At 34.6% G+C, this 72,089-nt stretch overlaps 1 long non-coding RNA gene across 2 annotated transcripts; it reads right to left on the reverse strand.

Moving 5' to 3' along the window:
- Positions 1-1,197: 1,197 nt before the first annotated feature.
- Positions 1,198-26,684, reverse strand: LOC118354738 (uncharacterized). Of its 2 annotated transcripts, XR_004815728.2 has the most exons (7): positions 23,643-26,684; positions 22,736-22,907; positions 21,786-22,479; positions 20,097-20,374; positions 11,894-11,991; positions 1,779-1,867; positions 1,198-1,271 (listed from the first exon to the last, which is right to left on the reverse strand). It is a non-coding gene; the product is annotated as an uncharacterized LOC118354738 (long non-coding RNA). The 2 variants fall into 2 exon arrangements; XR_004815730.2 differs by lacking the exon at positions 11,894-11,991.
- Between the last annotated feature and the right edge of the window lie 45,405 nt (positions 26,685-72,089).

Raw genomic sequence — 72,089 nt, forward strand, 5'->3', positions numbered from 1 at the left:
GAAGTTCCCTCTTTAAAAGGAGGCCTATGTTGAAATAATTTTTCCCAAATCACAAGTAAATACTTGAGAATGACTTCCTCATCCAAATTCAATCTTCCTTTCTTCCCTCTCTCCCTCCTTCCTTTCTTTCCTTCTGAAATTTAGACAATTAGTTTGCTTTCAGTTCCTCATCAGTACAAGATGGACAGTAATTTCACTGAGTTATTGTGGAAGTAAAGGTACTATTTGGAGAAGCCCTGCACCATCCTGCAATGTCATACATTGTAAACCATCAAAGTTATTTCTCCACTCTCTTTTGCTTTGGCTTAAATGAAACACTGTGCCTTCAGGTTCTTAGCAGCAGACTGGAGGTTTATTTTTGTAGATTTTTAGGGGTGAATTCATACCATTGTGGATTACATAAGAATTAGAGATTAAACAATTCCTTTCAATGCTCAATGATATGTCCTTCACAAGTTCATTTCCTATAACTCTGGTAATTTCCCAAGGCTAACTTCCAAATTTTTCACTTCTTTGACGCTGTCCTTCTTAAAGGTTCTAGATGACTCTTATGGCCTCAGATGTCACCAGGTCTGGGCTATCATATACTCATCCATAAATACACGTCTTACCTTCTTTCTAGTTCCCTAACCACCATTGTGCATAGAACATTTTAATTTAAATGCCACAACTCTTGAAACACATTGAAAAACAAGTCCATCTCCCCTCCCCCCAAGAGCTATCTTTACACGTTTTCCCATAATTATCCACAACATCTTCAGTGTTTCCAGGCTTATAAACTTTGGTGTCTTTTTTTTTTCCCTTCGTCTCCATTTTGAACTACAGTTATAGATTCTGCTAATCTTTTCTCTGTAATAACTTTGGAATTCATGTTCTGTTAACATTATAGTCTCATCATTCCCCACTTCCAGTTTCCAGTTGCTCCACTTCCCAGTTGACTTTAACTACCTCATGTGTGGATTATTTACAGTGGTTTATTAGGAATTCCCCTCATCATTTTACTTTTCCCACAATAACCAAACTGAAAGTATTTGTACGACATTATTTTTTCTTCAGCTCATGTATCCATAGTGGCTGCCTATTCCTTATTTTTTAAAATCTTAATTAGTAAGTCTATCACTCAAGGCACTTCATGATTGGAACTACAATTTTATTAGCCAGAATTTTACTTCCATAAAAGACATCCTACTTCAACTTACTGCACTATTCTTTCTATCCCCAAGTTTGACTTTTCTTGCCTTCTATGTTTCAGGTCTGCCACAGGTACAATACTGCTGAAAGAACAACTTCATTAGTGTGATGAGAGTGGGAGATCATCAAAAGGAAGGGAAAAACTTCTGCAGATGATCATTTGTTCTGCAATCAAAAAAGGAATTCAACTGAATTTTTTATTTTGGTAGCCTAGATTTTAACTTTATATACCATTATGTTCTTTCATCTTTAGAGATTCATAGGCTTCTTCTTCTTAAAAATCCAGTTCAGAATTTAACTTCAGGAATCTTTTCCTGGATGACTATACATGGACAAAATATACTCAGTATTTGTGTATGCAGTTGGTGATATCCTACTACTATATTAAGTACTTTTAGGTACATACTTTTCAGCACATATAAGGTTGTTGTATGCCCGTATACACATTTCTTATCAGCCTAGGATACAAAATAATGTCGTATTCCTTTTAATTTTCAAATTAAATGCCTCTATCCCTTTCTTTTCTCCTCAGAATACTCACTTCACTGAAAACTCCAAGACCTCTGGGGATGCTTATTTAGACTTACGGATCAGTTCTGGTAACTATCTTCTGCTTAGTAAACCAAGGAGATGAATCCTTTTCAGCTGTTACTAATGTCACTGGCACAAGATACACCTGTTGAAACAAAGACAACTCAGTAGCCCCACCACAGTCTTTATTGTAACTATTAAAATATTCTGTTGCCACACTCTGTGTTCAGCACTGGATGAGCCATAATAAATTAGACATAGCTTCCAGCTGAAAACCCAGTCACCCTGCCCAGGGCAAGCCTGCTGCTGAGCTTTTGAGCCTGTGAAAACCTCCCAAGGCATGGCGGAGGTTCAGCTGCACTTACCCACCTTGCTTCTTGTGACTGGCTCACAGCCAGGTTTTCACATACTAACAGACTAGGCTCAAATCTTTGAGGCTGGCATATATACACATAGGCTGCTAGTAATACAGAGCAGATAAGTTTGAAGAGATTTCCAGATTCAGCTACTAGTGTGACTAATACAATGCTGTCTTCTGTTAATTTTTGCTTATCTGCTCCTAGAGCAAAAGAAATGTCCCCTCTTGCTTCCAAGACCACTCCCAATTTCTGCCGCAGGATAAATAATGCTTTTAAGGAAAAACCTCCCTATCCAGCTAGTGTTAGGGATCAGACAATCAATTTCTTCTCTCCTATTTGCAGTTTGTACTGTGATAGATACTTTTTAGAGACACCGGTTGACTAAGTCCTCAATCTCAACAACCTCTGCCCATCTCCACTAAAAGGGCAGAAAAAATAAAATATATATATTTTTTCCCTAGCCTGTCATTAGTTCTGACTACTTAAACCAACATAGAATATGCTGGAGAAAAGTGTGAGAAAATAAAGAGTTGCATCAATCTCTTAGACAAACAGAACTCCTTTTCTAGTTTAGTAGTTGTCTCAGAAGCTATAATTAAAAAAAAAACAGCATTATCAACAAATCTATTTCTCTTGAATGGCCATTAAAGGTCACTATTTTGCTCTATCACATGTTGCCTTTTTTTTTTTTTTTTTACCATATCCCCTATATCTAACAGAACTAGGTACTTGGCTGCTTCTAGAAGACTTGTACTGTACTTTCTGACTCTAAGCATTTGTCAGCTCTGCCATTCTTTGTATCAGTACCTCATTAAAATCACAAAATATTTTTCTAGCATTACTGAGCTATAATTGACAAATAAAATTGCATATGTTTAAGGTGTACAACGTGATAATTTGATATAAATATACATGTGAAATGATTACCACAATCCAGTTAACAGGGGCCATTACCTCACATACTTAACATTTTTTTGTCATAGTGAGATCATTTAACATTCATTGCCTAGCAATTTTCAAGTATATAATACAGTATTACTAACTATGGTCACCATGTTGTCCATTATATCCTCAGAACCTCTTCATCTTATTACTCAAGGTTTGTATCCATTGACCAATGTCTCCCCATGTTTCCCACACCTCAGTCCCTGGGAACCACTATTCTACTCTTTGTTTCTGAGTTCAAGGGTTTTTTGTTTTTGTAGATTCCACAGATCAGTGAGACAAAGTATTTTGTCTATCTGGCTCATTTCATCTAATCTAATGTCCTTCATGATCATCCATGTTGTTGCAAAAGGCAGGATTTCCTTTTTATGGCTGAATAATAATCAATTGCATGTGTGTGTATCACTTTTTCTTGATCAATTCATCTTCTTTCAACAGACACTTGTTTCCATATCTTGGCTATTGTGGTAATCCTGCAATGCACAAAGGGCTGTAGATATCTCTTAAAGATTCTAATTTTGTTTCCTTTGAATATATATACAAAAGTGGATTGCTGGATCACATAGTTCTATTTTTAATTTTTTGAGGAACTCCCATATGTCTCTCATAATGGTTGATATTCTTATCGACAGTATATAAGGGTTCCCTTTACCTCACCTCCTTGCCAACATTTTTTTTTTTTTTTTAAGATTTCATTTATTTATTCATGAGATAGAAAGAGAGGGAGGGAGAGAAGCAGGCTCCCTGTAGGGAACCTGATGCTGAACTCGATCCCAGGACTCTCTAGGATCACGACCTGAGCTACCCAGGTGCCCCTCTTATCTTTTTGATAATAATCCTTTTAACAATTGTGAGGGGATATCTCATGTATTATTGATTTGCATTTCCCTGAATGATTAGTGATGTTGAGTGAATTTTCATGTACTTGTTGGCCGTTCATAAATTTTTTGAAAACTGTCTTGTTATTTTACCCATTATTTAATTAGGTTATATGTTTGCTATTGAGTTGTGTTAGGTATTAACCCTTTATCTGACATACCCAAATATGTTCTCTTATTTCACAGGCTGCCTTTTCATTTTGTTCATTGCTTCCTTTGCTGTGCAGAAGCTTTTTAGTTTGATGTATTCTCACTTTTTTATTGCTGCTGTTGTTGCCTATGCTTTTGGTGTCATAGCCAAACCATCAATGCCAACACAGGAGCCTTTTTCCTGTTTTCTTCTAATTTTGTTTTTCTGGTCTTACGTTTAAGTGTTTAATCCATTTTCCATTAATTTTTGCATATGGTGTAAGATTGGGTCCAATTTCATTCTTTTGTATGTGATCTAGTTTTCCCAACACTATTTATTGAAGAGACTATTCTTTCGCCTTTTGTGTTCCTGGTACTCTTGCCAGAGATCAGTTGACTGTATATATGTGGGTTAATTTCTGGGTTCTACATTCAGTTCCATTGATCTATGTGTGCGGGGTGTTTTTTTTTTTTTTTTTTTTTTTTTATGTGTGTGTTTTTAAGCCAGTATCATATTTTAAAAATTACTATGGCTTTGTAATATAGTGTGAAATCAGGAGGTCTGATACCTCCAGCTTTGTCCTTTCTCAAGATTTCTTTGGCTATTCAGGGTCTTTTGTGGTTCCATACAAACTGTGACTATTTTTTATTCCACTGTGAGAAATGTCATTGGAATTTTGATAGGAATCATTGAATCTGTCAATCATTTTTGGGCAGTATGGACATTGTAACAAATTAATTTTTCCAATTCTTGGAACATGGGGTTATCTTTTTTTTTTTCCCCCTAAAGATTTTATTTATTCATGAGAGACAGAGAGAGAGAGAGAGAGAGAGGCAGAGACACAGGCAGAGGGAGAAGCAGGCTCCATGCAGGGAACCCAATATGGGACTTGATCCCAGGACTCCAGGATCACACCCTGGGCCAAAGGCAGGCGCCAAACCACTGAGCCACCCAGGGATCCCCCCAGGTTATCTTTTATTTGTGACTTCTTTAACTTTTTGCATCAATGTCTTTTCAGGGTACAGGTCTTTCACCTCCTTGGTTAAATTTATTCCTAAATATTATATTCTTTCTGATGCTATTTTAAATGTGTTTATTTTATTTCTCTTTCAGATAGTTTGTTAGTGTATAGAAACAACTGATTTTTGCATGCTGTTTTTCTATCCTGCAGTTTTACTAAATTTGTTTATTAGTTTTAACGTTTTTTTTTTTTTCTTGGAGTCTTTGGGGTCTTCTATTTTTAAGATCATGTCATTGGCAAAGAAGGACATTTTACTTCTTTCTTTCCAATTTTGATATCTTTAATTTCTTTTTCTTGCCTAATTGCTCAGGTTGGGACTTACACTACTATGTTGCGTAGAAGAGGCAAGAGTGAGCATCTTTGTCTTGTTTCTGATCTTAGAGGAAAAGTTTTCAGTTTTTCTTCATTGAGTATGAAGTTAGTTTTGGCTTTTATTATATTGAGATACACTTCTTCTATACTTAATTTGTTGAGTTTTTATCATGAAAGAATATTACATTAAAAAATTTTTTTTGGTATCAGGATAATCATGATTTTTACTTTATTCTGTTAAAGTGATGTATCACATTTATTGATTTGCATATGTTGAAGAATCCTCTCATCCCAGAGATAAGTCCCATTGGATCATGGTATAATGACTATTTTAAATATGCTCTTGGGCAGCCTGGGTGGCTCAGCGGTTTAGCACTGCCTTCAGCCCAGGGTGTATATCCTGGAGACCTGGGATTGAATCCCATGTCAGGCTCCCTGCATGGAGCCTACTTCTCCCTCTGCCTCTGTCTCTGTGTCTCTCATGAATAAATAAATAAAATCTTTTTTTTTTTTTTTTTTTAATAAATAAAATCTTAAAAAAAAATGCTCTTGAATTTGGTTTGCTAGTATTTTGTTGAAAATTTAGCATATATGTTCATTAGGAATATTGGCTTATAGTTTTCTTTCCTTCTAGTATCCTTGACTAGTTTTAGTATTAAAATAATGCTGGCTTATAATGAGTTTGGAAGTGTTCCCTCCTCTTCAGTTTTTTAGAAAAATGTGAAAAGGATTGGCATTAATTCTTCTTCAAATGTTTGGAAGAATTAATAAGTGCTGCCATCTGATTCTGGACTTTTCTATTTTGGGAAGTTTTTGATTACTGATTCAATCTCCTTATTAATTAGCCTGTTTAAATTTCCTCTTTCTTCCTGATTCAGTCTTAGAATACTGTATGTTTCTAGGAATGTATCCATTTCTTCTAGGTTATCCAGTTTGTTGGCTTACCATTGGTTGTAGTAATCTCTTAGGCTCTTTTGTATTTCTGTGGTTATCAGTGTAATATTTCCTCTTTCATTTCTGACTTCATCTATTCTTCTATTTCTGATTTCATTTATTTGACAAGCTAATAGTTTGTCAATTTTATCTTTTAAAAAAACTAGCTCTTAGTTTAATTCCTTCTACTGTTTTTCTATTGTCTATTTCATTTATCTTTGCTCTAATTTCTATTTCCCTCCTTCTGTAACTTTGAGCTTAGTTTGTTCTTCTTCTTTCTCTAGTTCCTTAAAGTGTAAGGTTAAGTTGCTTTTCTGAGATCTTTTTCTAAATGTAGTCATTTATTGCTATAAACCTGCCTCTTCAAAATGTTTTGCTTAGTTTTGTTGTTTTTCTATTTTCATTTGTTTTAGGATATTTTCTATCTCCCTTTTTATCTCTTCTTTAACCCATTTGTTGTTCAAGAGTGTATAATTTCCACAAATTTGTGAATTTTACAGCTTTCCTCCTATTACTGATTTCTAGTTTCATACTACTGTAGGTAAAGGTTGGCATGATTTCAATCTTTTTAAATGTGTTAAGACTTGTTTTGTGAGAGAAAACACTTGTGGCCAAGCGATGTCTCCTGGTGCTGAGCTGTGCTGTTTGGGGGGCAAGGTGACACAGGTAAAACTGTTTTTACCCTCTTCTGTGAATTTATTCTTGGATTTTTTTGTTCTAACAGTGTGCTGGAACTTCCTTGGTGGACTCTTGGACTCCCACAAAGTTAATCTCATCTGTGGTTGATTGTTGATTGTTAAACAATGTTCTGTGAGGGATGAAAGTAGAAAACTCCTGCCATATTCTGACTAATGACAAAGTATTCATAGTTTTAGACCTTAGAAAAATTCTACAGTAACTCAAGTAATCCAAGTCTGGGTCTTTGTCCACTGGAAGTTTAAAGTGGGGGGTCCAAGTAAATGTCAAAATGAATTAGAGTTAGGAGAATAGTGACAAGTAGATTAGATAGTAAGTTATCATAATAATCCCAAAGATAGATAGATAAAGAAAACCAATTTATAGTTAAAGATAGTGGCTTGATCATATAAACTTAGGTTTCTCACTCTGAAAACTCCACTAAAATCATAATAGAATGATAAAAAAGGAATAAACTCACAAAGCCAAAGATAAGAGGAGAAAACAACATTTAGAGGCCAGAAGAAAGGTGGATAAATAGAAACTGACTCAATCAATCTTTGAAAATAGAAACATAAAACAGGAGGGTATGCTGCTCAGAAACAAGTCAATTCATATCTCTCGTAAAGACAAATTATAGGTCCTAGATACTTCTGAATGTGGGGGTATAGCTAATGTAGAAAACTATTTGTATTAGGTAAAAGTTTGAATAAGAAGCAGTTAGATCTACATATAGCCTTTGTCAACCATATATCTGAACAACCCTCCCCTCTTATCCATGGAGAAGACTTTGAGGAGGCACAATCAGTGGGACTTTGATGTGGAACCACCATTGGGTTGAAGACTATTTTCATGCTGAAAAATGGTGAGTTATGGTATGTACTAAACTAAACTTTATGTAGTAAATGTGGACCTTACTAGCTTCTCTCCCAAACATGGTTCCAAGAATACTGGAGGGCAAGCCCATATTCTCAAAACAAGAACTTAGAAATATCCTTTCTGAAAAACCATCATAAATAAAAGATTAAGAAATACTTAGGATACTAAATGTCAGTTTTTTAAATCTTAATAAATAAATGGCCAGTCATTGGTCATTAGTCAATAAAACGAACTAATTACCCACAAAAGAAAGCAACTTTGTGATACCAAAAGAAAAAGAAAGCAACCTACACTTATGCACAGGGAATTTTCAATGATCTTTTTAGTACCTTCCACTCAAATACAAATGGAAAGGACAAGAGATTTGAACAAAGGTCCTCTTTTGACACATTAAAAAGCCAAACAAGGAAAAAAGGAAGTTTGAGGAAAAAGAGAATAGGTTAGGGGAAAGAAACACATAAGACCTATAATGAATATTCTCAGTGAATTATGAAAACATCTTTATTGCATTCATGAGATGAGAAGAAGATGCTATTAACAAGGAGTGTTCTCTGTGTATAGTTATTTTTCAAATTTGAATATGATACAGAAGTTACACTTTTAATAATGGTATAGTAGCTTTTATTAAGTTAACCTTCTTAACCTTACTAGCAGATAAAAATAATGGGGAAAAATATAAAAAGTTGTTTGAGGGATCCCTGGGTGGCGCAGCGGTTTAGCGCCTGTCTTTGGCCCAGGGCGCGATCCTGGAGACCCAGGATCGAATCCCACATCGGGCTCCCGGTGCATGGAGCCTACTTCTCCCTCTGCCTGTGTCTCTGCCTCTCTCTCTCTGTGTGACTATCATAAATAAATAAAAATTAAAAAAAAAAAGTTGTTTGAATGAATGTACCTGAGAGAATTTCAAGGCAGGTAGAAACTGGAAGGGAGTTGACACATGAAGTAAATCAATGCATTTATGTGGCTTTTCACCTAAAGGCACATCTCAGTCTGCAATGCATGGAGCAGTTGGAACTAAAGCAGAAAACTGTAGTCCTAACTGATTTGAGGATTCTGAGGGAAGAGTTTGGGCCTATGGGCGTGGCTAGAAAATGAAAGAAAAATCTCAGAAAAGGGGAAGCTAAGGAGTTGGAAGAGGAAAATCCACATACCAACTCCTTTAAATCCTTGGCTGATCTTGATTAATGTATGTGCAGAGGGCCTGGCAGAAAGCAACAGCTGGAAGGTTGGAAAGAAATGAAGATTTAGCTCAGGGAAGAGTTTGATGTTTGAGCTGAACCACTTGAATTGCTTGCTAGAACACAATCAACACTACTTAGATGAGGCTATCCATAGTTGCTACAAGGGTACAATAAAAAAATACTAAACATAAAGAAACAAGTAAATATGGTCCACATTCAAGAGAAAAACAGTTAACAAAAACCAATACTAAAATGACCCAGATGTTATAATTAGAAGAATTTTAAAACAGCTAGGATAAATATGTTCAAGGGATTAAAGGAAAAAATATGATTAACTTGAACATATAGGAGAATCTCAACAGAAAAATATAACGTATAAAAAAAAGGGAAAGAATCAAATAGAAATTTTAGAAATAAAACATACAGTATCTAAAACGAAAATTTTACTGGATGAGAACTGATTATAGTCAAATAAAGAAGATAGTAAATTTGAAGATAGATAATAGAAAATATTCCAAAAAATTGTACAAAGACTCAATGACCTGTGGGACCATATTTAAATGATTTAAATTATATTTAATTGTACTCACAGGGAGAAAGAAAATTGGGCAGAAAAAATATTTCAGAAAATAATGTCAAAATTTTTCCTAAACTGCTAAAAAACCATAAACTTACAGATCCAAGACAATCAATGAATTCCAATCAAGATAAACACCTAGAAAACCATGCTTAGGCACATACTTATCAAATGATGGAAAACACAGAAAAAGAGAAAAGCAACCACTGGGGAAAAAACCTCCATTACAAACAGGGGGAAATGATATATATTACAACCAACTTCTCATCAGAAACAATGGAGGGTGGGAGAGAATGGAACATCTTTTTTTTTTTTAATTTTTAATTTTTAATATTTTAATACTTTATTTACTTATTCATGAGACACAGAGAGAGGCTGTGGGGTGGGGGTAGGGGGGGAGACAGGAGAAGCAGGTTCCATGCAAGGAGCCCGATATGGGACTTGATCTTGGGACTCTGGGATCATGCCCTGAGCTGAAGGCAGATGCTCAACCACTAAGCCACCCACGTGTCCCAAGGAACAACATCTTTAAAGTGCTGTGGGGGAGGGGACAGTGGGAACTCTCAAATGAGAATTCTATATCTGAGAAAATTACCTTAAAAAAATAAAAGCAAAATAAATACATTTTTAGAAAAACAAAAATTGAGAAACCTGTTGTCAGCAGAGCAGTACTATAAGAAATTCTAAAAGAAACTCTTCAGGTTAAGGAAACTTAGATGGAAACATATATATAGAAAGAAATTATGAGAACCAGAAGTAGCGAATACCTGGTAACTATGAAAGAGAATATATTTTCCTTTTCTTAATATTTAAAAGAATAGGACTATTTAAGGGAAATATAATAAACATTGGGTTAGTGCACATGTTAATTCTACTTCAGTGAAGTCTCTTAATAACCTAAATTCAGAAATTTAGGAATTTAGAATCGTAAAAATGTTAACATGAAAACACAGTAAAGGATAGAATCACTGGAATTTCTACGATAAGGATGTATACAGTAAGAGTTACTATGTGTAAAAATTTCCCAACCAAACTGTAATTTCTGAATGAAAACAGTTTGAATCTGATCAGCAACCTGAATCACTACTAATTGCTCATAGCATTACAAATGGGAACTGGGAAGGGTGTAGACTATATTTCTTACAAAAGACAGTAGCCTATCAGACAGTAATGAGGAAGTCAAAGAGAGTTTGGCTGGTGCATTAAAAATGTTCAAAGAAAGTCATTGTTTATCAAAGTTTTATTGAGGAGACAGTGCTGCATGGCGCAGTGTTTCTCAAATGTAAGAAATATGCAAACCTCTTAAAATATAATCCCACAGAATCTTAATATTATATGCTTACATATGTATAAACATAATATTAGATATAATGCATTTTCTTAAGCTCCTATAAGTATAAAACTAAAATTTATAAATTAAAAACAGAAAATAATATTTAAATAAACATAATAAGAAATTAATTTGTTTTACTAAAACTAAATTGCTAATGTTGGGTTTAATATAGAGTGAAGTTTCTTCAGGACTGATTCTATATTTAACATTTTTCTGTATTTTTAAATTTTAATGTTACCAATATAGATATTGCCTTGTCATGTAAGCATACTGTATAAAGTGGCCTTACTGTTCACTGAGTTTCATGCTAAATATTTCAGTACTTTAACATATATATAAGCTAAACTTATTTTTTTTCAGAATTTAAAGGCTTTGCTTGATAGTATAGTATGATCTGATATATACTTAATTCCTGTTTATGACATTTTTGAGTGCCTATTTTAATGAGGCATATTATTAACATTGTAGAGATATCTTTTGAGAATACATTTAAAGATTCCTGTTATTTAAATCTACACTAAATACTCTAATGGAATTTAGAACAGGGTATTGAACACCCCAGAATTATTTCAAAGAGGCACAAAGGGCTTTTGTAATAACGACAGTAACACAAATTCAATATGGAACCAAGTGCTGCAATTTTGGATTCATGGTGCAAAGCTTTACTGCCATGCTGTTATGAATCAATCCTTTTTGAACCATTATGACAAATTCACTTTTGAATTGCACCATGACATTTCTTTGCATTCACTAGCCAAAAATGTGAGAGAAAACACCAATATACATAATTGTTCTGAAATCACAAGTCAGTACTTTGTTAGGATGTCATTAAGATTATTCATATCATTATATTAAATATTTATAATCAATAAGATGGAAGCACAATTTAAAACTGTCAGAATTTTTTTTTCTTTAAGTACTTATCACCTTTTAGCATATATATTTTACCTCTTTGTTCTTTGTCTATGTCCTCCATCCCCATGAGAATGTAAGCTCATTAGGGCAGCAACATTTTCTTTTTCTCCTCCATAACGTATTTCAAATGCCTAGAATAGCATCCAACACATAAGCACTCAGTAAATGTGTTGAAAGAATGAAAAACTTGTCATAAGATGACATTTGGGGACACTCCAAACTTTTAGGATTCCCAGATTGAAAAGTACTGGCATGGAAGAAAAAGTTTTGCCTTAGGAGCCAGAGAGACCGGAGTTTAAAACTATTATGTAGCTATTAACTCTTATTCTGCTGTTACCTGCTGCATGATTTTAGGCAAGTTAATTAAAATCAGGGAGTTTGCTTTTTTTCTCTAGTAAAATGTAAAGTCTGTTAAAAATGGGGATAATGGCTAACAAAAGCATAAAAAATACCAGCATGTATTATTATTATTATTGAGATGTCAGAAAAAATATTTAATCAAGTAAAATTAAACTTTTACACATCATCATGATTTTTCTTTCCTTAATTCATCTTATTTATAAAAAGGTAAAATAGGAAAAGATTTGGAATAAATGAAAACACAAAAATAAATAGGATTTAGAACTTCCACTAAAACAAATGTGTTAAAATACTGCAAGATGTTTTCATAATAATCATTTGTCAGATGTTGAAAGAGCTTGGCTATAATAGGGCTGTAAAATAAGCCAAAGTCAAAGAATTAACAATAAAACAGAAATAGATGAACTACATGAAGTAGGATAAAGATCATCTTGTGACCTCAGCTGTACATGAGTGGTTTTCTTCCCCAGCATTGCATATACTTTAGCTACTCACCTTCTTCTGGTATGCAGGTTCCACTCAGTTCATCAGGAACTTTAACCCTCAGGCCAACCCTGAAGGAAGAATTAACCTACTTATTGAACCCTTAGGCGGTGTGCCTGGCTAGGAAGCTGGGTATTTGGGGAACACACTGAGATGATCTCAGCATTGTACTGCAATATCCCACAACCACTAAAGGAAGAGGTTATTTTTTTTTTTTTTTTTTTTTTTTTTTTTTTTTTTTTTTTTTTAAAGATTTTATTTATTTATTCATGATAGTCACAGAGGGAGAGAGAGGCAGAGACACAGGCAGAGGGAGAAGCAGGCTCCATGCACCGGGAGCCCGACGTGGGATTCGATCCCGGGTCTCCAGGATCGCGCCCTGGGCCAAAGGCAGGCGCCAAACCGCTGCGCCACCCAGGGATCCCAAAGGAAGAGGTTAAAAGTGATTTACTATACGAAGAAGAAAAAGTAGTATAAATTTATTCCTTGATTTAAGTTTTGCTGCCAAACATAATTCTCAAAATTCTTTGGAAGTGGAAATGGATTTAAGGTCTGTTTTAGGCAAACATCATTTGTATTATGAAAAAGAACAATAAAATATTACTTAGTTTCAGGCAGGGCACATAACATTATTCACAGTTTAGCACAAAAAAAGCAATTTTGGAAGGCTAAATTAATTCTTAATCCAAACCATGTTCCAACAATACAAATAAGTACTGTTAGATTAAATGGGTCTGTCCTCCAAGATCCTTAACACTAAAGAAAACAGTTAAATGTGAAATATACCCCTAAAAATAATTTGGGTGTTAACAGCCAAGCAAAAATAAGTCCTTAAGGTGGTTTATGCCAGGATTCTCCACAGTAAAATCATATTTTTCCCTTTGTAATTAATTCATATCTTACAGGGGAGATACTTTGAGTTGGGATAAAGAAGCAAGTAAAAGATAAATAGTCTCTTTCTTGTTATACTTCTATCCAGCAATTTTAGCATCTAGATATTTACCGCAATAATTATTTCTCTAATATTTGCCAAATAGTGATTTTCTATCTCCATTATTATTTCTGCATTTATTTATTGGAATATTTGCCAAATAGTGATTTTCTATCTCCATTATTATTTCTGCATTTATTTATTGGAATTTTGCTAGAAAGAAGAGCTGTCCTTTTGCCCTATTCAATTTTTTTACATCAGTGTAGTTTCACAGATATTTATTTAACGCTGTGGTTTATAATCCATTACTTGAATTATACATTCTATTCACATGGGGTCTTAAAAATTACTTTTTATGGTTGATTCTGAATGTGATTGTGTGTTGCTGAGAAAACACAATCTGAATAATATCAGGTTTTTGACATTTATTGAAATTTCCTTTGTAACAAAGCATGTGGCTAATTTGTTTGTAAACTTTTTTATATGCATGACATAATGAACATTCTTTTTGGCTTCTAACTTTTTTCACTGTTAAGTATAAAACATATGGCAGTGTATGATATATAATTATATGCTTAGTGAATTATATAAAGCAGGTATCTGTGTTACCACTACTCAATTGTGAAAAAAATATACAGTCTTGTTAGGGACAGAAAAACATCCTAAGTGCTATGTTCCAATTATCATCCTTGCTTAACACTCAACCTCTCCCAAACAAAACTAATGCCTTGATTTTTAGGTTATCTAATTACCAGCTTCTCCTAGTAAATTTACCACCTAAGTATGCATTACTAAGAACTATGCTCTAGTGAAACAAGATATATTATGGAAACATGATTAATCAATTAATATTAATATCAGACAAAGTAAACTTCAAAACAAGGAGTGCTGCCAGAGACAAAGAAAAACATTTCATAATGATAAAATGTTTAATTTATTAAGAATGTACCACAGTCTTAAACATGTAAGCATCTAATAGTAAAAAAGTATATGAAACAAAAATGACAGAAATAAAGAAAAATTAAAAAGTACCAAATCATAATTGAAGATTTTAACACTTTTTCAGTAATTGACAGAACAAGAAGTCAGAAAAGATATAGATGTGAACAAATATCAAATGAACCAATTAGAAATCTATACCTAACAGCTGCAGAGTATACATTTTTATCAAACACACGTGGTATCTCATTGGTTTGATTTCCACAACTAATGAACACACTTTTATATATTTATTGGCTACTGGGCTATTCCAGATGCCATGAGGGCTCTGCCTTTAGGGAACTCTATCTAGGATAGTTGTTACCAGGACTGAGAGTTAGAAGCATAGAGTCTGACAGGCTGTAGTAGTGCAAAGGTTAAGATTTCTTACCCATGGTGAATGAGATGTGATAAAGAAGTGTACCAGCTTGTGTAATTTATCTGGCATTTCAGAGCAATGAAGAAATTACTAGGACTGTGGAACTGGGTGGTTATGGCTGAACACCAGTGATTTACCAAAAAAAAAAAAAAAAAAAAAAAAAAAGAATGACAGACTTAGGTCAGTTAAGTACCAATTTAAAGTAAAGAATACAAATCAAAGGGCAAACGTGACTTAAGATTAGCAATGCAACTTAATTATAAGGGTTGCAGAGCTAAAGAGAAGGCTGATTTCTCACCCAGTCAAGTCTTCTATGCCAATGTCAGGGCCCTATTGGAGAGGTAGGACTCTGAGCCCTGATGTGGGGATATTAAGACTGATGCAGTTGAGAATTTTGAGCACTCAGACTATCTTCAACATCTTTGGGCCCAAGAAAGAGAACCACTTCCACTTGTTAGGGGATAGGGACTCTATCTTATTTGATGACCACACAGGTTTCAAATGAAGCAGGTGCTTTATAATGCTTTTATTTTTCAGAACCTGACTTCATTTCACTTCCTGGGCACCAGAGGAATGAGTGTCAAATCTCAGAATGGCCCCACTGGAGAAATCTTGGGCTTGCTGAGGGAGGAGAGAGATTTATTGCCAAAAGAGAGTAGATGCACCTGGCTAATATGCAGTGTAGGAACTGTCAGAATATGCCTGGAATCTTGAGGGTGCTGGACCAGAGAATTGGAATATAAATTGCTTAATGGGGGATCTTTTCCATGACTCAGATTTAATGCCCTGACAAGGATTCTTGGAGTCAGTTTTTAATACACTGACGGGGTGGTTCTTGGAAAAGTGAAAGAATGATGGCCCATTTTAGAGATTTGATAAATGGTGTAATAAACTATTCAGAAAGCAGTAAAAACCTCAGAGAAATGGGTATGCTGGAGTGGACATTATACATAAAATACAGCTTATACTATGTTCCCTGGAAGGATTTGGAAGCAAGTTTCAAATAGCAACCAGAGGGTGCCTGATCCACAGGGGTTTATGGACATATCTCATAGAACATATTACTAGAGGCAAGATAAAACACTAGAGGTATTTCATAACACATATTCAAAAAAAGATCAAGATTGAATGAACAGAGAGATAAAAGTTGGCCACTTCAATGGAAAGTCATAATCCCTTGCAATTTCCAGACCAGAGACAGTTCTCAGATCCAGAATCCATTGATTGAAAGAGAAGCTAAGGTCTAATTGTCACTAAAGAAAGCAAAAGAATACAGTAGTGGCTGACTTCATCTTTCTAGGGTCTATAAACAATGAAATATACTACCTTATGTTAATATACATATATTCCAACTTTCATTTGATTAGTGTTAATATGGTATATCTATTCCCATCCTTTAACTTCTAAACCATTTGAATATTTATATTTAAGTCGTTTTGTTGTAGGTAGCATATATTTGGGTCTTGCTGTTTTCTACATAATCTAGCAATCTCTGTCCTTTAATTAGTGTAGTTAGGCCATTTACATTTAATGTGATTACTGAAGATGACATTTAAGTCTATTATCTTGCTATATGTTTGGAATCGAGCATTTTTTGAGAACTCCATTCTCTTTTGTTGCTTATTAACTATAGCTATTTTTAAATTAAGAAAGTTTATAGTATACAACTTTATCAGTCTAACTTCGAATGATATTATACCACTTTGTATACAGTATAAGAACTTTATAATAATTCTTTCATTTTTCCATTTTATTCAATAGCTTTTGTGCTACTCTTATCATGGATTTCGCTTTTTGTGTTATAAAAACAGTACATTGCTATTATTTTTGTTTCAAATAATCAATTACCTTTAAACATATTTAATAATTTTTAAAAAATTTAATATAATTGCCATTTTCAAGGCTTTTCATTATGTGGTATAATTTTCCATTTGTCTGAAGTTTCCTTTAACAGTTTTTGTTGTGCAGGTCTGCTAATGATAAATTCTTTCAGTTTTTGTACATCTGAAAAAGTCTGTATTTCATCTTTGAAATGTACTTTTTCTGTTTATAGAATTTCAGTTTAACTTTATTTTTTCTTTCAATACTCTAAAGATGTTTCTCCACTGTCTTCTGGCTTGCATTGATTCCAAAGAGAAATCTGCTGTCATTTTTATCTTTGTTTCTCTATACATAATGTGTCTTCTTTTCTTTAGATGCTTTTAAATTGTTCTACTTCATACTGATTTTAAGCAATTTGAGTATGATGTGCTTTAGTGTAGTTTTCTTTTCTTTTCTTTCTCTTTTCTTTTCTTTTCTTTTCTTTCTTGTGCATGGATCTTGTTGAGACAGTTGGACCTGTTGGGTTTATAATTTTCACCAAATTTGGAAAAATTTCAACTATTTCTTGGATTTTTTTTTGTACTCCTGAATTTATCCTTCATAGGATTCCAAAAATTACACAAAAATTAGGCCACACAAAGTTACCCCACAACTCATAGAAGCTTTGGTAATTATTTTTTTGTTATTTTTCTTTCCATGTGTCATTTTGGATAGTTTCTTTTTATAAGTCTTGAAGTTGACTCATCTTTTCTTCTGAAATATCTAATCTGTAAATCACTTCCTGACATGATATTCTTCATCCCAGACATGGTAGTTTTAGGTTTTTAGTTTTAGGTTTAGGTAGTTTTAGGTAGTTGAGTTTTTAGTTTTAGTTTTAGGTAGTTTTAGGTAGTTTAGTTTTATAGGTTCAAGTAGAGTATTTTTTATCTTTAATGTGCCTATTTAATATATTCCTGATTTCTAACTTTGTGAATATATGAAATCCACTTATGACAGCTGTCTTCATCTACTAATTCTATCTTCTGTATCATTTTGGTTTGGTTTAGATTCATTTTTTCCTTATTCTGGGTCTAAATATTTTGTTCAAGTCTGTAGCTTATTGTTTCACTCGTTTAACAATGTTATTCAAATAGCAGAAATTGTTAACTTTCCTGAAGTCCAACTTATCTTTTTCATTTATGGTTCAGGTTTCTTTCCCTCATATATAAAATCTTTTACTAAGCCTCAGGTCACAAAGATTTTATATTTTCTTCAAGAACTTGTAGAGTGTTAGATTTTTATTTTATTAGCAGTTTAAAATTAGTATTTGTATATAGTAAAATATAGATAAAGGTATTTATTTACTTGTTTCTGGCATTATGTATTAAAAAGAGTATTCTCTTTCCATTGGATTGTCTTTGACCCTTTGTCAAAAATTTTTGTCTATTTTTGGGCTTTCTATTTTGTTCCATTAATCTTTCAGTCTAACCTACCATCACTATCACACTGTTTTAATACTGTGGCTTTCCCTCCTCATCAAATACATTGAATTGATGATTTAAAAAATATAGTGATATGGTAAATCATACTGATTTTAGAATGTTGAACCAACCTTTTATTCTTGGAATAAACCTGATTTGGTCATGATGTATCATTCTGTTTACATATTATTCAACTCAATTTGTTAATATTTTATTATGGATTTTTTTGTGTTTATAAGAGTTACTGGTCTGTAGTTCTCTGCTCTTACAATGGCACTGATTTTGGTATCAACAAAATGCTGACCTCATAAAATGTGTGGGAAAGTATTCCTTCATTTTCTATTTCCTAAAAGAAATTGTTTAGGACTGGCATGATTTCTTCCTTAAATGTTGGTCGAACATGCCAGTGATGCCATCTGTGCTGAGTGTTTTAAAGAAAAGGAAGGTATTTTAACTACACATCAACTTCTTTAATAGACATAAAACCATGCAGGCTGGGGTGCCTGGGTGGCTCAGTGGTTGAGCATCTGCCTTTAGCTCAGTTCGTGATCCTGGAGTCTGGGGATTGAGTCTTGCATCAGGCTCTCCGGGAGACTGCTTCTCCCTCTGCCTATGTCTTTGTCTCTCTGCGTCTCTCATGAATAAATAAATACACTCTTAAAAAATATAAAAATAAATAAAATAAAACTATGCCAGTTATTTCATCTTCACTGAATTTTTGTAGTTGTTCAATGATTTTTTCCATTTCATTTAGGTTATCATCTTTATTGACAAAGTTATTTACTTATCTCTTATTATTCATATAGTATCTGTCAGATCTTTAGTACTGTTCTTTCTTAGTTGTGATAATTTGTGTCTTCTCACTTTTTTTCTTGTTCAGTCTGCCTAGATGTTTATCAATTTTAGTATGTTTTGCAAAGAACCAACTTTTTGGCATAGTGATTTTCCCCACGGTTTTCAGTTTCATTGGTTTATGCTTTTATCTTTATTATTTTCTTACTTTCTTCTGTTTTGACTTTGTTTTCTTAAGACATTATTGATTCAAAACTTTTGGTTTCTAAAATAAGGCATTAAATCTGATTTCTCTGTAGGTACTTCTTTAGCTTTATCTTACATAGTGCATTTTCATTGTCATTTAATTCAAAATATTTTCTAATTTCACTGTGACTGCTTAACTTCCCACATTCTTGTTATTGATGTTTAGTTCAGTTTGTAGTCAGAGAATATATTTTGTCTCACCTCAATACTTTAATTTTTTTAAGGCCAGAAAGTAATCTATTTTTGTGAATCTTCCAAGTATTTTCAAAAAGAATCTGTATTTTACGCTTGGAAGGTAGAACATTCCTCTTAGTTTTATTTTCCTGAATGGCCATTAACTTTTTAAAAATAAAACTTCACAAAGAGAAAGAATAGGTCACATAGATTGGATTCAGAAATCTGATGGTTTGGGATGCCTAGGTGGCTCAGTGGTTGAGTGTTTGCCTTTGGCTTAGGGTGTGATCCCGGAGTCCCGGGATCAAGTCCCACATCGGGCTTCCTGTGTGGAGTCTGCTTCTCTCTCTGCCTATGTCTCTGCCTCTCTCTCTCTCTCTCTCTCTCTCTCTGTGGCTCTCATGAATAAATAAAATATTAAAAAAAAAAAGAAATCTGATGGTTCAATACATGAATCTGAAAAATAAAAAAGTATTTTATAAAAGTTATGGTAGTAAGTACTTTTCAATATGAACACAACAAAGTACATGTATATACACTTAATAATGACAGAAGAGACCATGTACCAGCAAATAAATGCAGATAATGAATGTTATTTCTCCATATGCTTACCTTCTAATCTGCTCCTAGTATGATTCAATGACCCACTGTCTATACTCTGGCCACAGAGGTTTTTAGTTCTTCCAAGCAGCCAAATTTCTTGTTGTCTTAAAGTTTACTGAATATATTTCTCTACATGGAAAATATTTTCTCCCTCTTTTTGTCTAATTTCTCTTCAATTTTCAGCATTCACCTTGAAGTCACTTTCTTCAGGAAGCCTTTTCTGACATGATCAGTTACTCCTGGTTTACATTTTCATGGCACCCTGTATGTTTCTCTCACAGAATTTACTATGATTGAAATGAAAAATATAAGGGCAGTTTAGGGCAGATTATCAAAAATGTTAAGGTTTCTTAAAGGGCTCAAAATCATTGACTCAAAAAAGTTACCAAATTAAGACAAGGATCAGCCAAGTAAGCTGACTTAGTGAACTTAAACCTAGTTAATGAAAGGCATTTCTCTTTTGAAGACATCTCTGAAAGCAGAATTATATACCTCCAGAGGAATTTTAAAAGCATCTGACTTCCATATTAAATATCTTACACATCCAAGAAAATATAATGTATAAAATGTTGCACATAGCAGGGCACACAAAACCAACCAAAATGAGAAATCCCATTTTATTGTCTTCAAATATCCAGACAAATAGATAAGGTGTCTGCTTCTCTAAGACATACCTTGCTTTAGAAAGGAAAATCCATACACAAATAGCAAGTTGGGTTCAAACTTTTTTTTCCAATTGAATACAAAAATTAATACTTTAGAGTCTTTTAGTTTCTTGTAAATTTTTAGGCAAAGAATTTGGGTGAAGAGACTGAGAGGAAAAGCTTTGTCTTTCATGAATATTTGGAACCTTAATTTCTTTTAAATAGCACTTGACAATATTACCAGGGAGCACTTATAGGAAAATATACAGAGCTTCCTTGGCAGTGGGGTTGGAAGAGCTGCTTTCCCCATGTCTTTCAGACTCACTTTGTAAATTATGTGAAACACTTTTAGACAGACACTGGCACTCATAAATTATACAGCTCATTTGCATATTCCAGTCATGAGACATTATGCAAAGTGACATGATTTGCATAATGGATTCCTCTTGTCGCTTCACTTGCTGCATGCTTTTAAAAAACAAAATGAAATAAAATGAAAGCATGAAAAGGTGAAAGCATCGTTTCCAGCTTCGCCTGTCTCCTTCCCAACTACAGTATCAACTGCTTTCATTTTCTACAGGGGAAGGGGTGAAGGGGACAGAAAGCAAAAATCTACAAACATACAAACAAAAAGAGCTTTCACATGAATTTTGTTCTTAATTACAATGTACCTACTTTCCTGGTGAAATCTTCCATCATAAATAACTCATCTGAGTCAAGAGGAATGAGAACAAATTAAAACACTAAATACAGAGTAAGAAACTTTATGGAACTTTTTCCTTAAAAAATTTTTTTTCTTTAGGGGTGATATTTAGGGAAAGGGTAGCCTTCCTCCTTGTAAGTGAAAAGAGGCTTCAAGGATTTTCTTCTTATTGGAAAAAAAGCATATTAAGGATGAGATAAATGGGCTAGGGGAGGGATTCCCCCCACCCCCCCAAGAACTTCTGAAGGGTTTTCCTGTTTTGAAAGATGGAGGGAGAAGAAAGACAGAGTGTGCTTTGATTATTTAACAAAATATAGAATGTCTATATATACTGTAAGGATGAGGCAGTACCATGTCGACTTCTATCGGCTCTACTCCAATAAGCAGGCAACGTTCCCTCAGCAGTTGCCAGTTTTGCTGCGGGCTTTCCCTGCCCCCCTGCACCAGTGCGAAAGGCAGAGTGTGCCAAGCGGCTGGCGTCTGTACCCTGTGGGAAAAGTTAACTGTAATTCTTCGGCTTTTAAAATCAATTAACCCGTGTGTTAATTAACGTCAAGTCGACGGGAGGAGGAGGAGAAGAAGGGGAGGGAGGGAGGAAAGAAAAAAGCTGCAAGGGCGGATGGCAGAAGAGTTGGCACAGTGCCATCCATTCAGGGGCAACGCCACAGTTTCGTGCGATAGCAGCAGCGGGTATATGTTACGAGGGCCCTGTATGCGGGCCAGGCAGTGCGGTAAAGCCAAGGGAGATTATCCAGACCCCCAGGAGCGAACAGAAAGCAGCAACCGAAGGCGCAAGTGCCAGGATTACAGCCTAGGCTGCTCCAACTATGAGCCCTTCCTCGGACCCAGGGACTCGGCTACTTGGGGTTTGGGGGTCTTCCACACCAAAGAGGCACAAAGCTGACTTTAATCACTTTCTTCCTTTAAACTTGATTCTGCCGCAGTGGAGCCAGCACAGCGGATGCTTTCACACCCAGCAAGACAAAGGCCGTCGTCTCCGCCATGACACTGTTCCGTTCCAAGCAGAGGCCAGGATCTTGGACTCCTTGAAAAATCAAAAGGAAACAAGGAAAACAAACAACAAATACAGCAACAAACAGAAAAAATTAACAACCACCAAAATCGGGTGCCCATTTGCCCATGCCAGGGGTGATCTGGGCATCTGTTGCAGCAGAAGGCGCTTGTGTGGGGCTATTTCTTTTTCTTTTCTTTTTTTTTTTTTTTCTTTTTGGGCAAGCTGTTGGTTTGTTTGCTATTCAACTTCGTTTATAATTAACTTAAAAAAAAAAAAAACAACTCACCATTCAGCCTAGTCAACAACAAACAAAGAGAAAAAGCAGACATCGGAAGAGAAATGCCATAGGAAGCGGCATGAATACATGCCACAGCCGGTGCCACTTGCCATTCGGAAAACCTCAGGGAAAGATGCCAATTCTACAGCTCGGAAGAAGGCAGAGAAGGGAGCATAAAGATCTACAAATAGAAATCATAAGGAAAGAATACTGCTTATACAATCCTGGATTGCAATTGCACACAGCATCTGCTGGGAGAAGAGAGGGAATATTTAAATGGAGACATAGATGGGTATAAATTGAAAGATAGGCACCTATCGATTGGATATAGACACACTTGTAAGGCTGTATGTGTATATAAATACACATTATTTTCAGACAAATTAAACATTTAGATATGTATATATTTTTGTGTTATAGGTATGGGTATGTATATAGGTGTGTATGTTTATGCATATATACACATACTGTGGGATGTATGCATGTGTGAGGAAAAGGAGAGGAGGACAGAGAAGGAGAGAGAGGGAAATGTGTGTATGTGCATGTATGTGTGTGCATACAATCCCACTTTTTGACCCAGGTATACACAGAAGACAAAATAAAAATCATACTCCAGCAGCAAGCAGGCAGTCAGAGATTTATCTACATTCACTGCTATCACCAGGGAGATGAATGGGGCCGATCTGAAGCCCTTTTACAAGATCCACTATGGGAGTGAAGGAGGAGGAGGGATGCCACACAGACATGCACAAACTTGAAGGCAGAGGGATTTGGAAGGTGCTACTTAGGAAACCCTGGTGGCATAACGCAGGGGAGAAGAAGGGGAAAGAAGGGGGAAGAGGCTTGTCTCTATGTTTTAGGTGGTCGTTTAAAAAAAAAATCTGAAAAGGGGTTTCAGGAAACGGCTGGTACTTACGTTGTCTGCGTTGCTGTGGATCCTGAAAGGTGTTCTGTTGGCACCAGGCACTGAGCCAGGGGCAGGCGCTGGAAACAAAAGAGAGAGACAAAAAAAAAAAAAAAAAATAATAAAGTCATTCTATGGGAATATTAATTGCTGCTCTTGTGGATTTTACAAAACACACAAACTGTTTTCTTTTTCTTTCTTTCTTTTTTTTTTTTTTAAATGTGGATTGGCGCGTGTCCCTTTCGCATGGAATATACAAGTAGTATGGGATTTACAGCCCAGTACGGGACTCAGGATTAACCGCGCTGGCATCTTTTGGGCATATTCTTCCTTTTAATGAATGAGCTTTCGCTGTTAATGAGGAATAATCGTTTGGCTAATGAGCTTTGAAACATTAAGAGAAAAGAGGTTTTTTTTTTTTTTTTTCCCCGTTAATCGCTCTGGTGTGACTGCATGGATGGATTACAAAAGACAGCAATAGGAACGCAGTACAAAGGGGGGGAACCTCTCCTGGAGTGGGAGAAGCATCGAGATGGGTGATGTGTCCCTGCACCTTTCCTTCCTTCTTGCTCTTTCACTCTCTCTGCCAACTGCTATGGGTTTCCATAACTCCGCAATCAAAGTGGATGGTCGGGAAGGATTATTACAAAGAGTGAAGCCTCCGCTGTTAATGTCTCCAGTGTTTAATCATCATACAGTAGAATGGTTTTATGCATATTTCATTTGCATATCATTAAACTGTGTTAGCGAGGGGCATTCAGAGCCAGGAGAAGTACAAAGTTGGGGAGAGAGGGAAGAAAAAAGGTCCCTATGATGCTTATCTTCAAACAGGGACTTGTTCCATGATCTATCTTCTACTTTTGCTAAAATCATTATGACTTGGAAACCTTTGAAGTTGGATACAACCTTGGATTCTTCTAATTCCTGCAGAGCGGTATATTTTTAAAAACAGCAGAAATGTTCCTGCACTAGACAATTAAAGGAATATAAACTCCAGTGGGTTGAAACTAGTAGCTCTTTGGGGAATGCAGTGGCAGAGGCTTCTACAAATACCAACAGTTAAAAAAAAAATAAAGAGCATCATATTAAAACAAAAGAAAACGAAGACAAGAAATATTAACACGTGGATTATAGTTTCTTTTGGGGGGTAATGAACTAAAGAGAATGAAGAAGCCATCGGTAATTTATCCCTTCATTAATGAACAGTCACCTTTTTGTATGTGTTTGTTTTTGTCCTTTCTTTTAAGGGGGATGTTGTCACTTTCGGAGCGATTAGTCAATTATTTTGTAGCTCTGATCTTTTTCTCCTGCACCCGACAGGAAAGAAAGGTGGTGGTTAGGGAATATGTGTGTATTGGGGGGATTTGTGGGGAGAGAGGAATACAGTGAGTTCTTTGTAGATGTAATACATGCACAACATATTAATTGGGAGCTTTTAAAGCTCCCTCAATAGGCTATTTCATTCCTGGTACAACAGCAGCTGGTTAGCCACTGTTGGTGACTCTTCAAATATCACTTTAAGTATTTTTATTCTGTCACTGTTGTTGTTGTCTTGTTTTGTTTTTCCTTGGTCAAGAATGAGAATATAATGTCATCTCTTCTTTATCAAGTGTCTTCTCTTTTCCATCTTCTTCACTTCCAATTTCCAAACTGCAAAACAATGTTGGTTTAATATTGAATCCTAGTGCAGAGTCTAACTGGCACAACTTGATTTGGAAATGAGATGTTGTTTTATATTTAAATTATCCCCACTCCTCCCTTATCCTCCAAAGCTTTGTCTCTGTTATGAATATTCAGATGAGGCATGATGTGATTACACTGTACAATTACTCCTATCCATAGTGGTGGCAGGGGCTGCTGGGGAGAGAGAGAGCCAGACAGCCTCCAAGCCAATACGGAGTTTGTTTTCGGTATTTTTCCTATCTCCTTGGCGCTGCGGCACATGCAGATGTCGCTGTTGTTCTTTATAAAGCCCTAATGATATGCAAAAGCATAACGACTCGGTTTGGATGCAAAGCATCAGCGAAATATTATGAATGTCTTTAAGAAAAGAGGAGAGAAAATCCTGACTGAAGGAATGTCCACATAAATTATTTTTATTTAAATGAATTCAAAGGATGGGGTGAGGGCAAGTCAGAAGGAGTCACATGGAAAACATGCATAATATTAATATGCATAAAGAGTTCTCACCGAGGAGAAGAAGCTCCTCAGTACAGCTCATGGGACAAACTGGTTCATTAGGAAATAGCTCAGAGCGACTACAGCATTTTGCTATTTCAATTTTTTTCCTTATTTTAAATGAAGAGTCAGACAGATGTGTTTTCTTTGCATGGCAGCATCGAGATGGATCCAATCTGTGAAATTTGCTGCCCAGATAGCATTTCTAATGGAAACTGGAACTAAACAAGGGCATGGATATGGAAGGGAGAGGAGAAGAGAGAATACACGAAGAGGAGTATGTTCAGAGCCACAGCATAATGTTCTGTAGTGCAGGAGGTTTTCAGAAACCATCTTTCCTTCATTAGTCTCAGATGGGGGCTCCTGTTGCAGGGAGCTATCAGGGTTTACAAGATGAGCACCGAGACAGGCCCTTCTAGGTCTGAGGCTGAGGAAAGCAGCGGCAACTTGGTGCCTGTCCCCCACCAAGCTGTCTACAGCTCGGAAGCCAAAAGCACAGCTACTCCTAATTTGGGGATGCAGTAGAGTGCTCCTGGTCCAGGTATTCGTGACAGAGGGAATTCTTGGTGCTATCCTAGTATACATTGCTAAAGAGCAGATGGAATCAACTGAGTGCTTACGCAGGCCTGATAATGTCATTGCCGCTTCATTCTCAGGGTAAAGATTACTGTGGTTTTCTGACATTTTCGGAATGTTGAAATTACCAGTGTGGATTAGTGCATGTTTATGATGAATAGAGATGAATAAGTAGTGAATGAGTCTATTGGTTGGATTCAAAACTGATAAAATATTTGGAATAATACGAATAGCCTCAAAAGATTAACAAAGAAAACTGAAGCAAGAAGCAGCAGTCGGAAAAAAAAAAAAAGAAAGAGAGAGAGAATTCATTACTTCCTTGGTCAGGTATACATAGTTTAAATTATTTTAATAATTCAGGGTAAAACAATTTTATACTGTTTAAATTACCTTAAGACAAAGACAGTTTTGCTCTGATCTATGTTCTTGTACAAATGTCTACTTGAACTGGACTCTATTTATACATGAGCATGTAAGCATAATCTAAATTCTGCTGTTCTTCACCCATTAATCTTCAATATTTCCATTTATGAGTTTCCCTTATAACACACACACACACACACACACATATTCTCAACTGCTACATGATTCTCAACCGGTAAAGTGTACCAAACTACAGAGTACAATGAATGATTAATTGGAGAATGGCTATTTAATCTGAATCTGAATCAAACCTTTAACCTCTTATCTTTTCCATCTTTGTTGACAGAATTATGGCTGTTAAATATTGAAACAATGCATGCAAAGAATTTAGTATAGTATTGCATGTAAACACTAAATAACATTATATTTTATTGTTGCTATATTATTACTTTAGTGTGTTGCTTAGTATTTGAGAAAAATAAGGAGAAGGAAATAACATTCAATCTTTTCTAATAGTGATGCATGGAAAGGTTTAATGAGAAACCATTAAATAGGTTTCCATGTTGGATAAAATGTGAATGATCAATAATCAAGTCAAACTATAGCTTATATGAATACAGTTCATAAAAGACCCTTGAAAAGTTTCCTTTAAAAATATATGTGTAATTCTGAAATGATGATCGTGCTGCATGAAATCTACAGACTGATAAGAGAGTTCTATCATGGTTGGTGTAGACAACTATGGTAACTCAGAGATGCTCATTATTTACCACATTGACAGGTCAATGCCAATTTTCAGAACCTTTTTAAAAAAAAGATTTTTGAATAGGTAAAATATTATTTTTAAATATTAATAATTTAAATAATATAGAAAGCAAAAAGTCTCTCTCTAGTCCCCCATTCTAGCTATGAGTTTTTAACCTCACTTCCAAGTTGGTAATCACTGTGCTGGTCTCTTGTTTATCCTTCCAGACATAATATGTTATACACAAATATTAATATGATATTAATACATTTTCCCTCCCATTTTTTGGTACACAAATGGTAGTTTTAAAAAAGGTAATTTAGAATTTTTTACAAATGCAGTAATCTCATCTGTGAATAGCCTGCTTAATGTCTTCATTTGCAGTAATCATGTCCATTAAATTTTGTCTTTAAATTATCTTATTTTATTGGTGAGGACGTCTAGTACCATGTTGAATAGAAGTGGTGTGTGATGAGAATGAACATTTTTGCCTTGCTTCCAATCTTAGGGGACATCATTGCCTTGTTTCTGAACTTAGGGGAGAAAAAAATTCAGTCTTTCATCATTAAGAAAAACACCTTTATCAAGTAGAAGAGGTTGCTAAGTTGCCAAGAATTTTTAAAAATCACGAATGGTTAAATTTTGTCAAATGCCTTTTCTGCCTCTACTGAAACAAATGACAGCTTAAAGTTGTTGCCATGGTGAAATTCAATGACTGATTTTCATGTTAAACCAACCTTGCTGTCCTGGGACAAATGCTACTTGGTCATGATTGACTGATCTATCAATCATGTATAAATGGATTGCAATATTTGATCTGTTAATATTTTTTGTTAAGGATTTTGGAATCCATCCTATTATCCATGAGAAATATTGGTCTCTAATTTTCTTTTCTTAAAATGACTTTGTTTGGTATTGTTAACAGGGTCTTGCTGACTTTATGAAATGAGTCAGAAAGTGTCCTCCTTCTCTATATGCTGAAAAAGTTTGTGTAAGATTGTTATTTTTTTGTCCTTAAATGTTGGATAGAATATACCAGTGAAGCTATGGGGCCTACAAATTGTGGGCAATTTTCCAATCATAAATTGGATTTTTAAGAAAGTGATCTAGAACTTCAGATTTTCAGTTTCTTGTGTCAATTTTTTTGCAACCTGTTTTTCAAGGAATTTTTCCATCTCATCTTAGTTACCTTGACTGGAACAAAGTTGTTCAAATATCCTGTTATTATCCTACTTCTTTCCTGTCAAAACTTCAGTAATGTCCCTCTTTTTTTTGTGATATTGGTGACTTCTATTTTCTTTCCTTTTTTTTTTTTTTTGGTCAGTTTTAAAAAATCAATTTTATTAGTCTTTTCAAGGAATCAACTTCTGTCTGTTAATTTTTCTTTGATTTTTACTCTTAATGTTATAATTTCCTTTCTTAAATTTTGGGTTTAATTTGCTTCTCTTTTTCTAGATTCACAATGTTGAATCTTAGATAATCTTACACTTTTCTAATATAGATGTGTAGAGCTATATGTCTCCAAGAATTGCTTTAGTTGCAACCACATACTTTCATAGAATGTGTGTTTGTTATCGTTTATTAGAGATGTAAAACAATTTCTCTTGTGATTTCTAATCTTGCACACCTATGTTTAGACATATGTTGCTTATTTCCAAATATTTGGTTATTTTCTAGGCATCTTATTACTATGGATTTCTAACTTAACGCTACTGTATTCAGGGGATGTATTCTGCAACTCAAGACTTTTTATGGCCTGATAAATGGTCTATCTTTTTGAAATTCCATGGGTACTTGAGAAGATATTCTACTGATTTCCTGTATTATACAGTTGATTTCTAGTATCTTCTGTTCTTACCTTCTTCCTTCTACCTTCTTTGGGTTTCCTTTCTATTCTATTTCTGATTTCCTGAGAAAGTAATCCTATCATTGATTTTCAGCCTATTTTTCTTTTTAAACATTTGTTTAAAGGCTCTACTTTTCCCTCTATGCATAGCTTGAGATGTAATTCCTAGGTTTTCATATGTCATATTTTCATCATCATTTGGTTTAAAATATTTCCCAATTTACATCATAATTTCCTCTTAGGCCTATAGGTTATTCAGAAGTGTATGGCTTAAGTTCCACACCTTTGAGCATTCACAAAATTTTTAGTTATCTTACTATTATTGATTTTCAGTTTCTTATTCTTGATTTCCAGATTTCTGTCATCAGAGCCTACTTTGAGTGATTTAAATCTTTGCTTTTCAGACTTGTCTTATGGTCAATTTTAGTAAATATCTACTTGAAAAAAAGAATCTTGCCATTGTTGGATACAGTGTTCTACATATAACTAAGTTATGTTGGATAATTGTTTAGTTCACCCATATTCTAATTGATTTTTTTGTCTGCTGATGTATTTGTTTTATTGGTTACCACAAGAAGTGCTAAAGTCTTATACTAAGATGCAAATTTGTGTATGTATTTTTTAGTTTTGTCAATTTTTGCTGCATATATTTTGTGACTATGTTATTAACTTGCAAACAAATTAAGAATGGTCTACTGATCCTTTAATAATATCTCCTGCCTTAAACTCTACTTTGTCTAATGTTAATATAGTTACTCTAGTTATATTTTGGCATAGCTGGATTTTAAAAATCTTGTTACTTTCAATTTTTGGATTTTATTTTTTTAGTTGAATTTTATCTTTTTTTTTTTTTACATTCTCTTAAATTTTTTTTTTTGAGTTTAGTTCACATATAATGTTAATTTCAGGTGTACAACATAGTGATTCAACTTCTCTTTGTGTCATGCTATTATCTTTTATTCAATCTAACAATTTTGTCTTTTAACAGAATTGAGTCCACTTATATTTAATGTAATTATGGATATACCTTAAATTATATACATATCAACTTATTATGTTTCCTGTTTGTTCCACCTGACTCATGTTCTTTCACTCCTCTTTTGTGTTCCTTTGGATTAATAAAATATTTTTTTCTTATTCCGTTTGTCTTTTAGATAATTAGTAATACATTAGTCTCATTTTTTAACCCTCTTCATCTTTTATGTTTATGTTAACATGTGTTTTAATTGCTCATGTATTTTAAATCTCACATATTTTAATTTTTTTATTAGTGTAGTCAAAATTCATTTAGACTTACCAACATATATACCTTGGGCATTGTTCTTTGTTCATTCCTACCTGTCCATGTTCCCTTCTGGGACTGCTTTTCTTCTAGCTAAAGAACTCCCTCTGGTTTTGGGGAGCAGCTCTGCTGCTCATAAGTTCTCTCCATTCTTGTTTGTCTATAAAGTTAATTCATCTTCAGTTTTGAAGGATATTTTAATTGAATATAGAATTCTAGATTGGCAGATCTTTCAGCATTTAAAAGATGTCATTCCATAGGTTTTGGGTCTCCATCATTTCTGTTGAGAAGTCAGCCGTCAGTCTTATTGTTGCATCTATAAAATAATATGTCTTTCTTTATCTTCTTTTATTTTCAGTTTTATTGGTGTGCCTTGGTGTGCTTTTCTTTGTATTTATCATGCTTGGACTACCTGTGGCTTGATATCTTTTCTCCCTTCTGGAAATTGTTGGTTCTTATTGGTGTAAACATTGCTTTTACTACAATCTCTCTTTTCTTTGTAGGATTCCAATTACACATTAGACTTTTTTTTAGTATCTTTCATATGTATCTTATACTGTTTATTTTTCATTTTTAAAAATCTCTTTACACTTTGGCTTGAATATTTTTTTACTGCTCTATCATACAACAGTCTTCTCTTCATCTATTTCCTATCTGGTATTAAATCTAATTATTGGTGCCTTAATTTCAGTTACTGTGTTTTTTTTCAGTTCTAGAATATGTTTGATTCTTTTTTGTGAGTTGCAGTTCTTTTGTTCTCTAAAATGTTATCATTATGGAGGTAAATAGCTATTTCTGATAACTCCAATATCTGGTTTTCTGTGAGTCTGTTTTTATTGTCTGCTTTCTTCCTCCCACTTCTTTTGGTTCTAATTCTTGATATACATTCCTGGACAGTATTAAATTGATGCCAGATATTGTGTGTGAAAATTTTACAGGCTCTGGGTGATGATATCCTCTTCTGAAGAAAATGGCAGAACAAGGGGAGATCATCTCAATCTAGTTAAGTGAATAGGTTGATTTAAAGCTCGATTGTAGTCTTTGTAAAGCTCAGATTATATCTGGTTCACCTCATCTCCTAGGTCCCATTTCCTTGACAGCTCTTGAACTCCAATTTTTGTCTTCCTAGCACTGTAAGAATGATGAAAACTCTATTTAGCTTTCAGTAGCTTTCTGATCTACTTCTTAGCATCTTATCTTAAATAAGGAAAACTGAAAGTTTGAGATATACTCTGATTATAGAATTCTTTTGAAAGAATGCCATCAGAAAAGGAAGTGAGGATATTTGTTCTTTGTGAACTTGTGTTCATTCCTAGTAATCAAAAGTCCCTTTTTTAAGCATTTACAAAAAAAATAACGTACATACCTGATTTCACAATTAAAATGTAATACTTTTAAACATTGGGAATGACTTTTTTCTCTTATTCAGGCTTTTGGCACATCTCCCAATCTGTATATTTTCTTAAAAAACGTGTGATTCCTCAAGGCAACTGCAGACGTAGTTTCATAAGCTTACTGCAAAATATCATAGTACCTTTGAAAGTAATATATCTGGGATAGGACACTTGAATTCCAACAGTTAGTTGTTTCCTTTTAATCTCTGCCCAATCTTGGGCTAAAAACCCTTACCAACAAATCTTATTCTTGTCTTTTTTTATTTGAAGCTCATTCTTATTGATAGAGGAAAAAAAAAAGAAGAATAATTCATTCTTTCTCTCCCTCAGTCCCTCCTATTCTTTTAGTAATTTCTTAACAGAACATCAAAATTCTGCAGCAAGTCTATCTTTTACTTTTCCCTAAAAACAGCTCAAAAATTCTCTCTTCTATGTTCTTCTTTATATCTTCTATATTCATTTATATCTAAAATTGATCAAATAGATCCTTAGAAATTGCATTGTTCTTCTTCACCTTATCCTCCTTGCCCTTTCTCTGCCAGATTTTAATTTTATTTATCAGTTACTAAGTTCCCAGTAATGTACTTAATATGTCTCAAACTCAGTGAAACAGAAAGACACAGTTGTGCCTTAAAGATTGGTATGTAATATACAATAAGTCAATTACAATATAATGTGATATGTGTTAGATGCAATTTTAGTGTTATTTTGAAGGTCCTCCTATTTTTCTTGGGTTATCTTTTTTTTTTTTTTTTTTTTTTTTTTAATGGACCTGGAGCTCAGGTTCAGGCGTCTTTTTTTTTTTTAAGTTTTTTATTTATGATAGTCACAGAGAGAGAGAGAGAGAGAGAGAGAGGCAGAGACACAGGCAGAGGGAGAAGCAGGCTCCATGCACTGGGAGCCCAATGTGGGATTCGATCCCGGGTCTCCAGGATCGCGCCCTGGGCCAAAGGCAGGCGCCAAACCACTGCGCCACCCAGGGATCCCTCTTGGGTTATCGTTTTAGAGATGATGTCCCTGAGGTTATATTTACCCTTAATATTATATTTAAAAATCTGTCTTTCTGAAGTCCAGGATAACATTGTCCAAAAGAACTTTCTGCAGTGATGGAAATGTGATGTCTAATAGGGTAGACACTAGCTAGTACAAATGAAAAACTGAATAAAATATTTAATTTTATTTAATTTTAATTAAAGGTCTAACTTATTAGACAGGTAGCTGTAAGGCATCTGATTATGTCCAATATTCCTCATTTCTGGATATTTTAAGCTCTAAGATTAAATGACTACTTTCTTCCACGGTTCTTTTTTTTTTTTTTTAATACCTCTCTGAGAAGTTCTCACTTGTTGATCAAAATTAGGCTCATATAATCAGTCTCCTTATCATTTTTTCCATCTACTGAGGATGTGAATTATCAGTAAGGTAAACCAGGAATCTATCAGAAATTCTACTTGTAATACGATGAAACTTTGAGCATGCATTTGAATAGTTGACTCTATATGATCATTATATCATGAACTTGTACTTTTTTCAGGATCTGAATCAAGATCGCTAGATATATAATCCTTACTTGGCTAAGTAAATTGTAGAATATCTACCATAACGATACCTATTTTTAAAAAAGATTTTATCTATTTATTCATGAGACAGAGAGAGAGAGAGAGAGAGAGAGAGGCAGAGACACAGGTTGAGGGAGAAGCAGGCTCCCGCAAGAAGCCTGATGTGGGACTTGATCCTGGATCCTGGGATCATGCCCTGGGCCAAAGGCAGACGCTCAACTGCTGAGCCACCCAGGCATCCCAACAATACCTATTTTTATACTTACTTCTGATACCTATTTTTATGCTTACCCAGATGCTTTCTACCATGTTTCCACTCAAATTTTGTCCCCTACTGACATAATAGCCATTAATGAATGCTATGTCTAAAGTTAGGAATGTAGTTTGTGATCATGGAGAGATTACAATCAACTGGCCAATTTAGGGATTAAAAATATGGCTTTCAACTCATTATCACCATGCTTTTATGTGCCTCTTTATGTGTGCAAATAGATACATAGATAACATATATCTTTCATAACTTTGCAGAAAACAGAAATAGTATTTTCAGAAGGTTAAAGTAAATAATTAATGAATGGAGCATAAAGAATTTAGTCTTGTGAAGTAATGGATGTCCTACATGGAGAATTAATTAGTTAAAAGATTTGAAATTTTTATTGGGTTTTCAGAAAAAAAATTTAAAATACTGTTTTAATAGAATTAGCTGTTGTATTTTCTGAAAATGTATGAGAGGTAATAAAGAAATCATCTGGCTTCTCATAATATCTTTCAAATCTAAGTATTGTTTGTATATGTGTTCACAGCATACATGAAATATTTGAACTGATTTATAGACAGGGACTTAATTTTTTTTCCCCTAATAAAATATGTCTGGTTGTCGATATTTTAGTGGCCATCAAAGTGTTGAAATAATACTTTACGCTATGGATTAACATAAAGCTAGGAATTCTGTAACGTGTAGCTATAATTATGATGATTTCTGACCTCAAAAATATGTTAGTAGCTTTCCCATGGCCTTTTTGGCAATTATTTTAAGAGATTCTAGGTGTTGTCAACACTATTTAAGATAATCTTATTTAAAAACTTTTAATACTAAAAAATGTAAGATTAAAAGCATATAATTAAGGAATTAGTCACATTACAGACTAATTCTTCACTTTGATATAGGTTTCACCCAGAAATATTAAGTTCTTTTATACATTAAAATAGTATTGTATTTTTAGAATTTAAAAAATTATTTATAATTTTTTAGGAAAAGGTTTGTTATACAGAGTAAAATATACCTATATTTGGGATAAAAATCCATACTTATTGATAAGGATTTATAAAGGTGCTTCAAATTAATTACTACTATTATAATTATACCTTATACTTATCTAGGATTTTATAATGTACAAAGAACTTTCAAACACACTATTTCTTTTAAAAGAAAGGTATCACATGAATACAAACTGACACTAAATTTTTGTTCTTTGAATAATGACACTTTTAAAATGAAAAAAGAAACTATGTCTATCATTTTACAATATGAAAACAGCACTTGTTTTGCTGAGATTCTCAAAAGGCAATATGGCCAGCCACAGGCTTTGGAGTCATTAAGACCTATGTTAGAATCCTAGTTTTATTTACTTACTAGCTATGTGTCCGTCCTTGAGCAAGTTACTTAACTTACATATGCTCTATTTTTCTCATCTGTGAACTTTAAATTCTAACTTACTTGAGTAAGATTAAGGGAAAAATGTTATATATCCTAAAGCAATACCTAGTATACAGTAGGAACTCAATCATTAATAATAAAGATAATAATAGTTACTATTATTATTCAAATTATCTATTCTTTCTCACTGACCTTTATAACATTCCAATAAAACTGAATATGCAAAGGAAATAATTAGATATGAGACAATGATTGCTCAAATATAGATCAAGTCAGGAAGAGAGTTAGAAGTAAAATCGGATTCAGAAGCAAATTAGATACTACAACCAGGGGAAATGGAACTCATTAGGGAATCTGATATGACACCCACACAGGTTTGAATTTATGATGTTTCAATAGGATAGAAAGTTATACTGATAGTATCATAGGTAATTCTGTTTTAGAAAGTGTAAAATGGAAGCACATGTGTGATGATGTCAATGTTGAATGAATGAAAAAAGAAAATGGAATAATATTTGTGAAATAAGGAAGAGTATATAAAATGAGGCAGGGTGCATGGAACATGAGGCTGGAATAATCTGACTTGTATAAGCAAATTATCTCACTTAGATCTATCATATGGATTATGAAACAAGGATAAAAGCTTGACCTACACAAATTTTGTTTAAAAAAGCTCTGTTCCACAGTAAGAGACCCTAATGAGTCTTCTCATAAATGTGTGTTGTCAATTAAACAGGGAGCATCAATTTAAAGTATTTGTTGCTGAAAAAAACCCATCATTATATAAACAACTGAAATTCTATGTCCTATTTGTGTAAAATTAATGCCATCTTTGCATCAACACTTGTTTTGATTTTGTCTTGATGTTTTCTTTACATTTTGACAGAGAATTAACATTATTTGAAGGTCCATTATATAGGTGTTCATATAAATGGTATATTTTTATTATACTCATATTGCAGATATGAAAGATAGGTGAAAAGCCTAAAGTAATAGCTAATACATGGTGGAAGTAGCATTTAACCAGATTTTTTTTTTAACTTGTAAGCAAATGTTCTACCCTCATTCGTCTCATGCTTTTCCAGATTAAATATACTAAGTTCTAGTAGAAAAAAATACACACACACACACACACACACACACACACACATATACATACTTAAGTGAAGGCAGTGTGTGAAAGAAATGTAGAACTGAGTTAATGCCATGGGATAATGCATGTATATGATTACCGGTAGGCACCAATGAAACATTATTTGTTTAGGCATTCCCAATTCACCCTCTCTGCCCTCCCCCAAAGGAGTTCACAATTTTTAGGGGTTCATAAATTATATTGAAATATCAAGGAAGAATAATAGTAGCTTACTTGAAAACATCCTAACAGCTGTGCAGGGCACACAATATGCACTCAATAAATGTCTGACTTATCCAATTTAAAAAAACGAGTCATTAAATATTAAAAGTCATTTCATGGCATAGAAAGCAAATCAGCCAACATTCAAAAATAAAGTACACAGTTATAAAGAAGACAAGAACACTAAGGTGTTGGTATATTATCCCTGACTATCTTTTATGATTCCCCTAGACAAAGGATGTCAAAGCAAAGAGGGAACCGTATTTGCTCATTGTAAGCATACATTTAGTCTACAGATTTAAAGGCTATTTTGCACACTTGGTCTGTAGAGAGACAGGTGATTGCTCTCTGTTACAATTCCGAAGTCCCATATTCTTTACCTCATCAATTTGCAGCTTAGTAGGTGTGAGGGTAAGGGAAGAGTTATACTGGACTCCCAGGAGGCAAGGGGCTGTTTCTCTGCCTGTCATTCTACCAACCTCCCAGAATAAATTGCTACTTAGAAAAAGGAAAGTCAAACATTTATGAAACATATTGCTATTTAGAAAAAAAAATAAGAATTGTTTTGCAAATAGTAGCACTATTAAAAGAGGGAAGAGAGAACAGCATCAGTCATTTTATATTACATATAAGCAGTTTATTAAAGAATTAAATATTTATAGACTATAAAGCAAGGCAGGCGATGAGTCGCAAACAGCTTGCTGAGAAGTACATTATAAAACAATGAGTCTGTCAGTGATTGATAAAGAATGGGGAGTGCAAATGCTTTATAAAATCCCTAAGTTAGCTATGAATTTCTAGACTAGGACACAATAACCAACAATGTCACACCATCCCAAGCTGTTGTATTTGTCAAAAGCCTTCAGTGAACAAAATGTATGCTTCTGGTTTGATCCTTTCCCCACTATATAATATAGGGGAAAAGATGCAAAGCACACAGAGCTCCTGGACAAGGACTTTATGGATACAGTTACAAATTAGCAGATATTAGATTTAGGGGCACCTGGGTGGCTCTGCAGTTAAGTGTCTGCCTTTGGCTCAAGTGATGATCTCAGGGTCCTGAGATTGAGCCCTGCATCAGGTTTTCTGCTCTGAGGGGAGTCAGCTTCTCCCTCTTCCTCTGCCTGTAGCTCCCCTGCTTTGAGCTCTCTCTTACTCTGTCAAATAAATAAATATAATCTTAAATACTATTAGATCCACATACCCACACAACTTACTTTATATTTTTCTTTTTTCCCATTAAATGAGGCTATGGAATTTTGAAGAAAGAGATCCATCCCTTCCTTACAAAATTATACATTAGAGATCAGATCACTTTATCTAATCCCTTTAGTTCAGAGAGGGGGTAACTGAGCTAAAAAGATGGTTAAGTGATTCATTCGTTCACACAGCTACTTAACAACAGGATCAGGATTAAAAGTTGGGCCTCCTATTTCTTAGATCAATATTCTCTCCATAGCATCACTTCTTTCTCCAATCCCTTTTAAAAATTAGAATTCTGAAGTTTTCTGTCCACAAAATCATTCCTCAGTTAGGAATTGTGAATTCTTTTCCTCATAAAGTTATATTTCAACGCAGTTTGGAAAATGGTTTTGTGAAGAAAGATAAAAGCTGTAAGTGGATAAAACTTTATATATTCTCTGAGAGAAATGAAGAATATAATCTGCCTATCCAAAGTCACTCCAGAGTTTGAGATGATAGGATACTATCAGTGAAATGCTGGCTCTTTCTATGATAAACTGATGATAAGGCTTTCTTTCATGCACTAACTAGCTGGGCGGATGGAATCTTTTAATTCTTTTATGAGAATGACTGATCAAGACCCTAAAAGTGTTTACAATTTTAAATGCCAGAGGAAGTCATTTCTTCTTGATTTTGTGAAAGTCATAAGCATCTATATATTCTAGATATACTAATTTGGAATTCTAGTCCTTTCTGTTCTCTGCCTTCAAATTTAAACAGTCATTTGATTTCTACATAATTGAACTTGAAGTTCCAGTTGCTCTCTGTAAATTGAGCAGCATACACACTGTGAGTCAAATAAAATTATGTATCAAATCCTTCGTGCCTATTCAGAAGCAAAAGCACTAGGTAGTTTGTAAAAATCAAACCACTGATGCTCCTGCCCATAACCACACCAGTTTTTTTTAAGGATTTTATTTATTTATGAGAGACACACAGAGAGAGAGAGAGAGAGAGAGAGGAGAGAGAGGCAGAGACACAGGCAGAGAGGGAGAAGCAGGCTCCATGCAGGGAGCCCGATGTGGGACTCGATCCCGGGTCTCCAGGATCACACCCTGGGCTGAAGGCAGGCGCTAAACTGCTGAGCCACCTGGGCTGCCCTCCACACCAATTTTTATTTATTTTATTTATTTTATTTTTTATTTTTTATGATAGTCACAGAGAGAGAGAGAGAGAGGCAGAGACACAGGCAGAGGGAGAAGCAGGCTCCACGCACCGGTAGCCCGACATGGGATTCGATCCCGGGTCTCCAGGATCACGCCCTGGGCCAAAGGCAGGTGCCAAACTGCTGCGCCACCCAGGGATCCCCCTCCACACCAGTTTTAAAAAACATTTATTTATTTATTTGAGAGAGAGCAAGAGCAGAGTGAGTGAGTGAGCATGGGAGAGGAGAAGCAAAGGGAGAGGGACACAGAATCTTAAGCAGACTCCCAGCTCAGTGCAGAGGTCCACATGGGACTTGATCTCACGACCCTGAGATAACGACCCGAGCCAAAATCAAGAGTCAGACACTTAAATGATTGCACCACCCAAGTGCCCCTTACCACCATTTTTTAAGTATAGCAATTCCTATTAAATTAAATCACAGAGAGAAAATCCATTTGAATATATTCAGATGTTTTTTTTCTAGAGCATGATTCAGAGGCTTCTTCACGAAAAAGAATAACAACTGTTTTTGGTATATAAGTTTCCTCATTCCTCCAATTCTCACCAATACAGAAAGGCAGCTACTTGTGTCTCAAAATTTGGCACTGCTAGTATAATAAAAATGAGTGATATAGAGGATAAAATGAACACTAGTTGGTATTGTAAGTACTAAAGATAATAATGTTCGGTTAGTAGTTGGGAATAACTTTATCTTTTGAGTAGAAATAAAGATATCCATATATTAAGGCAAATCACTCTATAAAACAACAGAAGCCACTGTTCTCTGCAATTTTCCCTTCTAAAGTTATCCTAAGATGGGAGATATCAAGGATATTCAATTTATTTTGTATAAGGTACGAATGAGTGTATTTATAGTTAGAATACTATTTTAAATGTCTTGTAAAGAATTAGCTCAATTGCAAGGCACATAGGTGGCTGAGTCAGTAAAGCATCTGACTCTTGTCTGACTCTTGATTTCGCCTTAGGTCATAATCTGAGGTCTTGAGATCAAGCCCCCCTCCAGCTCTGCACTGTGTGTGGAGTCTGTTTTCTCTCTCTCTCTCTCTCCCTCCCCTCCTCTTGTGCTCGTGCGCAAGTGTATTCTCTCTCTCACAAAAATTAGCTCAAGTGCTTAAAATAAAAATGTAAAAATTCAAAGTTAACGTCTGTCAGAAAGCAATCTACAGGCCAAAGACACAAAAAATGAATACCAGAAACAAAACAGAGAAATAATTAACTAATTAAGGTGACTCAACCTTAAGAAGCCAAAAAATAATCCATTATGTTAATGAGTGCTTTTCTTAAGTGTTCCCTGAAGAGTTTGTTTCAGTGTGTTGCAGCAGCCAAAATCGTAATTAAAAATAAAATGCTGGAAGCATTGAAAAGGCATGCTATATGAGAATGAATCCACAAAGCAGCTTCTTATATGGAAGTAGGGTACACTCATGCTTGATATTCTATGCGTAGACCTGAAACCTTAAAAATACATTAGGGGTTCCTGAGTGTCTCAGTTGGTTAAGCATTGGTTAAGCCTTTGGCTCAGGTCATGATCTCTGGGTCCTGGGATAGAGCCCCACATTGGGCTCCCTGCTCCGTGGAGAGTGCTTCTCCCTCTCCCTCTGCCCCTTGCTTTTTGCTTTTGTTTGATCTGTTTCTCTCCTCTCTCAAGTAAGTAAAATCTTTAAAAAAAGATACAACACTGAATGTCACTAAAGTCAATGGGGCTAGTGAATTGGGAGACACACTTGAAATGATTAGGATGCTTCAGTCTGGAGAGCTGAGAATAATAAAGGTTCTGGATAGGATGAAAGCTGATTTACGAAATCCTAGAACTAGGGGCATCTCTTGAAGCTTAAAAGTGGTAAACCTAGAACACACATGATGAAATGAAACTGAGGATTACTTGATTTAAGAAAGGAAAAGTTTCAGAAATTGCTATCTGAAGGAAAAAAAATAGGTTTTAAAGCAATTCAAACACATAAAGGTATGTTAAATTTATAATATGTTATTAAAGGGAAACTGGGATGTTTTCTGGATTGACAACATAGCACAGTGTGTTCTTCAATTCTATTGGTAGGAGGAGTCAAACTACTAGGATATTTTTAGTATGACAATCTTGCATTATAGATGTTATCTATAATCTTCTTTGATTTTCAATGGGGAAAAAGTAAGTATGATTAAGTACATTTAATCAATGCAAAATTTAACAGAGCAAAATCTAACAGCTTTAGAAAAAAATCAAAGATTAGGATGGTCCTACTTTGTGATGCAAACAATAATAAGCTTCAATGTTAAGATCTCTTCCAATAATTTTATAAATCAAAATTCTATTGCAGAAAATAGCAGCTAAAAGTTGTTGCTATTTGGTGCCACTCTGAAGGAATTTATTAGGACTCAGTTTCTGTATTTTCGCATTATAGAACCACAGTTCCAAAGGGTAACTGATATATATTTGTGCGTAGTACAGAAAAATAAACCCAGGATGTTAACAGGACTGAAAACCAGCTCTTTTACCATCTTGGACCCAAGGTGTAAAGATCCATTATAAAAGGAGATGTGTTAATGAAGATAGTAAATTAGTAGGTTTGAGAATCAATTTCTTGAGTCTTAAAGGTTTTCAACTCAATCTGATGAAGATAAACTCACTTCTGTGAAAATAAAAAGCACAAACTAAACCTCTAATTCTTGGGGCTGTTATGAGCTCTCAAAGACAGTTGTTAACAACTAGATAAGCCAAATGTCCATAGATAACTGAAGACCTTAGATATTTTTCTTTTTTTTTTTTTTTTTTTTTGTTGTTGTTGTTTTTGTTTCTCATTTGGCCCTTTAAAGAAAGGCTGTACTTGCTTGTTTGTCCCTAGGAAAAATTAAGTATCAGGATAAAGCTATTGTCTCTAAAGAATGACCGGCAATGTCAGGTTTCTCTCTGTAAACTGAAACAGAAGGATGCGTCTCATTCCCAGTAGGTCTCAGAGAAGGCTATATAAGGCAGTTAATTCTCATGTACACATGGTAAGAAGGGACAAGCTGTGTTCTATAGAGTTAATCCTCAGAGAAAGATATGGATCCTCAGGCAATGTTTGCAAACAATAGATTCCAAGAGGTGCGTGGATAAGCCAAATGGCCTATGTGTAAAGTGAGCACCAGCATATGATTAACTGTTTGTGTATGACAGTGTAATCAAACTTCTGCGTGCGTGTGCATGTGTGTATGGCCATTTATTTTTAAATACATCAAATCTGTAAAATATTAAGATAGAGAAAAATAACACCTGACATAGAGGATTTAAAAAACTACCTTAATTATTGACACATGATATATGATGAAGAAAAGTATATTTTAAGGAATTTAATACAAATGACAAAAAAAATAATTTAACTACCATATAGATGATTATTATTGCTACTGTTATTCTTGTGAAGAAAAAAACGAGCCACTTTTTGGTATCTCCATTGTTGTTATCAGAGTTTACCTCAATTATTGCAAAAGCCTCCAAAGTGGACTCCTTGTTCTCATTCTTGCCTTTCTATGGTGTATTTTTTAGCATAACAGCCATAGAAATCTGTCTGTGCCACTGCTCTGCTTAAGAACTTCTAGTGTAGTCTCATCTCATTCAGAGTGAAAACCAAAGATTTTACAAGGCTCTATACAATCTAGTCCTACATTACATCAAAGATCTCACCGACAACTGCTCTCTACCTTGCATGCTCTACTCTGCACGCTGGCCTCCTCAAAGTTGCTTCCAACTCTTACCTCATAGCTCTGACAGAGCCATGCCCTCCTCTTGGTATATCACTAGATATTAGGATTTATTCTTCATCTCCTTTAACATCATCTTCTCCTGAAGCCTTTTCTTCATACCCTATCTTAAATAGACATTGTTCCATCTCAGCATTGTTCCATATTCCCCTTTATTGCTTTCTTTTTCTCCAGAATAGTTATCTAACAGAAATATAATTTATTTATCTAATTTACTCATTTCTCCTTACTAGGATATTAACTGACAAGGACAAAAATTTTGTCTATTTTGTTTACTGCTGTGTTCCCCAGTGTTTTGACTGTGCCTAGCATATAATATGCACTTGATAAATAATAGTTTAATCAATGGAAGGCACTGCAGTGTAGAGTTTAAGTCTTTGAAATCTGACTACCAGGGCTCAGGATCTGGCTGAACCACAACCTGTTTTCATAAAACTTCCTTTTCTGTTCTATTAAAAGGGGGAAAAATGATGATTCCCACTAGTAGTGTTCTTGTGAGAATTAAATCAGATGGTTCATCTAAAAGCATTTAACAATTTCCTTGGATAACCAATGGAGTTACTAGTATCAGATTTGCGTTATATGTTCATATTCTGCTTTCCCCGCCCAGGTTGTGGTCTGGAAAGTGCCTCCACACAGAAAGCTGGGGGTGATTACAGATAAACTGGACAAAATATAGGAAATAAGTAAGGTAAGCCCCACAATCACCCCAACGTTCTGTCTGGAGGCACTTTCCAGACCAGAGGCTCAGGAAGAGGAACCAATAAGCAAAGCCTGACAGTTTCATGTAGTTGAGGAAACAGAAAAAAAGTTTAGAGTAGCCAAAGCACCTGGATTTTTTCCGGGTACCCAAGAAGAGGGTGATTCAATGAAGAAGAAATCCAAAAAGCTGCGTAGTTATTCCCTAGAGCAATGGTTCTCTAACTTTTTGGTCTCAGAGCCTCTTTAATGCTCTTAAAAATTGAGGACCTCAGAGATTTTATTTAGATGGATTATATCTATTAATATTTAGTTTATTAAAAATTAAAATGTAAATTTCTGAAATATTTGTAATATTTATTAATTCATATAAACATAAAAGCCGGGCAGCCTGGGTGGCTCAGTGGTTTAGTGCTGCCTTTGGCCCAGGGCGTGATCCTGGAGACCCAGGATCAAGTCCCACATCGGGCTCCCTGCATGGAGCCTGCTTCTCCCTCTGCCTGTGTCTGTGCCTATTTGTGTCTCTCATGAATAAAAAATAAATAAATAAATAAAACACATAAAAGCCATATATGATGTATTTCTATGAGAAATAACTAATTTGTGAAAACAAAAATTACAAGAAGAGAGTAGCATTGGTTCACTTTTTTCTTCTTTTTTTGTGATTTTTAAAAAAAATTTTTTTTTAATTTATTTATTTATGATAGTCACAGAGAGAGAGAGAGAGAGGCAGAGACACAGGCAGAGGGAGAAGCAGGCTCCATGCACCGGGAGCCTGACGTGGGATTCGATCCCGGGTCTCCAGGATCGCGCCCTGGGCCAAAGGCAGGCGCTAAACCACTGCGCCACCCAGGGATCCCCTTTTTTTTGTGATTTTTAATTTTCTGGTTTAACAGAAGACATTTGGGTTTTCAAATCTACTCCTGAGTTCAATTTGTTTCAGTACTTTATATCATGTAGACTCTGAAAAATCCATCATATAATAATGACTCAAGGAGAATAGAAAGGCAAATATCATCTTTGTGTAATAGTTAATAGGATAGTTTTGAACTCATGGGCTCTGGTATGATTATATAGTAGTTTTACATTTACAGACTTCTTTTATTTTTTATAAATTTATATTTATTTATGATAGTCACACACACACACAGAGAGAGAGGCAGAGACATAGGCAGAGGGAGAAGCAGGCTCCATGCAGGGAGCCCGACGTGGGATTCGATCCCAGGTCTTCAGGATCGCGCCCTGGGCCAAAGGCAGGCGCCAAACCGCTGCGCCACCCAGGGATCCCCAGACTTCTGAAATATATTAAAGAATCACAGGGGGACTCTGGCACTTTTTTCCTAGAGTCTTTGACAAAATACTAAGTTGATTATGTGTAGGGTGAAACTTCATAGGACCAGGAGAAGAACTACCAGGAAACTAAATTTAATAACTTTCAGAGCTCATATAAGATTGGAAGACATCGGGATCCCTGGGTGGCACAGCGGTTTGGCGCCTGCCTTTGGCCCAGGGCGCGATCCTGGAGACCCGGGATCGAATCCCACGTCGGGCTCCCGGTGCATGTAGCCTGCTTCTCCCTCTGCCTGTGTCTCTGCCTCTCTCTCTCTCTCTGTGACTATGACTATCATAAATAAATAAAAAAAAAATTAAAAAAAAAGAAAAAAAAAAAAAAGAAAAAAAAAAAGATTGGAAGACATCAAAATTCTGACCAGCTAGAATAGAGAGACTTGTTGACTATGTAGCATGTTCAGCAAAGGATCATGTCTTAAGGTAATAGTAGGGCTAACTTAACTGTTGAATGAAGACTACTTTAGACTGACTAAAACAGCCTTTAAAAACAAGCCTCAAAAGCATCAAACTAATCCATATGTAATCTAGCTGCCTGATAATATATGTTTAACACACTTTAATAGAAGACAAAAAAATCTAGACCCTACCATAATACTCATTCAATTAAAAAAAAAAACCAAAAACAACAAAAACCACGAGATATGTAAAGAAGCAGGAAAATGTGACTCAACACCTAGTTGAAAAAGTCAGTGAGTATAAGAAAACCTAGAAACAAAACAGATGATGGCAATACATGAACTTTAAACAACTATTATTAATGCGTACAAAGACTTAAAGAAAATACATGAACATAATGAGGAAAGAAATGGAAGATAGAAACAATAACCAAATAGGGGCACATGGGTCAGTCAGTTAAGCATCCAACTCTTGATTTCAGCTCAGGTCATGATCTCAGGGTCCTGAGATTGAGCCTCATGTTGGGCTCCATGCACGGAGCCTGCTTAGGATCCTCTCTTTCCCTCTCCTCTGAACCCTCCTCTAAAAAGATTCTAGATCTAGAACGATGTATTATTCAAAATGAAAAATACACTAGATGGGCTTAAAAGGGGAGCAACTAAGGACACAGCAGTAAAAACTATCAAAACTAATGCACAAAAAGAAAATAGAAAAGAGAAAAAAATGATCTGAGCCTCAATGACATGCAGGACAATAGCGACTGATCTAACATATGTGCAATTAGAATTCCTGGAAAATGAAGAGAGGCATAAAAATATGTTTGTTGGAGTACTAGTTGAAAAATATCCATAGTTGGTGAAAAGTGCAAAGTCACAGATTTATTAAGAAGTTCAATAAATTTAAGCAAGATTAACCCAAAGAAAACCATACCAAGGGAAAACGTAATTGAGTTGTTGAAAATAGCAATAATAAGAAAATCTTAAAAGTAGCTAGAGGAAAAAAGATATATTACAGAAAAGTAGATAGAAAAAGCAACAACTCCTGATTTCTCTTCAAAATCAATGAAGCTACACACACACAAAGGAATATCTTTAATGTGCTATGGGGTAGGGGGTGGGGAAAACTGTAAACGTGGAATTCTATATCCACCAAAAATAACCTTTACATGTGAAAGTGAAATAAAAACATTTGCAGATAAACAAAAGTTAAGGAATTCAATTCCCAGAAGACCTAAACTAAAAACAACAACAACAAAAATAGTTGAAGGTTCTTCAGGAGAAGAAAAATGACAACAGATGGAAATATGTATCTATGGAAGAAAATGGAGAGCAAAAGAAAGTTTAAAGTGTAAATAAATATAAAAATTATTTTATTTTTAAATCTCAGATTTATAAGATAATTATTTAGAACAATAGCAAACTATAGCCCCAAGAATCAGATTGGTCCCTGTTTTGGAAAAATAAAGTTTCAGTGAAAAATAGCCAAACTCATTTTTTTATGCATTATGTATGGCTGATGGCTGATTTCAGTAGTTACAAACATATGGCTTACTAAGCCAATAATATTTACTATCTGTACCTTTAGAGAAAATGCTTGCTGATCCCTCGTTTGAAGCAAATATACTGTCATTGTATTGTGGGGCTAGTAACTATATAAAAGTAAAATTTTTGAGAACAGTAGCACAAAGTTTAGGAATGGGAAATAAAAGTATAATATTGTAAAATAGTTCTATTATACAGGACAAGGCAAACTATTATTTCACAGTAGATTGTAAGAAGTTAAAATGTGTTACGTAACCCTAGAGCAATCACTAAAAATATTAAACATACAAGTTTGGCTAACAAGACAACAGAGGAGGTAAAATACAAATATTCAAGTAATTAAAAACAAGGTAGAAAAAAAAAGGAAACATGAGACAAAGAAAAAATAAATTACAAGATAGTTGATTCAAATCAACTATTGGTAATATAAAATGAATATAATGTGAAATTAAATGCAAATGGTTAAACAATTAAAAGTCAGAGATTGTCAGAATGAATAAAAAAACCAAAATCTAACCATATGCTGTGTGCAACAAACCTAGTTTAAATACAAAGATACAGGTTAAAAGTAAAAGGATGGGGAAATATTTAACATTCATAAACAAATCATGAGAATAGTGGCATGGCTATATTAATTATCAGACAAAATGTCAACTGGGTAAAGAATATTATAAAGAATATTATAGACAAAGAGGGCCATTTCATAATGATAAAAAGGAAAATTTATCAAGAAGACATATACATCCTAAATGTATGTGTACTTAATAACAGAGCTCCAAAATATAGGACCAAAAAATTGATAGGCCTGAGAGGAAAAAAGAGACAAATCTGCAAGTATAAACTGATTACCACATTCTTATCTGAATATATAGAGTAAGTAGTATAAAGGCCAACAAGGATATAGAAGAATAAAGAAGTGTTTAAAACATCGAAATGCTCAATAAATATTATTGTTATAATTAAGTACAGTTATTAAACATTTGAAATGTGATAGAAACTCCTATTACCTAAATAGATATAATATGACCCACTTGTCACAGTGGTTCAGGGATACAAATTCTTCTTTTTTTTTTTTTTAACATTACTTATTTGAGAAAGAGAAAGTAAGCAGGAGAGAGAGAATGAGCAGGGAGAGGGGCAGATGGATAGGGAGGAGGAGAAGCAAACTCCTCGCTGAGCAGGGAGCCCAACTCGGGGCTCGATCCCAGCACCCTGGGATCATGACTTGAGCTGAAGGCAGACACTTAACCCACTGAGCCACCTACGTGACCCAGGGATATCAATTCTTAAAGTATTAAATAGTCTATCAAAAGGGAAACTGTCACATTTGGGGTTAGAAATAGCAATTATCACTGAGCCATAAAGATATCTACAATCATAATACAGATTACATAAAATTATAAAAGCAAAACCTATATATGAGACTCTTATAATATTTGAGGTGATAGCATCTTAGAGGTGAGAGTTGAAAAAGAGTACTCAAATTTATAGAGATTATACAGCATGGTTTCTTACTCTGATGATGACATTCAAAATTTCAATAGTCGATATTTTATATAAAGTTTTTGGCCAATGTTATAATCTTATATAGTTTTTTAGTTTAAAAATCAGCTTTAATAAGACATATACTGTAAATTCATATTTTTCCAATTTTTATTTTTGACAAATAAAAATTATTTAAAGTGTACATGTTTTGATATCTAAATACATTATGAAATGATTACCACAATCAAATTAACATATTTATCACCAACCATAGTTATTGCAGGTGTGTGTTTGTGTGTGCATTTGTGGTGAAAACACTTGATAGCTACTCTTTTAGCAAATTTCAAGCACATGATACATTATTATTAACTACAGTCACAATGCTGTATATTAGGTCTTCAGAACTTATTCCTCTTATAATTGAAAGTTTGTTCCCTTGAAATGAGTTTGTACTCTTTGATCAAGGGTACAAATTTTCTCCTTCTCCAGTTTGCTCAGCTTCTGGTAACTATCATTCTACTTTCTAATACTCTTTGTTACCATGATTTTGACTTTTTTTTTTAAAGAGTCCATATGTAAATAAGATCATGTGATATTTTTCTTCTTGTTTCTGGCTTATTTCGCTTAATACAATGTCCTCCAGATTCATTCATGTTACCATATATGGTAGCATTTTTTTTTACTGCAAATAAAATTCACCCTTAAGTACACAGTTTCATAAATTTTAATACATTGTTATAACATATTAACAAATATATTATTATACCACCACCACCACAATCAAGGTACAGAATATTTCCAGCACCACTAAAGTTCCTCATGCCCTCTACTACAAATCCTCCTTCTAGTTCCAGCTTCTGGCAACCACTGATCTGATTTCTATCCCTATAATGGTGCCTTTTCTGTTTTTCATTAACTTTTGTGTAAATACTGAGAAGTGGAATTTCTAGGTCATCTGTTAAATAGATGCTTGACTTTATAAATACCAAAATGTTCTCCAAAATGTTTGTACCTTTCCATCAGCAAAATATAGTAGTTCCAGTTGCTCTACATCTTTCCAGCAGTTAGAATTATCATGGTTTGAAAACATTTCAGACATTTTTTAGATGTAGTAGTGGTATCTCATTGTGGGTTTTAACCGACATTTCCCTAAGGACTAATAATGTTAAACATTTTTTCCTATGCTTATTTTCCAAAGGACCACTTTAATGAAATGTCTGTTCAAATCAGTTTTCCATTTTAAAGTTTGTTTTTTATCTTTTTATCATTGAGTTGTAAGAGTTTTTATATGCTCCAGATAGAAATCTTTATCACCTCTGTGGTTTGAAAAGATTTTCTCTCAGTCTGTAGCTTTTCCTTTTTTAACACTTTTAAGAACAAATTTTAAAAAATTTTGATGAAACTCAAATCATCAATTTTTTTGATGGTTAGTGTCTTTTTGTTTTGTTTTTTGTTTTTAAGATTTTATTTACTCATATGAGAGAGAGAGAGAGAGAGAGAGAGAGAGAGAGAGAGAGAGAAGCAGGCTCCATGCATGGAGCCTGATGTGGGACTCCATCCTGGGACTCCAGGATCACGCCCTGGGCTGAAAGCAGGTGCTCAACAGCTGAGCCACCTAGGGGTCCCAGTGTCTTTGTTTTAAGGAAATCTTTGCCTAATACAAGGTCAGAGATTCTATTCTGCATATTCCTCTGTAGATTTTATAGTTAGCTCTTGATTCATTAGTTAGCTCTTAATTCATTTAAGAAAAGTTTTGTAGTACAATGTACAAGGTACGGGTCAAGGTTTAAGTTATTCTGCCCTCCTCTCTCCATTTTATTTTTGCATACAGATGCCCAGTTGTTTCAGCATCATTTGTTGAACGTTACCCTTTCCCCATTTGAATCAACTTGGCATCTCTGTCAATTATCAATTGACCATATTTATGTGGTTTTCTTTTTGTACTCTATTTTGTTCCACTCATCTGTAGATCTAACTGTATGCAAAAACCACACTATCTTGATTACTGGTATTAGTGAGTCTTGAAATAAACTGGTGTAAGCCCTCCAAACTTTGTTCTTTGTTCCTCTGCTTTCCACATAAATTAGTCAATTTCTATGTTTAAAAAGTCTGCTGGAATTCTTAATAAAATTGCACTAAATCTATATAGGTAACTGGGGAGATCTGACAATAATACTGAAAATTCCAATCAATAAATATGATAGATCTCTTTATTTAGTTTGGTCCTCTTTAATTTCCTTCAGCAGCATCTTGTAATTTTCATTGTAAAAATCTTGCACGTTTTGTTAAATTTATCCCTCTTATTTCATGTTTTTGGTGCTACTGTAGATGGTATTTTTAAAAATTTGAAGTTCCAAATTTTCATTGCTACTACAGAGAAATATAATTGGTTTTTGTATACTGAATTTGTATCCTATGAACTTGCTGAATGCACTTAATTTTGTAGATTCTTTAGGATTTCCAACATAGACAGTCATACTTACCACTTTGCAGTTAGTTTTTTCTTTCTCCCTCCCCCACATCCACCAATCTATATTATGTGGTTTTCTTTTTTTTTTTTTTAAGATTTTATTTATTTATTCATGAGAGACAGAGAGAGGGAGAGAGGCAGAGACACAGGCAGAGGGAGAAGCAGGCCCCATGCAGGGAGCCTGACGTGGGACTCGATCCCTGGTCTCCAGGATCACACCCCGGGCATAAGGTGGCACCAAACTGCTGAGCCACCCGGGCTGCCCTGTTTTTTTCTATTTAACTGAGTATTCATTTATGGTTCCATTTTATTTCTATTACAGGCTTAATAATCGTCCCCCCCCCCTCCCTTTTAAATGTAGCGATTGCTGTAGGGTTTATAATATACACATATATGTACTTGGCTTACCATAATCTTCCTTCAAACATTATATCACTTCATATATAATGTTCAAACTTACGGCAGTAGACTTTCATTTCATTCTCCCCAGCCTTTGTGATGTTGTTGTGGTAGTAAATATTTAGGCTTTTGGGCCATATATAATTTCTTTCATATATTCTTTTTTTTTCTTTTTATAATCCTTTAAAAATGTGAAAAAAAAATCTTCACTCACAGGCTATACATAAGCAGGCCAGAGATCAAATGTGGTGCATGGACTGTAATTAACTGACCCTTGTTTTGCATGGCCATTTTACATAAAGACATTAAAAATAAAAAAGTTTCTCTATATTTACCAATATTTCCTTATATTTGCTACTCTTTTTTTGTGTAGGTCCAAATTTCCATGGAGTATCCCACTCTGCTTGATCAACTTCCTCTAATATTCTTGTATAAAATTTGTTCAAAAAAAAAATAAAATTTGTTCAGTTTCTGCTCACTGGAAGTTCTTTATTTCTTCTTAAATTCCCCTAGATATAAAATTCTGGGAAGATAGTTTATTTCAGCACTTTAAATGTATTGGTACATTGTCTTCAAACTTGGACGATAAGTTTGCCATCTTGATCTTTGTTTCTTTATAATATTTTCTTTCCTCTGGCTGCCTTCAAGATTTCATTATTATTATTTTTTAGCAATTTAATAATGATGTCCCTTAAGGCAGGTATCTGTTTTATCTTCTTGTCCTCTTGAATTTGTGCTATTTTGTCTTTACTTAATTTTGGAAAATACTCAATTTTATATTTTCAAACTTTTCCTCTCTCTAGTTCTTTTTCCTCTTTCTGGGACTCCAATTATACATAAATTGGACTGTTTGCTATTGTCCCACAGTACTTGGGTACTCTGTTCAGTTTTTTACCACTGCTTTGTTTTGCTCTGTTTTCCACTCTAGATAATTTCTAATGATCTATCTTAGGTTCACTAATTATTTCCTTAGATGTGTATTATCTGTGATAAGCCATCAAAGGAATTCTTCGACTGTGGTATTTTTTTTTCATAGTATATCTATTGAATACTTAAAAAAAATTTTTTTTTGGGGGGGAGTTCAATTTGTCAACATATAGCATATCACCTAGTGCTCATCCTATCAAGTGTCCCCCTCAGTGCCCATCACCCAATATAGAGTACTTATTAAAATAGTTTTCATCTCTTCTGAAATTCCCTACATGTTCATGAATGTCATCTATCCTTTTCACTAGATTCTTAAACTTATTAATCATGGTAATTTTATAGTCCTTGTATACGTTTTCCAATATCTGTATCATCTCTAAGTTTAGCTCTGTAAATAGCCTTCCTTCTTTGAAATTGTTTTTCCTTGAGTTTGTATGTCTTGTAATTTTTAAATTGAATCCTAAACATTGTGTGTAGTAAAGACTGAGATAAAAAATATTTGTCCTAAACTACAAACTAAATTGACTCAACTCCTTAATAATGATAGTTCTTAATCTACAGGGGGGTGATGGCTTTGATGTCTACCCCTTCTCTAGAAGTAGCAAATCTTTGTTTGAATGCTAAGTAAGAGTTTCTTGTTTACCCCAGTGGCTTCAGATTTTTGCTTTGTATGAAAAAAGTGTCCAGGAAGTAAGTAGAATTTCATGTCTGAATGTAACCAAAAGAAGCTTTCTCCCACCTACTGATCTGCCCTCTAACTTTTTCATGTAGTAGAAGTCTATGGAAAAGAGCTTGCAAGTGAGTGCAGAAACCCTGGAACTCTCAGGAATTCTAAAATGTCATATTTACCCACACTGGGCCTTTAAGAAGTTGGCATAATTTGTTTTATTTGTATATACTCTAATGGAGGCCATGTATTCTTTACTATACATGAAACAACTGTGCCCCATTTCTTTGGATAAGCTTGTTATTCTTTGGAATTCACTTTACCTGGTTGCTTCACAAATTCAACTCTCTGATTATTCAAGAAAGATATGATTTTGTAGGTTATCTGGCTTTTGTTCATTGTTAAAATGGGGTGATGTCTCTTTGACATCCTGCATTGTCCTGTAAGTTATTAAGCACTTTGTGACACCTTTTCCTTATGAATATTTTGTCTTCTGACTTTTCTTTCACAGTTTTATAGTATAAAATAGTATCTCTCAAACTTCAGCCTGCATTTTACTCATTATCTTTGAGGGAAGGAAGGAAAGAATATATATTCATACATATATGCATATACACATCCAAATATATATATGTAAAATTATGTGTATGTGTAAAATTATTTTGGAACGCACAAAGGTATAGGGCAATTGAAGAATACATAATAAATAAGTTATTAGCTACTAAAGCTATTTGGACATAGAGTAATTGCAATAACTCCTAATGGTTCATTAAATAGAAATTATGGAAACGGAACTGCTTAGTTGATAGGTTGTGGCTGCTTACTCAAGAGACTGGCCCTGCCTTTCATTTCTATCAGTATGATCTAGTCAAAGCTTTTTCTAAGATAAAATTTCTATTAGAGGAAGGTATATCTCAGTATGTTGTTTCCTAATCTATAAAGCAAAAATATATAATTACATGCTTTCTAAGGTTTCTTTATATCTGAAGATTTAGAATATTGCCATTTTTAAATCATGTGATTACTTTCCTTCTCTCATGTGACAATATTTATTAGGTTCTAGACATTTTTGTAGGCACAGGTGACTCAACTGAGAGCAAAACTAGACATAGATTCCACTCACATAGTTTATAGACTCTAATCAAATAATAATATAAGTATAATAAAAATTATATAAGTGGTATAAAAAATATCACAGGGATCTATGAAAGCCTAGAAGAGAGGGAAATAATTCAGTTTGGTGGGGAAGGAATGACAGTATGGGAAGATTTGAGGAATTCAGTGCTAAACTGTGATCTGAAGAATGATTAGGAGTTACTTAGGGAAAATGGAGATGGGAGAAAAAGCTCATTCTAAACAGAAAGATTTAGGCAAAGATCCTATTTAATGGGTATGTGATTGAAATAGGAAGTAAAGGGAAGAATGTAATATAATAAAGGTGGAGAGTGAGACAAAGTCCAGATCATGCTCAGCTTGGAATACCACGTTTGTGATGTTAAGTCTTCATTTTAGGAGAAATGCAAAGTCTTTGAAAAGTTTCATGAACAGAAGGGAATAATCAGATCTGTGTCTTTTAAAAAGATGACCTTGGTTGTGATATGGAGAAGTGATTGTTAGAAGCAAAACTGGATATGGGAAAAAGGTGGCTCCTGTGGTGGACCAGGTAAAAGATGACAGTAACTTGGCTTGGGATGGTAGCAGGGGATATGGACAGAAGTGGTTGAATTTAAGATATTTGTAAAGTAAAGTTAATGGAACTTGATGAACTGGACATGGGAAGGGAGGTAAAAAAAGGATTGTTATGTTTCTACAATTAGATAGTGAAGTCATTTATAGAAGGTAAGGATTGAAAGACAAAAGAACAGATTTTTATTTTTATTTTTCAAGGTAGGGATTTGAAGATCATGAATGCAGTTCTGGACATGGTGATTTTGGGCTATGTTTAAAGATGTCAATCTGGACAAAAGATAGAAATTTAAGAATCAAAACTAAAATTAAAAAAAAAAGCATTAAAGGTAGATAATTTGAAGTCTAGGTATGGATGGGATCTCTTAAAAGAATATTCTCCAATTATTTAAAATAAAAATTTAAAGCCAAGTTATTTTAGTATTTTTGGAGAAAAGAACACATTTACTGTACCAAATTCTCATAAACCTTCCCATATCAAATAATAATCAGCACTTTATTGTTTTACCTTAACTTTTTAATCACTTTATGAGATAGGTGTTATCATTGTTTTTCATGTTACACATGAACAAACTAAGACTATGAGAAGTAATTTAACTCATTTAGGAGCCAGAGTTCAAATGTAGGGCTGCACTCATAACTATTCTATTAGATTATTTTCTTAGTACATCTTACACTAAACATCCCTCTTAGAAACAGTAACAACTATAGCAGTCAAAATCTTTTGAAGACTTATTGTGTAGAGAGTAAACATTGCATATTTATAGTAATAATGTAGGAACAAATGATGACAGCTTTACTATGATACAAACTATGAGGAGAAGAAAGATTTTAGGAATACCAAATGAGTTTACTGGTTTGTTCAGATGACACAGAAATTAGTCTCCTGCTCAGTTACCAAAATTGCTTTGTGTTATATAACTATGAAAAATATCATCTATAGCAAAATGTCATCCAACAGTAACACTCTTTAGGAACAGGTTTCAGTTTTGACTTTCAGGAAAGAATACTTCTTCAAAAGTCATTCGTTTTCTTGGGCTATAAGGAAAATCTAACTCAGTTTATTAGACTCAAAAAGAATCACAGCCAAAGAAGAAAAGCTTACTAAGTGACAGGAAAGGATTCTGAGTAGGGTTCTAGCAGGAAAGGGCTCTAAGTAGATAGCCTTGGATATTATGATTTAATCAAGAAATCTTGTTTTATGCCTGTAGTCTTTTTCAGATATAGACATTTATATTTACAAATGTTGATATACTGATATCACCAGGATGTATGAAAATGGGATCAAATAAGGCAAATACATGAATTTCAACAAGTTATATTTAAAATGAAAGTGCTGAAGACAATAGTGTTTCCACTATTAGTATAACAAATGCTTTGGAACTGAGTGTAATGTGGAAGACACAATGTCTCTGATGAGCAGCAATGTTGTTTCTTTGATCACATATAAATTATTAGTCTGGTAAGAAAACACAAGAAGGTATTCTTCCCTTACAGGTGTGTATCTCTCAATGATGACCAAAACAAACACTAGCACTGTCACTTTACTAAATTGCAATGCAGCTATTTACAGTCTAAACCTGCATGTAACTTTAGTTTCTGGATATAACACTAGTGATTCTTATTTTACTATAGTCATTTTTCAACTGAAATGACTTGTGTGCAATAAGAATGATTGGTAACCTTACTAGAATGCTTTAAAACATGCTGTGTTAAAGATAAATTTAATTCCCCAAAGGATTTAATGGCTAAAGTTGGATTTTTTTTGGTCATATATGCCTGACATAAATAAAAACAGTTATTATATCATATTTAGTATTCAAGATATTTAGGCATTTTATTACTTTGAGTTAAAAACCCATCAGAATTACAAAGATACTTTGAATCTTCAAGTCAGTCCAGAGATTGGAAGGTCTTGCATACATAAGGTTCCTTAAACTTTTCTATGCCCAAGTCCTGCATATACACCGAACCACATGCAAATTATCTTTTTTATAAGTACTGATTCCATGAACTTACAGCAAAAGTCAAAGTGAAAATTTATCAGGGCCAGGCTAGAGAGAGGCAAGAAAGATGTTTAAGGCACAAAAATCAAGGAGGTGCTCAGTCTCAGCATTATGCAAGCACAGCGTTGGCACCTAAGGGCAAGTTCCTCCTTAAATTTTGCAACATAGTCACCTTGATATTGACACTCTGGCCCTTGTTTTTATTCTCTTATTTTATTTTATTTTTTTTATTGGAGTTCAATTTGCCAACATATAGCATAATACCCAGTGCTCATCCCGCCAAGTGCCCCCCTCAGTGCCCATCACCCAGTCACCCCAACCCACCGCCCACCTTCCCTTCCACTACCCTTTGTTCATTTCCCAGAGTTAGGTGTCTCTCTGTTTTGTCACCCTCACTGATATTTTCACTCATTTTCTCTCCTTTCCTTTTATTCCCTTTCACTCCTGGTTTTTATTTTTTTTTATTTTTTATTTTTTTTAATTTTTGTTTATTTATGATAGTCACACAGAGAAAGAGAGAGAGGCAGAGACACAGGCAGAGGGAGAAGCAGGCTCCATGCACCGGTAGCCCGATGTGGGATTCGATCCCGGGTCTCCAGGATCACGCCCTGGGCCAAAGGCAGGCGCCAAACCGCTGCGCCACCCAGGGATCCCCTCACTCCTGGTTTTTATTCTCAAAGGTCTTTTAAGAATCAAACAAGGCAGTCTCTGGTTTCACTTTTGTTGTTGTTGTTGTTACTTAAAAAACAAGTAAATAATCTTAAGACTTTATAACAAACAGGTATTGCATAAAAATAGGGTCATATTAACAATTAGAGATCAGAGCTATATACAAATAATAATTAACTACAAATATTTTCTTAGTGTTTATTGTGTGTCTTAACTCCTTCAGTCTTAACTCTTGAAGTATTACTATTACTCCCCTTTTACAGATAGTGAAACTAAGGCATATAGATGTTAAATAATTTGCTCACACTCATAGCCAGTAGGAGCTCAAGTTGATCTAACTCCAAAGCCCAATCTCTTAATTGCCATGCTTTGCTGCCATGGCAGAACCCAACCATAACCATTTAACAATGGGAATCTGTTGACTGTGTTTCTACTGTATGCAGACATCTAAATGCAATTGTTGACAAAGATTTAGAATTCTTGTTGGAAAAGATAAGTTAATAACCTTCAGATACTACTCAAATTCCTGCAGCCTCATAGCATGGTATATTAAGAAAGAGAAAATGAAAATGTAAGAGGAAAAAAAGGGAAGGAAAAAAGAAAGAATTATAAGAGATTTAGAGAGCACATCTTGTTGTGGACTAGAATAAAGTGGTAGGAAAGGGGATCAGAATAGTATGCACAAGTTGCTTCAAAGCAAACTCTGAAGAAAAAAAATAAAAAGATTTCCAACTACAGTGGAGGAAAAGACAGGAAAAAGGTTTATCAGAGAGGATTAAAAATGTTACTTTGGGTTTAATTTCAGCTGTTTTAAATTAAGAGGAGAAAAAAATACATTTCTTTTATTAAGAAATGAAGTACCAATAGTTATTTTTTTTTTCTATTCACCTACTGTAGAAAAAGAATACTGACATAAACAAAAACATGAGGGAACAACCTTACCATAGTTAATTTAAAAAAAAAAGTCTCCTTTCTGCAGGAAAGGAGAGACACTTGGATATAATTGAGATTATGAATTTCTAAGAGATAAATGCTTCATGGAAAATTCTAAGAATATGTTTTAAGAAATATAGTATTGTATTATTGGCAATGATGGTGAGTTTCTAGTCTTTTGGGAAGAGTAGATCTTCTAAAAGGTTAAATGCTGTCCCTGTCCCCCTTCTTCAAAGCTCCTCAAACATCCATTACCAACTTAGGCTCTGATACCAGTAAGAAGGACCTTATCTTGCAACCTGCTGAAGAGCGCCCTCTAGTGCTGCCTTGCAAGTGAAATGTTGTCATACCAAATTTTTTTTTCATGATTTGTTCTGGTTATACTGGACCTTAGGTTTTCTTTGAAACCTTAGCCAAAAGAGAAAGATAAACGATGCTTTAGATCAGTTTTCTGGCTTGTAATGCTAGCCAAGTAAGACTCCTACAGTATATTAAAGAATGAGAGGGTTTTATTCTTTTTAACTTATAAGAAATGAGGTACATCTATTTTAAAAGTAATATGCTTTTTGCTGAAAGACTAGTTTTTAAAGAAAATCTGCAAAAATTTTAGTATGCTTCACAGTACCTATAAAACAGGAGTTTGTTCAATAAAAAAAAATAGTGACAATAATTGCTTCTCTCAAACTCTGGATCTCTGGAAATTTACCTACTTAGACTGGTGAGATGCTAAGAAAATTTTTTAGAAAATTGTTTGTATTAAACTTCAAATTTCTGGTGGGAGAACACAGAAAAACAAATTACCTGACTATAAGGCAAGTGTATTTTTAAATTCCAGGAAAAAGAAAACATGAGATATTCCAAAAGACAGCATTAAATAATGGCAATGTATTCCTTTGAACAGTTTTTGACTTTGGTACAAAGAAATTTAAAGGTGTGTTTCTGGAAACCAATATTTTCATTGAATTAATTATTTTTTAGAAGATTTTATTTATTTATTCATGAGAGACACAGAGAGAGAGGGGGGCACAGACACAGGCAGAGGGAGAAGCAGGCTCCATTGCAGGGAGCCCGATATGGGACTCGTTCCTGGGACTCCAGGATCATGCCCTGGGCCAAAGGCAGGCGCTAAACCGCTGAGCCACACAGGCTTCCCAATATTTTCATTGTTTAATACACATCAATGAATTTGAACCACGAGACTAGTATAAATCCATAAAATACTACTTCACCCATGGCACATTTTTTTCCCTTTTAAAAGAGTCCATGTACAATGAATTAAAGCCAGAGTGTGAGAGTGTTAGGAAAAGCTGAGTACTCAAAAGGACTATTAATGTTAATGCATGTATATATGTGTGTGGTATGTCTGCATGTGTACATGTTTATGTATTGCTGTCATTCTGTTTAATAATTAAAGTGAGGATCAGTCAGACACTTGGCCCAGAACATATGTAAATATAAGATCTCTGAAATAGTGTTCTGACAAATGAGGAAAGTAAGAACACTGAAGGAAGAATTAGAATTCATAGAGCTTTTAGTTTTGTTTCACTTTTTGTTTAGCTTGTTTGCAGGGAGTGTTATTCTGTTACTTTATTCTGCACTGTGCACATTAGTAAGGTTAAATGTGCACAATGCATGAAAAGCAATTAAAATGTTTTTTTTAAACAAAATGCTAAATAATGCCAATCCCAAAATATAAGACGCACAAATAGAAGGTAACATGTCCTAAGGTTTCTAGAATATGACAACGTTTAGAGATGGAATGTTCTTCAAACATGGCCTTCAAGTACCTGTGTTATTTAAATCCTTGGTGTCCAAATAGAACAGGGACTCTAGCAAACTGATGGCAACAGTAGACAGAGAAGGGTATAAAAGGGCCATGGTATTTGAAGTAAAAAACTCTGGGTTCTATTTCTGTCTGACTCACCACTGACCTTGACAAAGTCAGTGTTCACTGTGATTCAGCTTCTCCATCAAACAGAGGCAGTAACTCTTGCCAGAAACCACACAGGAGTGTTGATAATGGGGAGGATTAGTGTGATAATGTATAGAGCTTATAGAAATTTTACTGTGCTGTAAACACTTTTTGAAAAGATCTTTGTCTTTTGCTACTCCACAAAAGCTTAAGAAGATAATAGACGTTTAAAACATTAGGTTAAATTCTGCTTAACATCTTTGTTTCCATTTATTCTGACAGTTTCTTCAATGCACTGTTTTTATTACCTGTTATTTGTTAATATTTTTATGTCCAGGAATTTCTAATTCTCCTTCCATCTTATTTGCCTTATTCTTAGCCTCCTATTTACAAAAAATAATGATTTATTCTTGCCTTGAGTTTCTCCTTTCCCTCATTCTATTTATATCTGTAAATACTTGGTTATTTTTCTCCTATGACTCTTATCCCTATGTTGTTCAATTATAATAAAAGCAATCATAACAATAATACTAGCACCTAATACATATGAAACACTCTGTAAACAAAATATAATCTCATTTCATGTACTTATTTGAGTTAATCTTGATCAGAAAAGTTGTTGATATTTTATATATCTTACTTATAAGCCTCAAACAAGTCAAGTGCTCAATAGTAAGAAACTGTTCACCCTGTCAATTTGAAAAAAGAAATAATCACTGGACATATTATACAAAAAATAAACTTTATTGTAATTTTGCATAGATTTCCTAGCAAATGATAGCACAGATAATTCAGAAAATTTTTCAAGTTTTAAAATATATAATTGTCCCAATTTACAGAATGAGATATCTTATTTTTATATTTATAGAACCTTAGGGTAAGAAATATAAAATGTTTCATACTTCTATTTTCAACTCTATTGCTTTTGGTTAGATAACAGTAGAAATCACTTAACATATATAAAATATGGAAACGACTACCTCATTGTGCTCTTGGAATGATTAATTATGCTTTTACTTCAGAACAAAGGCTGTGTGAACATATGGTATTATTACTTTAATACATGTAATTCATTGTAGTATGAAACAGCCATATATAGACCAAACAATAATTACTTACTATATATGATAAATAAAACCCCCCACTGAAAAATGGAGAAATACCTCTTCCTATCCCTAATTAGTTTTTAATAAATGATACATAATAAATGGCAACATTCTAATTTATCACAGTTTAGGCATAGTCCTCAAATGGAAGATGGGAGTGTATGAACTCTGACAACTGTTTACGTAGCCTGTGAAACGTTCTCTATTAAAGGGCATTGTTCTCAAAGTCTGAAAAGGTACAAGCTCTCATAAGCTCCTTTCAGGTAGGTGGTATGGCGAATAGGAGTAGTCCCTATGGAGCACAAGTTCTAACTGCAGATGAATTGTCTCTGTTCTTGGTCCACATCTCTATAAAACATCCATATCATTTACAATTGATTTTAAATCACACACATACACACACACACAGTTTTAGTGAAATTAATACCTAGAGTAGGACAGCCATTTTTTACTTCAAATGCAAGAAATATATATTAATAGTTCTGATTTTCTTTTCAAAGCTACTTTTTTTGGGTCTCTGACATTAAATTCTATAAACCAGGCCTATCTAATTTTTTCATGTATATTTCAACAGACTAGAAAACCTGGTGGTGCTTACGTTTGTCTTTAAGAATCCAGGTGGTATTTATTTTCCATACCTGGTTCCTGCTTAAGTTCAGTGGTGTACTTTATTTTTTAAATATTTATTTATTTGTGAAAGAGAAAAAGAGAGAGCAAGTGTAGGGGGGAGGAGCAGAAGGAGAGGGACAAGCAGACTCTGAGCACAGAGCACAGGGACAAGCACAGAGCCCCATGTAGGGCTTCATCTCAGGACCCTGAGATCAACATCTGAGCTGAAACCAAGAGTCAGGAACTTACCTGATTGAGCCACCTGGGTACCCCTCAAAACATATTTTAGTATTTCTTATTCTTCCTCAAACAGTAAGGATAAAGGGATACATTATAACCACAAATATTTAACAAATATCTATGTGAAAATCTGTGCTCTTCTCACTAAAAGTCATCTTGACTTGCCTGAGAAATAAAACAGGTGGGAAAGTAGGTTTTATCCTGGCATACAATTTACAAAATGGTCTAATATGTTCCTTGAATGCATTCCTCCCTCATGCCCGCATCTGCCATATCCATTGCTTTAATATCACACTGCCTGCATGCATGCACGCACTTCTGCATGCAAGACAGGAACTCTAATGCCCTGCATCATCTTGGAATAAAAGAACCTGGAAGGAAAGCAATGGTTTCCTCTGAAAAAAGGAAAAACAAAATGTACTGAGACTGAAACCAACCATTTCCATGTAACCACAGCTAACTCATTCTAAAGAAAATTTTATGTAGATTTTCTACAGAGAAATCTTTTTTTTTTTCCCCTCCACTGGATCACCCTATATGTGAATGCCTTTGTTCTCAAACAGTATGCTTTCCCTATGCTGAAAATTTTGTGTAAAGCTCTGGTATGACCAATTAGATTTACAGGGTTTAATTTTCTTAATCATTAGCACAAGTATACCTGGTTGTGTGTGTCCTTTATGGAGTTAAACACACACACACACACACACACATACACACGATATATCCTCTTCATAAAAAGGACATTCACATAAAGCTAGACCACCTTCCATCATATATGGAATGGAAACCATCATATCCTTACAAAAATATAGGTGTATCTTTATATAGCAAGTGTACCGATAGCATTATGCCTTGACACTCCTTCACTCTGCTCTTCATGTGTTCAGACACACACATGCACACACATGGACACATGCACAACTCCATTTCTATAAAGTCAAATTCATCTAACATTACATAGTTTGGTTGGTATTTCTATATCTTTTCCTTCTTTAAATGTGACTAGCTATTTACACCCTAACCATTCTGTACAGAGCTGATTTAGCATTTTTATTGGAATGTGAAAGCTCTTAAAAGAAGAAAAAATCTAATCAGGCAGAAGAGATAGAAAACTTGCTGAATTTTCTCTCCCCCCTCCAAGACCCCCCTGAATCCTATCAAAAGCACATCTTCCATTCATTGCTTCCCGGTGTCATTATGACAAGCGGCTACAAATCAATAGCAGAGGGAAAGGCAGGACCAACCCGCACTCACCAAGTGATAAAGATTCACTCTCAGCCCCGATTTGCTAATAGCCCATAATAGCAGCCATTGGCGCCCTGCATTAAATCATACATTTCACTCTGCGTTTATTATGGGATTTTTTTTTTAAAGATTTTATTTATTTATTCATGATAGTCACAGAGAGAGAGAGAGGCAGAGACACAGGCAGAGGGAGAAGCAGGCTCCATGCACCGGGAGCCCGACGTGGGATTCGATCCCGGGTCTCCAGGATCGCGCCCTGGGCCAAAGGCAGGCGCCAAACCGCTGCGCCACCCAGGGATCTATTATGGGATTTTTAAAACTCCTCACCAAATTGGATTTTCTCGATGGTCTCTAATTTCCACATTTATCATTTAAAATTAAACTCCTCTGTGGAGAGGGGGAATAGAGAAGGAGGAGAAGGTAGAGAGAGGCCAAAGAGGAATGTATTTTTTCTTCTCACCCCCCTCTTTTTTATGAAAACCCATAAATAATACCAGGTATCATAGCCATAAGCAGCAGGGCTTTTTTTTTTTTTTAAACTATAAAAAATTCTAGAAATCAGGGTGAATGGTTTGTATGTGCTGGTCTGCAAATGAAGACAATTCAAGAGGATAAAAATATATGTATATAAAGTAGGTTTCAAACAAAAGAAATTCAGTAAAAAAAATTCTCAGTAACATTACAAAGGTGAATTGCAAAAGCAATGGAAAATAAGTTAATGTTGCATTATGCAAATACTCCAAGGAACTGTAAAGGGAGTGTTTATCAAGTATATAGTATTCTAGCTTTAAAAACTGTATCTATTTTTATTGGTTTCTAATTATGTAACAGCTTCCATTTCCCTCTATACATTCTTAGTTTAAAAAATTATTTTAAAATTTCATGGAATTCTGTAGCTACAGCTGTCCCTTGGCTATTGCAGCAAACCCCAAGACAAGTTCTTAAATCTCCCACATGTACCAATGAAACAATGGAACCAACCCATGGGAACTTAAATCACTATAAGTTTAAATATATAGTATGTCTTTTTGGAAAAAATTGTTAGAATTCTTTGAGCATAAAAACTGAAAAGTAAATTTTGGATCTAGATCATAAAATGAAAAGGCTATATTTTCTCAAGCCTGCATGGCTGGGACTTTAGTATGACCTACTTATAACTGTAGTACTACCAGGATCCAAAGACATCAGAAGGGAACTAATCAGTCCATATTCGGAGATGCTTGAAAAGGCTAGAGGTTTAATGAAATGTCAAATGATCCCCGGATTTTTTTACTTTTGGAGATTTCCTCAGCAATGAAGTCCATCTATATCATTTTCCTTAAGAAATAGAGAAATGACCTTTTAAAAGAGTGTTTGAAGAGGAGTTAAAAAAAAAAGGAGTTAAAAAATTCAGCCATTTTATAATATTTCACTGCATGTTCACCAGCTCTCTTTTGTTTTGGAGTTTTGTCATTGATATAATTTTTTCAGTGATTTTTAAAAAAAACTGTGCCATTGATTGCTGTGCCTTTTCTTTTTCTTTTTCTTTTTCCTGGTAGAAAACTACTGTTGTATATACCTCTTTTCCCCCTCTCCAATTCCACATAAGCAATAGCCTCTTATTTTAATACTGCTTTTATTCAAGTAACATATATACTGAAAAGAGCTTAAATCAAAAGTGTAATCTATGAATTTTCACTTAGTGTACACACTTGTTTAACCAGCATCCAGACCAAGAAACAGAACACTTTACTAAGTCCCAGAAGCCCTTCTTATGTAGTCATTACCAACTACCCCAAGGGTAGTCTCTATCCTGGCTTTGAATGTCATAGATTAATTCTGCCTACCTCTGAGCTTCATATAAATGGAACCAACTGGTATGTACTATCTTGCATCCACATTTTTTACTCAGAATTATGTGGGATTAATTCACATTGTTGTATGTAGTTGTAGTTCATTCATTCTTGTTTTTGTAGAACAGGGTTTGGCAAACTATGGCCAGTGGACCAAATGTAGCCTTGTTCCAGGTTTTTGTATGGTCTGTGAGCTAAAGAAGATTTTTACATATTTAAGTGATTTTAAAAAAATTAAAAGAAAGATAATGTGCAACACATGTGAAAACTAAATGAAATTCAAATTTCAGTGTTCACAAATAAAGTATTGTATTTTTGTATTTAAAAAAATATGGTCATGATCTTTTGTTTAAGTATTGTGAATGGCTGCTTTCTTGCTGTAACAATAGAATTGAGTACTTGGGGTAGAAATTTGTACAGCATAAGAAATCTAAAATATTTACTATCTGTCTCTTTATATAAAAAGTCTATTGACCTCTGCTGTAAAGTGTTCCATTGTGTGATTATACCACATATTTATCCATTCTCCTGTTGAAGAACAATTGGGGTGTTTCTGGTATTAGACTATTAAAAATATATACTATAGGGATCCCTGGGTGGCGCAGCGGTTTAGCGCCTGCCTTTGGCCCAGGGAGTGATCCTGGAGACCCGGGATCGAATCCCACGTTGGGCTCTGGTGCATGGGGCCTGCTTCTCCCTCTGCCTGTGTCTCTGCCTCTCTCTCTGTGACTATTAGAAATAAATACATAAATATATATATATATATATATATATATATATATATTATAGACATTCTACAACATGCCTTTCATGAACATACCTGGAGTGGAAGTGTTAGGTATAGATAATGCTTATATTCAGTTTTACAGTTTTTGCCATAGTATCTTTTATTAATTTATACTCCAACCAGCAGCATGTGAGAATTCCAGTCATTCTTTCTCACTGACTGTTGGTATTTTAGCTATTTTTATGTTTTTTTTAAATGGTGGTTTTTTTGTTTTTGTTTTTTTGAAGATTTATTTATTTATTCATGAGACACACAGACAGAGAGGCAGAGACACAGGCAGAGGGAGAAGCAGGCTCCCTGCTGGAAGCCTGATGTGGGACTCGATCCTGGATCCCGGGATCACTACCTGAGCTGAAGGCAGATGCCCAACTGCTGAGCCACCTAGGAGACCCATATTTTTATGTTTTTTTCTAAGATTTTATTTATTTATTCATGACAGACACAGAGAGAGAGAGAGAGAGAGGCAGAGACACAAGCAGAGGGAGAAGCAAGCTCCATGCAGGGAGGCAATAGGCATATAGGCAATAAACCTATAAAAAACGCTCTTAATGTTATTAGACATAACAAAAATGTATATTAAAGCCATAAAAATGGGCAGACCCGGTGGCCAGTGGTGTAGCCTTTGGCCTGGGGTGTGATCCTGGAGACCCGGGATCAAGTCCCGTGTCGGGCTCCTTGCATGGAGCCTGCTTCTCCTCTACCTGTGTCTTTGTCTTTCTGTCTCTCTCTCTCCCTCTCTGTGCCTCTCATGAATAAATAAATAAAGTCTTTGAAAAAAAAATATATAGATACAAGTCTTTTGTCAGTTCACGTTTGCGGTTATCTTTTAGGTTGTGGTATGCCTTTTTGCTCTTTTAAAGGCTGTCTTTGATGAATAGAAATTCTTAATTTTAATGTAGTCCAATGAACTCATTTTTGCTTTGTAGTTAACACTGTGACCTGTTTAAGAAATATGGCCTATGGCCTATCCCAAAGATATGAGACTGTCAATTCATTTGGGTTTTTCATGTATATTAATGTCATTTGTGAATAATGACAATTTTCTTTTTTGATTTTAGTTTCTTGTCTTATTGTACAGTTATAATACAGTGTATTGTATAGTATAGTACAATGTTGAATAGGAGTGATGATAGTAGGCATCTTTGTCTTGTTTTGAATTCTAGTCTGATTTTTGTAGATCCTCTTAATTAGGTTAAGGAGGCTCCTTTCCAGTCTGTCTATTTAATTATTTAAAAGATTTTATTTATTTATTCATGAGAGACACAAAGAGAGAGAGGCAGAGACATAGGCAGAGATAGAAGCAGGCTCCATGCAAGATATGGGACTCGATCCCAGGACTCCGGGATCACGCCCTGGGCTAAAGGCAGGCTCTTAACTGCTGAGCAACCCTAGCATCCTATCTAGTCCCATTTTTTTATTATAAAGTTTATCAAAGATTAAAAAAATTTATGAGATGAACATGGGATTCTGTCTTTGTTAATATAGTGAATTACACTGGTTTTAAAATGTTAAAGCATCCACGGATTCCTGGAATTAATTCCACATGGCCTTTATTTCTAATAATTTCTACATATTGTTGAATTCAATTTGCCAGCATTTTGTTAAGGATTTTTCTATTTTCATGAGAAAGATCAGTTTGTAATTTTCTTTTTTTGTAGTAATTTTGTTTGGTTTTGATATCACCTTCCCTATATTTTTATAAAGTCTCTGGTGAACTCACAAGTTACTTTTGGCACACTGCAAATTTTGGAGGAAACTGAACCTGCTGTACTTTTATAATAACGGCATAGGCAGCTCTGGTACTTATGCGTTTTTCTTACTCTGCTCTAAGTTCCCTTATTTTCATGACTCATGATTCCTCAGTACTTGCTTCTCCTACATCAGCTTTTGAAGATTCTAAATTTTATTTTACTTCTCCCTCTGGTGAGTTCAACAGTCCCCAGGAAGGTTTTTGTTCGTTAATGATTACATAATAGACCACCACTATCTGTCGGAATAGATATCGTGGGAAGTTATAAGGAGACCATATATTCTCTGCCTTAGATATGAGTTTATAATGCAGTAAGTTAAGTCAGTACATTTTTTTAATTTTTATTTTTCTGAAGATTTATTTATTTATTTATGATAGACAAAGAGAGAAAGAGCGAGAGAGAGGCAGAGACACAGGAGGAGGGAGAAGCAGGCTCCACGCCGGGAGCCCGACGCAGGACTCGATCCCGGGACTCCAGGATCGAGCCCTGGGCCAAAGGCAGGCGCTAAACCGCTGAGCCACCCAGGGATCCCCTAAGTCAGTACATTTTAAAAATTATAAATCAATTGTGGAATCATCTGTAATTAATTTTTTTTCAAACTCATGAAGCTTTTAAAAGATGACTTTTATTATAATGAGAGGAAAAGTTAGCAAAAGAAACATCAGAAATCAAGAAAAGCAGAAAGGTGCAAGATCAGAGACACACCAACAAACACAATCATTACTAACTTTTAAATTTTTTTTGTAAGTTAGAGAATCTCCAATGTGTTCGTTCTCCTATTTTATTTATAGCAGATTCCTCCATTGTTGGTATTTCCTATTTTTTTCATCTGGGTAGACCTATCCATTTAATGTAGGATTCTCCAAAAATTGTCTGTAAAGATAAACTTAGAAAATAGCTTCTATAGTTTGTATCAATACAAAACAAGTATAGAGATTAGGAAAACTTTTGAAGGTGTGGAGTGAAACTCCCTTCTCTTTCTCAAATAATCAAATATAATAAGACACCAAGGTTCCCAACTCAGAAAGCTTCTATTACATGTTTGGCAGGTTCTGCGTCTTGGCACATTCCTATCTTTAGACTATCCTCATTTCTGATACACAACAAATTAAGACTTATGCAAAAAATACTTTTAAGGTTGCTGTATAGCATTAAAGTACAGGATTGCAATCTTAAGAGTTGATTTACCTTGTGGTGAATGGCGGAGACTCTCTAGTGCTAGACAGTCTGAGTTTGAAACCCGGTATCAACACTCAAAGATACATAGTCTTGATCAAGTTCCTTATCTCCTCCATGCCTCACTTAATCAACCATAAAATAGGAAGAATAATGATAAGGACCTCATATCATTGTTGTGAGGATTAAATAAATTGAGACAAGTAAAGTACTGTTGGGCACATAGTGGGTGCTCAGTGATTGTTGACTTTACATAGCCAAGCTAAAGGGCTGCTTAATTTAAATATATACAAGGAGCAGCTATACTTACTGTTTTCATATTGAGAGACCTCCTTCAATTTGCCCCCATCAACATCCCTCTTCTCTTTAATCCTGAAAATTGTGTCTTTTTAAACCACTTAGCTCATCTTCATTCTTACTGTCTCCTGTCTACTGTCATATTTTCTGTTTCATTCCTGAAACAATGAAAAAGTCCTCTGCTTTTAAAATTCATTTCTAAAAGCCTACTTCTATTATGAAGTCTCTATCTAAGCTAACACCACTCGATTTAAGTGGATAAAAGCTGGAATTGAAGAAATGAAGACAAGTGACATGTTAAAACTGGAAGCATTGTCAGGGCTTTCCTAGTTTTCTCTTTGTTTGGCTAATCTAGAATTCAGAGTACAGCCTATATCTGTTCAATTAAAGGATCAATTAAAGATCTGGCAATTAAAGTTTAAGTCTGAGTTATGCAATTAAATGTGGAAGAAATTAAAATAAACTTAAAAAAATCAGGCCAAGGGCAAGAAAGAATTTTAATACAAATACAAAACATAAATCCTAAACAGTTTTTTTGTGGTGGTGATGCTTTAAGGTCATCACAAGAGACTAGAGAGATTAGAATGAACTGGTTTTAGGGTTTTAAAATCTGGGCCTGGAGGTTTTCTTTAATCTTCAGGCAAGGCTGTTTAACACCATAGCAATAACAATTTATATACTACATAGTATGTGTTTATTTCTTTACTAAACTGCATTGTTATTTTGTAAAACATCAGTTTTGTAAAAATTCAGATATGGTCAAGATTATGGGGTCTCTCAGGATGTCTATGTAAAAGGAGTTATAATGGGATAAGGAAGCTTTAATTATGAGCTGGGTCCTTGCACTCTGAGTACCACCAGCTTTAGACAATCACTCTTTCTGTGGACTTCACATAGTGGCCTCACCTTTTTTCACTGTTTCAGAATCTGAAGCATCCTGTGGTTTATTGATTCTTGTAACCACACACTCTGCCACTAATGTTCATCACTTGTGTTTCTCCTGACTCTTGCCTCTTGAGGAGAATGAAAGGTGGAAAATGTGACACAATAGTCTCAAATTGGATGACTCAGTTTAAAAACCAAACAGGAAAAAAGTATCTTAAACCACCACTAGAAACATTTTCATTTGAAATGGAACTGATCTTGAAAAACCAGTTAAATCCAGCACATCGGTAAAGAATTATTGAAGTAGGTACTTTCAGAACATATTGTGGCATATTAGAGGTTCATTCTTCTATGGGATGACAAAACTTCTATCTTTAGTTTTTTTGTGTGTGTTTGTTTGTGTCTGATACTTGCTGATCTTATTCAAATTTAATCTTATCCAGCAGCAATCAATTCTCACTCAGCCTAAATATTGCCACTTAGAATATAATCCTTCCCTGGTCTTTAAGTTAGCCTTTTAATTAAACATTTAGAGAAATATTCTTCCTCCAATAAAAATTATCTCTACACAGTACACATATCCTTTACTAGCCATTTTCCCCCTCAAGTCAATGATCTACCACAAGCTCTATCCCTTGCCTTAAAAATTTACAGAATTTATAGATCGTAATAATCCTATTCTTTCCATTACTTCATTGGTATTATATACTGGGTGGATTATAACATTTTAAAGCTATATATACCCACACATTCTTCATAATACCACCATGAAGTACAAGAGGCAGTCTGGCGTTTTTGTTAATTAAGAGTGGAAGCAATGAAGTTTGACTGCCTGAGTTGGAATCCAAGCTCTGATACTTACTGGTTGTGTGGGTTTGGGTGATATACTGAACTTCTTTGTGTATCACTTTTCTCATTAGTAAAATGGGAGATAATTAGGATCCTACTTCATAGTGTTGTGGTGATTATTAAATAAAAGAATATTTGGAAAATATGGTATAATTACTATTTATTAGCACATAAATATTAACTTATTATTTCACTAAAATTCCCTAAATTATAAAGGAAGAATCTAATGGGCATCTTCCCTTCTGTACAGACAAAATGATCCCTTTAAAAACATAAATTATATCAGGTCATTCCTTCGATTAAAATCCTTTAGTAGCTTTTTATATCATTTAAAGTCAAAGCCAAAGTCCTTACCTTGACTTCCTAGGCCCTACTTGATTTGACCACCCTCTATCCCAACCCTCTGACCTCATGTGCTATTATTCTTCATTTCCTTCACTCACTCTATTCCAGCCTCCTTTGGTCTTGTTCCTGAATGTGTCAAGTATACTTTTAATTTCAGAGCCCTGTAACTGCTGCTCCCTCTAGCTGAAATATTCTTTCCCCAGAATCACATGCCTCCCTTTATTACTTATTTCAGGTATCATCCCTGATCATCCATATAAAAGAGCAACCACTCCCAGCCCTTAGCACTCTCTATCTCCTTTACCTTAATTTATTTTTCTTTATAGCACTTATCACCACCTAACATAAATAACCTAGATTTGCCTATTGGTGATAACAGAATCTATAGGGCTTAACTAAATATGATTGCTAACTGAAAATTTGTTCTATTACCTTATTATGCTGGCTTAGAAAACCATGAAATATATTAACAAAGTCCTTCAATTTTTATGATGAATCAGATAGAATCCTCATAGAACCAGATTCTATGTAATACTTACATTAAATGGGTCTATACTTTCTTATAGGAATTAACAAAGGATTTTTTTGTGTGCATGTTTAAGACTTACATATTATCAAATTAGTAGCTCTTTTAATACATAACAAACACTTGACACACATACCTGTCCTGGTAGTGAAGTTCAACAAAGAGAGCTTTCTGTGTAAGGAAGGCTAGAGATAAAAGGGAAAAGAGAACTGGCTTCTACAGGAGGATCCTGAAAATGTTACCTCCCACTTTTTGAAAAAAACCTCTTTGAGGATTTTTATAGGCATAGAGACTTGGTTTAAGTCTCTCGTGTGTGTGCCCTTTGACTTAGAAAAGGAATCAATTGAAATAAAGACGTTTCCCGCTTCTCATCAACAGATGAAAGGACAAAACATTAGACTAGCATCACGTCTAGGAAAGAGGTAAGAAAAAGACATTGGAACATAGATAAAGAGAGAAACAGCAGAAGAGAAGAAATATTTGTAACGTGAAGCTCAGCCTGTGGACTCTGAAGGTACTCAGTACCTCAAACATAGAAGTTTAAATTGAACATTTAGTAGCCAGCTACAC

The sequence above is a fragment of the Canis lupus genome, chromosome 5, assembly GCF_003254725.2.
Source record: "Canis lupus dingo isolate Sandy chromosome 5, ASM325472v2, whole genome shotgun sequence".
NCBI classification, from domain to species: domain Eukaryota; kingdom Metazoa; phylum Chordata; class Mammalia; order Carnivora; family Canidae; genus Canis; species Canis lupus.